At 43.6% G+C, this 71,190-nt stretch overlaps 3 protein-coding genes and 1 pseudogene across 8 annotated transcripts; 3 read left to right on the top strand and 1 right to left on the bottom strand.

The window, feature by feature from the left end:
* Window positions 1–24,653: 24,653 nt before the first annotated feature.
* Window positions 24,654–25,486, top strand: LOC103626095 (serine/arginine-rich SC35-like splicing factor SCL33; annotated as a pseudogene).
* A 3,938-nt stretch (window positions 25,487–29,424) lies between these two features.
* Window positions 29,425–32,624, top strand: LOC103626094 (GTPase-activating protein gyp7). Of its 2 annotated transcripts, none has more exons than XM_008646471.3 (5): window positions 29,425–29,837; window positions 29,926–30,061; window positions 30,141–30,190; window positions 30,641–30,694; window positions 30,928–32,624. In XM_008646471.3, exons 1-5 carry the CDS (start codon window positions 29,689–29,691, stop codon window positions 32,216–32,218), a joined length of 1,680 nt encoding a protein of 559 aa, XP_008644693.1. In that variant the 5' UTR covers window positions 29,425–29,688; the 3' UTR covers window positions 32,219–32,624. The 2 variants fall into 2 exon arrangements, with proteins under 2 accessions (XP_008644693.1, XP_008644694.1); XM_008646472.4 differs by having other exon boundaries at window positions 29,469–29,837; window positions 30,656–30,694.
* Window positions 32,625–33,093: 469 nt separating this feature from the next.
* Window positions 33,094–35,986, bottom strand: LOC100383035 (uncharacterized). Of its 4 annotated transcripts, none has more exons than XM_008645812.4 (4): window positions 35,722–35,986; window positions 35,470–35,573; window positions 33,642–33,708; window positions 33,094–33,566 (listed from the first exon to the last, which is right to left on the bottom strand). In XM_008645812.4, exons 2-4 carry the CDS (start codon window positions 35,554–35,556, stop codon window positions 33,316–33,318), a joined length of 405 nt encoding a protein of 134 aa, XP_008644034.1. In that variant the 5' UTR covers window positions 35,557–35,573; window positions 35,722–35,986; the 3' UTR covers window positions 33,094–33,315. The 4 variants fall into 4 exon arrangements, with proteins under 4 accessions (XP_008644034.1, XP_008644032.1, XP_008644033.1 ...); XM_008645810.4 differs by having other exon boundaries at window positions 35,470–35,613; window positions 35,722–35,958; XM_008645811.4 differs by having other exon boundaries at window positions 35,470–35,606; window positions 35,722–35,893.
* Window positions 35,987–37,231: 1,245 nt separating this feature from the next.
* Window positions 37,232–44,364, top strand: LOC100274434 (uncharacterized). 2 transcript variants are annotated; one of them, XM_035967843.1, is made up of 14 exons: window positions 37,232–37,733; window positions 38,355–38,474; window positions 38,585–38,654; window positions 38,839–38,949; window positions 39,181–39,264; window positions 39,968–40,018; window positions 42,069–42,098; window positions 42,183–42,263; window positions 42,366–42,431; window positions 42,600–42,716; window positions 42,830–42,865; window positions 43,109–43,228; window positions 43,358–43,528; window positions 43,809–44,364. In XM_035967843.1, exons 1-14 carry the CDS (start codon window positions 37,426–37,428, stop codon window positions 43,917–43,919), a joined length of 1,476 nt encoding a protein of 491 aa, XP_035823736.1. In that variant the 5' UTR covers window positions 37,232–37,425; the 3' UTR covers window positions 43,920–44,364. The 2 variants fall into 2 exon arrangements, with proteins under 2 accessions (XP_035823736.1, NP_001142265.1); NM_001148793.1 differs by having other exon boundaries at window positions 37,334–37,733; window positions 42,201–42,263; window positions 43,809–44,282.
* Window positions 44,365–71,190: the final 26,826 nt, after the last annotated feature.

Raw genomic sequence — 71,190 nt, 5'->3', positions numbered from 1 at the left:
GAATTATTATCAAGTGTAAAGGACATGAATGTAATTTTGTATGGGTTGTGTCCCGTGTCTATAAATAGGTGAACAGTACCCCCGTACTGTTCACGCTGACTTGGCATTCGCTTTTTGCGTCACGCCTGTACTATCATCTCCTTCCAGTTAAAGGTACACTTGTAATTCAACGATATTTCTGTATATGCATGATAATAATACATAATTGTTTATGTTGGCTTTTATACTCCTTATATTTCCTCCTTCGTCGTTGTATAATAAAGTTATGAAGGTATGCCTTTCATAACCTTCGTCCAAGAACTATTAGATCCTAAGGGAAATAATGCTTCGAAGGACGAAGGACTTTAACGATTAACATTTTCTATGTTGCCTTGTTCTTAACTCATAGCATTTGAGAACAAGTCCCCAACATTGGCGCCCACCTCCGGTGAACTCACTTCCACTCTGAGTTTTTTGAACACCTTCGGCGATCATAAACCTTCGTTATGGCGCCGAAGAAAGCTTCAGCAACTGGGGCTGCAGCTCTGCAACCGCTGGACCACAATCAGGAGACAGTCTCTCTTCGGGAGGCCCAAAGCCAGAAAAGGAAGGCTGTCAGCCCGACACCACCAGAGGACGAGATGGATCAAGAAATCAGAGATATGGAGATGCTTCATCAACAAGTGCAGAGGAAGAAAGAAAAGATGGCCAGGCTAGCTGAACTGCAGAGGCAGATAGACGAAGCCTCTGAAGAAGTTCGTCATCTTGCCCAGGATGAGCAACACCGAAGGCCTCAGCACCAAGACCTTCATCAGGAGGGCTTTCCCAACGAAGATGACTGGTATGACAATTTCCATCATGGGAATTTTGTTTTTGACGATGCTTCTCCTCTGTCTGCTGAGCTGCAGGCTACACCTTGGCCTCCATCCTACAAGCCGCCTCAGCTTCCTGTATTCGATGGCCACTCAGACCCGAAGCAATTTTTGATGAGCTACGAAGCAACAGTATCTTCGTATGGTGGCAATGCTGCAGTCATGGCCAAATCTTTTGTTATGGCTGTCAGGAGTGTCGCTCAAACCTGGTATTCCTCCCTTCGACCAGGAACGATCACTTCATGGCAGAAGCTGAAGGACTTGTTGTTAACTAGCTTCCAAGGGTTTCAGACGAAGCCGGTTACTGCTCAAGCTCTGTTCCAGTGCACCCAGGATCACGAAGAATACCTTCAGGCGTATGTCCGAAGGTTCTTGCGCTTGAGGGCACAGGCACCAACGGTGCCCAATGAAATTGTCATTGAGGCCATGATCAAGGGGCTTCGGCCAGGACCGTCAGCTCAGTACTTCGCTAGGAAGCCTCCTCAAACTTTGGAGAAGCTGCTCCAGAAGATGGACGAGTACATTCGGGCCGACAATGATTTTCGCCAAAGAAGGGAGGAGGCTTTCAGGTTTTCTGAAATGACCAGGGGCTTCGGAGGAAGGTTCTACCCGAGGCACGTGAGATCAATTCATAACTCTACACAAAATGATGATAGAGGAAGCCAACAGCAAAGGCCACAATGTTCCTCACAGGCTTCGGGGCAACAGCAAAGCTCCTTCCGACCACCAGCTCCAAGAGGCAGAGGCGCCAGGGGCTTCGGAGGAAGATTTGGCGATCAACCGAGAAGAATCTTTTGCTTATTCTGCGGTGAAAACAAAGGCCATACCACCAGGATGTGCCATGTTACTATTCAGAAGCAAAAGGAAATAGCCGAAGCCGCAGCACAACAAACTCAGCCGAAGCAGGTCATGCATACAGCTTCGTATCATTCGCCCTATATCCCAGAATATGTGGGCAACCACCCTGCAGTTTCTGTTGCTTCGGCAAGTCAGCCTCAAGCTTCCTGGCAACAGCCTCCGCCTCCACCTCCGTTGCAACAAGGCCAGCAGCCAGAAGGGAGCCAGTATGCTCCACACCAGAGGGACTTCAGAGAGCAATCTGAAGCTCGTACAGTCAACAGCACTGTACCAGAGTCAAAGCACATCTACTGACAAATATCCTACCTTAATAGCAATCTTTTTCATTCAGTTTTATTTTTTGCAATAAAGGACATTGTTTAGGTTTCATATAAATAGTTTCGTTGATTCCCACAAGGAAAATATATTTTTCACAGGCTTAAATTGTTGAAGTTTAAAGACTTGTGATAACAAAGAGGACCTTCGAACTATCGAAAACTCTTCGAAGCAACAAAAAGTCGTTCTAAGGAACGCAGAGTAAGTTTGCCGAAGTCACAAAAAAGTCGTTCCAAAGGGAGCGCAGTGTAAGTTTTCTGCTCCAAAGTCGTTCCAAAGGGAATGCAGAGCATACAGCGAAAAGTCAACGCTGATACCGCCTAAGTAAAAGGCGAAGCGCGAAAAGTCAACGCGAATACCGCTGAAAGTAAAAGGCGAAGAAGCTCCTAAGGGAGGCTTACAGCGAAAAATAAACGCTGATTCCGCTGAAGTAAAAGGCGAAGAAGCTCCTAAGGGAGGCTTATAAAGGATTATGTGTTTTATTGCAGGGATGCGTATGTATCTTCGGAATAAACATCATCTCACATAACATAACATCATCACATCATTTCGCATAGCATAAGCATCATACATCATTTTTGCATATGACACAAGAGGTGGACACGTTATCAATCTACAGAAGAACGCTTTGAAAAAAGGGAGAAATCATAATGTCACAAAAAGATACATTATTGATCTTCGGAGGTGTTGCTTCGGAAAATATCCTCACGAAGCCTGGATATTATTCATCAAAACACTGGTTATTGTTGGGACAAAGAAAAATTCTTCTTCACGAAGCATGAAAAGAAGGGAAGGTGTTTTTTTTTCGTCAAAGACTCAAAAGTGGTACGTATAAAGTTTCATGCATCGTAAAGAATTGAGTAACAAAAATAAGTATATTACATTTGGGGTTACAGAATGTCACAGTATATTACATTCCAGAAGTTTTTACAAAAATACTTAGTCTTCTCTCAAAACGACTTCTGCAGCCTCGTTCAGGAGCCGATTGACGACTTCATCCATAATATCTTCAGCCATCTTTTTAATTTCGTCGTCTCCTTTTGGCTGAGGGCCCGAAGACGCTTTAGCAGGATCTGAAGTAGGACAGGATACGACTACATTGCTATTATAAATCGCAAACAAATCTTAAAGCTTAAGATTACAACACAATAAAAACTGTTAGTTAATACCTAATTGACCTTCGGGCTCTGCGCTCTTTTCAGCAGCCTCAGCTACTTCTCTAGCATCATGAATGCCCTTTTCACTTTTTCGAATAATTTCTCCGGCCATTTCTCGGCCACCATTATCCCAGATATCGGTAAAAAATTTTCCACCAATTATACTAGCTTCGGCCGAAGGATCTCTTGCATCTTCAAAGGACAAAGAAGCTTCGGATTGTGCTAAAATTTTTACATGTTCGCAGCCCTTCTTCTCTAGAATGGTGGCAATTCCTCTGGCACCAGAGAAAGCACATATATCTCCACGGCTATTTAAAATTTCTTCGAAGGCCTCAGCTTCGTGGTCGATCCATTCGATGGGACCTTCGGGATTGCCTCTCGTAAAGTTTTCTTCGCTTGAGAAGGCGCCGACCCTGGCGAAGCTAGCTTTTAACTTCTTAACACACTCTATAGATTTGTTATAGCATCTCTTTTTGGACGAACGAAGCTCTTCAACAGTTACTTCTAGGTGATCTGCCCATTGGTCGGTGAGTTCTCGTTTTGTTTCTTCAAGTATGCGTTCTTCCTTGGCTCTGGCCAGCTGTTTCCGAAGATCTTCAATTTCGCGCTTCTGAGCTTCAGCTTGACCTTTAAAAGCAGTTTCGTCTTCCTTTATTTTATTTATCAATGAGTGTAATATTTTATCTTTTTCGAGACCTTCGTTCCTCAGTTCAATAATTTCGGAACGAAGGTTGCTCAGGGCTATAGAACACCCTTCGTCTTCAGCATCTTTCTGTGCCCTGAGGGCATTGCTAAGTATCAGGCCCTATAAAGAGAAATATGTGTGCGTCAATAGGTTTAAACAAACGAAAATTTTTTTGGATTCAACAAAAAATACAAGGATCTCATTTGTCGCACCTTTAAGCTATAGTAAGCCAGGCTGTCGGCTAGATCGTTCTTTGACAGCACCGAGAGCCCGTCTTCTAAAGTTGGGAATCCGAAGCTCTTGCTCATCTCCCGACAGACAGAAATCTCCTTGCTGTCAGGGAGACAATACAAAAAGTCTTCTTCTCCACTGCCATTAAATATTAACGCCCCCTTTGGATACTTTAGTTTTTGGGCGTAACGCTGGGCCTCTTGCTCTTCTTTTTCTGAAAGTTCTTTCCCCGAAGCATGACGAAAAATATAATCACGAACTTTGGGGGATGCTTCGGGGGCAATGACACCGATTTCTTCAACAAAAGTTGGCTTTGTTATTTTTTCTGCCTCACTTTCCAAGGATTTTATCTTTGCGGGCTCTGAGGACCCAGCTTCGGCTTCAGTTTCTTGCTCCGGAGCTTTAATTTCAGTTGTTGTTTCAGGAATGACAGCAGCCTTCTTCGGAGGTGTGCTTGAAGATTTGATTGTTTCCAGTACATCTAGCACATTAGCCATTCTCTTTCTTTTCGGAGTCACTGCTGGCACTTTTTGATTTTTTACTATCTCAATATTTGCTGCAGGACTCAAAACTTCTGATGTTTTTGATCCCTCAGTTGCTTCTTTTACTTCTTCCATTTTTAATGTGGACGGCGCTTCGGCCTTCTCTTTCGTTTCTGATAACAAAATCTTTGATTGTTCCAATTCTATCTTTGTTGGCACTTCTGGCAGCAAGGTTGGCTCGGTTGGTTTCTCAGCTTCGGTGGCCGAAGAGGTTTCTCCGGTAAACTCAGGCACCGAAGCTGGTTCAATATAGCGCGGCCGATGTGTGAGGACCTTTATTTTCTTTCTTTTCGGTTCTGGCTCACTAGAAGCAGTTGCAGCTTCTTCTTTTGCAGAGGTTGTGTTTTTTTTCTTCTGCCTTCGAATGGGATAGCAATAGTCAGGGTAGACAAACCCGATTGCATCAAATACCCGATTCAGCCTCTTCTTTTTTCGGCCTTCGAACGCTGCTGACATTGCAGTGTCTTCGGCCTTTGAATAAGCCCCAAGCAGTTCATCACTTAAATTTTCAATGCTTTTTAACCAGTCATCATCCGGCTCAACGAATTTATCTCCAAATTTAAAAGTGTACTTCAACCGGATAAGTCCACCTTCGTCGGCCTCTTTTATGGTTTCTTGTGGCATTTCCCATTTCTCCGCAAGCGGCCATACCCTGAAGGCAATATGCTCTTGTACTAAGTCTCTCGTTCCAATAAAAGAACAGATAATGCCGAAGGCCCTCTGGCATTCTTCGGCAGCTTCATTCATTTCAACCTTCGGCCTCCGAAGGCCGAAGCTTTGCTAAATAGGGCGCATAATTATACCTTTGATATCTTCTCGTACTGTCAGATCATTCTTCACATAAAACCATTCTGTCATCCAGTCGCCGGGCCATCTCTTCCGAAAGGTTGGCACAGGGCAGCTTGACCCGGACCGAGAAACGAAACTGTAGCAGCCAAAATTATTGTGATACTGTTCCTTACCCCAAGGTTTTGTCTCGTATGACAATCCGTGTATATTGCAGAAGCTTTTTGCATCAGGCTTCAGACCTTGGCTTCTTACGGCCCACACGAAGATATTCAGCCTTATAATTGCCTCGGGGGTAAGTTGATGGAGATAGACTTCGAATATTTTCAGCACCTCTACAACGAAGTTGCTCAAGGGAAATCGCAGTCCAGCTTTCAAAAAGCTTCGGTATACTACGACTTCATTCTCTTCAGGGTGCGGACAAGTTTTTTCCCCTTCGTCGGCCCTCACAATGGACAAATCCCGGAAATACCTTCCTCTCATATTGACAAGATGATTCTCTTTGATAGTTGATTTACCATAAACTGAATGGCTTGGTCGCCAGGGACGATCTTCGGAGTCTTCACCACCACTGTCCACATCATAGCTGTCACTGTCACCAGTATCTTCAGACAAACCTTCCAGAATCTCCTTGGTGATTTTTTCTGTATTGGTCTTTGACATCGCTATAAGAAACCCCAAATTTTTCTCTTCGTCGAGGCTCAGCTTCATCTCAGCGGCATTCTTCTTATCTTCGGACATCTTCGGAGATACTAAAAAACTATTTTCAAAGCCGAAGCTTCAAAACTAAAAGCTTAGCAAATCGTAGTGCACAAGAGCTAAAAATTGAGTGAGCGGGAGCAGTTGCCAGAAAGCGTGTCAAATGAGTTTGTGGTATGACCGTATTTATACGCCAAGAGCGTTGAAAATTGAAAGACCCCGCTTGTCAGTGAATGTTGCTATTCTAGCAAAGGGAAGGTGTTTTTTCGGACCTTCGGCGAAAAGCCTTCGTCCATGTCGCAATCTAAATTTATTATTCTAAACAAATTGATATTGCGAGGGGCTACTGTTGGGGACCTTTGGCTTCCGAAGGTCCTCAAAAACAGGATTTAACAGTATTTCTGGAGTATAATGTGTGAACAGGTATCTTCAGACTCAAGTCGGCATCACAGCAGACCAGAATAATACGAAGGTTGGTACAGCGCCGAAGGCATGAGCAGGAAAGCTTCGGCGTAGCAGCAAAAAGTGAAACCGACTTAAAGATGAAAAGGCTATTTAGACCTCGACAGATTACTATAGAATTATTATCAAGTGTAAAGGACATGAATGTAATTTTGTATGGGTTGTGTCCCGTGTCTATAAATAGGTGAACAGTACCCCCGTACTGTTCACGCTGACTTGGCATTCGCTTTTTGCGTCACGCTTGTACTATCATCTCCTTCCAGTTAAAGGTACACTTGTAATTCAACGATATTTCTGTATATGCATGATAATAATACATAATTGTTTATGTTGGCTTTTATACTCCTTATATTTCCTCCTTCGTCGTTGTATAATAAAGTTATGAAGGTACGCCTTTCATAACCTTCGTCCAAGAACTATTAGATCCTAAGGGAAATAATGCTTCGAAGGACGAAGGACTTTAACGATTAACATTTTCTATGTTGCCTTGTTCTTAACTCATAGCATTTGAGAACAAGTCCCCAACAGATCTATTCGGCCCGATAGCTTACATAAGCATCGGTGGGAGTAAGTACTGTCTAGTTATTGTAGATGATTATTCTCGCTTCACTTGGGTATTCTTTTTACAGGAAAAATCTCAAACCCAAGAGACTTTAAAGGAATTCGTGAGATGGGCTCAAAATGAGTTCGGATTGAGAATAAAAAAGATAAGAAGCGACAACTGGACAGAGTTCAAGAACTCACAAATAGAAGGCTTTCTTGAGGATGAGGGCATCAAGCATGAGTTCTCTTCTCCCTACACACCACAACAAAATGGTGTAGTGGAGAGGAAGAATAGAACTCTACTTGACATGGCGAGGACCATACTTGATGAGTACAAGACTTCGGACCGGTTTTGGGCGGAAGCAATCAACACCTCTTGCTACGCCATCAACCGACTTTACCTTCACCGAATCCTCAAGAAGACATCTGAAAGGGAATTAGGCTTACACCTAGTTCCTAAATAATTTTGGTGGTTGAATTGACCAACACAAATAATTGGACTAACTAGTTTGCCCAAGTGTATAGACTATACAGGTGTAAAAGGTTCACACTCAGCCAATAAAAAGATCAAGTTATGGATTCAACAAAGGAGCAAAGAGGCAACCGAAGGCACCTCTGGTCTGGAGGCACCGGACTGTCCGGTGTACACCGGACAGTGTCCGGTGCACCAGAGGAATCCAACTCCAACTCGCCACCTTCGGGAATTTCTCAGGCCGGCGCGCTATAATTCACCGGACTGTCCGGTGTACACCGGACAGTGTCCGGTGCTCCAAGGAAGCGAGGCCTCCGGAACTCGCCAGCCTCGGGAACGCGCAGCAGCCGCTCCGCTATAATTCACCGGACTGTCCGGTGTACACCGGACTGTCCGGTGCAACTCCGGAGCAACGGCTATTCGGCGCCAACGGCTACCTGCGAAGCATTAAATGCGCGCTCTGCGCGCGCAGAAGTCAGGCGCGCCCATACTGGCACACCGGACAAGGAACAGTAGATGTCCGGTGTGCACCGGACATCCAGGCGGGCCCACAAGTCAGAAGCTCCAACGGTCAGAATCCAACGGCAGTGATGACGTGGCGGGGGCACCGGACATGTCCGGTGTGCACCGGACTGTCCGGTGCGCCATCGAACAGACAGCCTCCCAACGGCCACTTTTGGTGGTTGGGGCTATAAATACCCCAACCACCCCACCATTCATTGTATCCAAGTTTTCCACTTCCCAACTACTACAAGAGCTCTAGCATTCAATTCTAGACACACCAAAGAGATCAAATCCTCTCCAAATTCCACACAACGCCATAGTGACTAGAGAGAGTGATTTGCTTGTGTTCTTTCGAGCTCTTGCGCTTGGATTGCTTTCTTCTCTCTTGATTCTTTCATTGCGATCAACTCACTTGTAATTGAGGCAAGAGACACCAAACTTGTGGTGGTCCTTGTGGGAACTTTGTGTTCCAAGTGATTGAGAAGAGAAAGCTCACTCGATCCGTGGGATCGTTTGAGAGAGGGAAGGGTTGAAAGAGACCCGGCCTTTGTGGCCTCCTCAACGGGGAGTAGGTTTGCGAAAACCGAACCTCGGTAAAACAAATCCGCGTGTCACACCTCTTATTTGCTTACGATTTGTTTTCCACCCTCTCTCGCGGACTCGTTTATATTTCTAACGCTAACCCGGCTTGTAGTTGTGTTTATATTTGTAAATTTCAGTTTCGCCCTATTCACCCCCCCCTCTAGGCGACTTTCAATTGGTATCAGAGCCCGGTGCTTCATTAGAGCCTAACCGCTCGAAGTGATGTCGGGAGATCACACCAAGAGGGAGATGGAGACCGGCAACAAGCCCACTACAAGCCACGGGAGCACTTCATCGGAAGAGTCCCGCACCAAGAGGAAGGAGAAGAAGAAGGACTCCTCCAAACGGAAGGAAAAAGGATCTTCTTCCTCACACCACAAGGAGAAGAAGGAAAAATCTTCTTCCCACAAGTCGCATCGGAAAGGCGACAAGCACAAGAGGATGAGGAAGGTTGTCTACTACGAGACCGACACTTCATCAACATCCACCTCCGACTCCGATGCACCGTCCGTAACTTCTAAGCGCCAAGAGCGCAAGAAGTTTAGTAAGATCCCCTTACACTATCCCCGTACATCTAAACATACTCCATTACTTTCCGTTCCATTAGGCAAACCGCCAACTTTTGATGGCGAAGATTATGCTAGGTGGAGTGATTTAATGAAATTTCATCTAACCTCACTCCACAAAAGTATATGGAATGTTGTTGAGTTTGGAGCACAGGTACCTTCTGTAGGGGATGAGGATTATGATACGGACGAAGTGGCCCAAATCGAGCACTTCAACTCCCAAGCCACAACCATACTCCTCGCCTCTTTAAGCAAGGAGGAATATAACAAAGTGCAAGGGTTGAAGAATGCAAAGGAGATTTGGGACCTACTCAAGACCGCGCACGAGGGTGATGAACTCACCAAGATCACCAAGCGGGAAACGATCGAGGGGGAGCTCGGTCGCTTCCGTCTTCGCTAAGTGGAGGAGCCACAAGATATGTACAACCGGCTCAAAACCTTGGTAAACCAAGTGCGCAACCTCGGGAGCAAAAAGTGGGACGACCACGAGGTGGTTAAGGTTATTCTAAGAGCTCTCATTTTCCTTAACCCCACTCAAGTTCAATTAATTCGTGGTAATCCTAGATACCCACTAATGACCCCCGAGGAAGTTATCGGGAATTTTGTGAGCTTTGAATGCATGATCAAAGGATCAAAGAAGATCAACGAGCTTGACGAACCCTCCACGTCCGAGGCGCAACCGGTGGCCTTCAAGGCGACGGAGGAGAAGAAGGAGGAGTCTACACCGAGTAGACAACCAATTGACGCCTCCAAGCTCGACAATGAGGAGATGGCTTTAATCATCAAAAGCTTTCGCCAAATCCTCAAGCAACGGAGGGGGAAGGACTACAAACCCCGCTCCAAGAAAGTGTGCTACAAATGTGGTAAGCCCGGTCATTTTATTGCAAAATGTCCTATGTCTAGTGACAGGGGCGATGACAAGAAAGGAAAGAGGAGAGAAAAGAAGAAGTACTACAAGAAGAAGGGCGGCGATGCCCATGTTTGCCGGGAGTGGAACTCCGACGAGAGCTCCACCGACTCCTCCGACGACGACGAGGACGCCGCCAACATCGCCGTCACCAAGGGACTCCTCTTCCCCAACGTCGACCACAAGTGCCTCATGGCAAAGGACGGGAAAAGGAAGAAGGTTAAATCTAAATCCTCCACTAAATATGAAACATCTAGTGATGATAATGCTAGTGATGAGGAAGATAATTTGCGTATCCTTTTTGCCAACCTTAACATGGAACAAAAAGAAAAATTAAATGAATTGATTAGTGCTATTCATGAAAAGGATGACCTTTTGGATTCTCAAGAGGATCTCCTAATTAAGGAAAACAAGAAACATGTTAAGGTTAAAAATGCTTATGCTCTAGAAATTGAGAAATGTGAAAAATTATCTAGTGAGCTAAGCACTTGTCGTGAGATGATTGATAACCTTAGGAATGAAAATGCTAGTTTAAATGCTAAGGTTGATTCACATGTTTGTAATGTTTCAATTCCCAATCCTAGAGATAATGATGATGATTTGCTTGCTAGGATTGAAGAATTAAACATTTCTCTTGCTAGCCTTAGGAGTGAAAATGAGAAATTAATTACTAAGGCAAAAGATTTTGATGTTTGCAAAGTTACAATTTCCGATCTTAGAGATAAGAATGATATACTACATGCTAAGATTGTTGAACTTAATTCTTGCAAACCCTCTACATCTACCATTGAGCATGTCACTATTTGTACTAGATGTAGAGATATTGATGTTGATGCTATTCATGATCACATGATTTTAATTAAGCAACAAAATGATCATATAGCTAAACTAGATGCTAAAATTGCCGAGCACAACTTAGAAAATGAGAAATTTAAATTTGCTCGTAGCATGCTTTATAATGGGAGACGCCCTGGCATTAAGGATGGCATTGGCTTCCAAAGGGGAGACAATGTCAAACTTAGTGCCCCTCCTAAAAGATTGTCCAACTTTGTTAAGGGCAAGGCTCCCATGCCTCAGGATAACGAGGGTTACATTTTATACCCTGCCGGTTATCCCGAGAGCAAAATCAGAAAAATTCATTCTAGGAAGTCTCACTCTGGCCCTAATCATGCTTTTATGTATAAGGGTGAGACATCTAGCTCTAGGCAACCAACCCGTGCTAAGTTGCCTGAGAAGAAAATTCCTATTGCATCAAATGATCATAATATTTCTTTTAAGACTTTTGATGCATCTTATGTTTTGACTAACAAATCCGACAAGGTAGTTGCCAAATATGTTGGGGGCAAGCACAAGGGGTCAAAGACTTGTGTTTGGGTACCCAAAGTTCTTGTGTCTAATGCCAAAGGACCCAAAACCATTTGGGTACCTAAAGTCAAGAACTAAACTTGTTTTGTAGGTTTATGCATCCGGGGGCTCAAGTTGGATACTCGACAGCGGGTGCACAAACCACATGACAGGGGAGAAGAAGATGTTCTCCTCCTACGAGAAAAACCAAGATTCCCAACGAGCTATCACATTTGGGGATGGAAATCAAGGTTTGGTCAAAGGTCTTGGTAAAATAGCTATATCTCCTGACCATTCTATTTCCAATGTTTTTCTTATAGATTCTCTAGATTACAATTTGCTTTCTGTTTCACAATTATGTCAAATGGGCTACAACTGTCTATTCACTGATGTAGGTGTCACTGTCTTTAGAAGAAGTGATGATTCAATAGCATTTAAGGGAGTGTTAGAGGGTCAGCTATACTTGGTAGATTTTGATAAAGCTGAACTCGACACTTGCTTAATTGCTAAGACTAACATGGGTTGGCTCTGGCACCGCCGACTAGCCCATGTTGGGATGAAGAATCTTCATAAGCTTCTAAAGGGAGAACACATTTTAGGATTAACAAATGTTCATTTTGAGAAAGACAGGATTTGTAGCGCATGTCAGGCAGGAAAGCAAGTTGGCGCCCATCATCCACACAAGAACATCATGACGACCGACAGACCACTAGAGCTCCTACACATGGACCTATTCGGCCCGATTGCTTACATAAGCATCGGCGGGAGTAAGTACTGTCTGGTTATTGTGGATGATTATTCTCGCTTCACTTGGGTATTCTTTTTACAGGAAAAATCTCAAACCCAAGAGACCTTAAAGGGATTCTTGAGACGGGCTCAAAATGAGTTCGGCTGATCAAGAAAATTAGAAGCGACAACGGGACGGAGTTCAAGAACTCTCAAATCGAAGGCTTCCTTGAGGAGGAGGGCATCAAGCATGAGTTCTCTTCTCCCTACACGCCACAACAAAATGGTGTAGTGGAGAGGAAGAATCGAACTCTATTGGACATGGCAAGAACCATGCTTGATGAATACAAGACTTCGGATAGGTTTTGGGCCGAGGCGGTCAACACCGCTTGCTACGCCATCAACCGGTTATACCTTCACCGAATCCTCAAGAAGACATCATACGAACTCCTAATCGGTAAAAAGCCCAACATTTCATATTTTAGAGTTTTTGGTAGCAAATGTTTTATTCTTGTTAAAAGAGGTAGAAAATCTAAATTTGCTCCTAAAACTGTAGAAGGCTTTTTACTTGGTTATGACTCAAACACAAGGGCATATAGAGTCTTTAACAAGTCCACTGGACCAGTTGAAGTCTCATGTGACGTTGTGTTTGATGAGACTAACGGCTCTCAAGTAGAGCAAGTTGATCTTGATGAGATAGGTATTGAAGAGGCTCCGTGCATCGCGCTAAGGAACATGTCCATTGGGGATGTGTGTCCTAAGGAATCCAAAGAGCCTCCAAATGCACAAGATCAACCATCCTCCTCCATGCAAGCATCTCCACCAACTCAAAATGAGGATGAGGCTCAAGTTGATGAAGAAGAAGATCAATCAAATGAGCCACCTCAAGATGACGGCATAGATCAAGGGGGAGATGCAAATGATCAAGATAAGGAGGATGAAGAGCAAAGGCCGCCACACCCAAGAGTCCACCAAGCAATCCAACGAGATCACCCCGTCGACACCATCCTCGGCGACATTCATAAGGGGGTAACTACTAGATCTTGTGTTGCACATTTTTGTGAGCATTACTCTTTTGTTTCCTCTATTGAGCCACACAGGGTAGAGGAAGCACTACAAGATTCGGATTGGGTGGTGGCTATGCAAGAGGAGCTCAACAACTTCACTAGGAATGAGGTATGGCATTTAGTTCCACGTCCTAACCAAAATGTTGTAGGAACCAAATGGGTATTCCGCAACAAGCAAGATGAGCATGGTGTGGTGACAAGGAACAAAGCTCGACTTGTGGCCAAGGGATACTCCCAAGTCGAAGGTTTGGATTTCGGTGAAACCTATGCACCCGTAGCTAGGCTTGAGTCAATTCGCATATTATTGGCCTATGCTACTTACCATGGCTTTAAGCTTTATCAAATGGACGTGAAAAGTGCCTTCCTCAATGGACCAATCAAGGAAGAGGTCTATGTTGAGCAACCTCCCGGCTTTGAAGACAGTGAGTACCCTAACCATGTCTATAAGCTCTCTAAGGCGCTTTATGGGCTCAAACAAGCCCCAAGAGCATGGTATGAATGCCTTAGAGATTTCCTTATTTCTAATGGCTTCAAAGTCGGAAAGGCCGATCCTACACTCTTTACTAAAACTCTTGAAAATGACTTATTTGTATGCCAAATTTATGTTGATGATATTATATTTGGGTCTACTAACGAGTCTACATGTGAAGAGTTCAGTAGGATCATGACACAAAAGTTCGAGATGTCTATGATGGGGGAGTTGAAGTACTTCTTAGGATTTCAAGTGAAGCAACTCCAAGAGGGCACCTTCATTAGCCAATCAAAGTATACACAAGACATTCTCAACAAGTTTGGGATGAAGGATGCCAAGCCCATCAAGACACCCATGGGAACTAATGGGCATCTCGACCTCGACACGGGAGGTAAGTCCGTGGATCAAAAGGTATACCGGTCGATGATAGGTTCCTTGCTATACTTATGTGCATCTCGACCGGACATTATGCTTTCCGTATGCATGTGTGCAAGATTCCAAGCCGACCCTAAGGAAGCTCACCTTACGGCCGTGAAACGAATCTTGAGATATTTGGCTAATACTCCTAAGTTTGGGCTTTGGTATCCTAGGGGATCCACATTTGATTTGATTGGTTATTCGGATGCCGATTGGGCGGGGTGCAAAATCAATAGGAAGAGCACATCGGGGACTTGCCAGTTCTTGGGAAGATCCTTGGTGTCTTGGGCTTCAAAGAAGCAAAATTCGGTCGCTCTTTCCACCGCCGAAGCCGAGTACATTGCCGCAGGCCATTGTTGCGCGCAATTGCTTTGGATGAGGCAAACCCTGCGGGACTACGGTTACAAATTAACCAAAGTCCCTTTGCTATGTGATAATGAGAGTGCAATCAAGATGGCGGATAATCCCGTCGAGCATAGTCACACTAAACACATAGCCATTCAGTATCATTTTCTTAGGGATCACCAACAAAAGGGAGATATCGAGATTTCATACATTAATACTAAAGATCAATTAGCCGATATCTTTACCAAGCCTCTTGATGAACAAACTTTTAACAAACTTAGGCATGAGCTCAATATTCTTGATTCGCGCAATTTCTTTTGCTAGATTGCACACATAGCTCATTTATATACCTTTGATCATATCTCCTTTATATGCTATGACTAATGTGTTTTCAAGTCTATTTCAAACCAAGTCATAGGTGTATTGAAAAGGAATTGGAGTCTTCGGCAAAGAAAAAGGCTTCCACTACGTAACTCATCCTTCGCCGTCACTCCAAGCAACTCTCCATTCTTGGGGGAGAAAAGGGATGAGCATCAAAGAAAAGGACTTCGACTTTGGGGGAGAAAGTAAGAGCCCAAGGCAAAAGGACCGGACTTCGTCTTTGGTATAATCTTAACTCATTCATTTATGACCAAAGGGGAAGAAAGCACTTCTAGGGCTCTAATGATTCCGTTTTTGGCGATTCATGCCAAAGGGGGAGAAAGTAAGAGCCCAAAGCAAAAGGACCGCACCACCACCAATTTCAAAAACTTCGTGTTTCCAAGAATATTATCAATTGGTTTTCCTATTGTGTTCAAAAGGGAGAGAAAATAGTATTTCAAAAATGATATATCAAAACCCTCTTGAACACTAAGAGGAGGATCTCAAAAAGGGGGAGTTTTGTTTAGTCAAAGGAGAAGCATTTGAAACAGGGGGAGAAAATTTCAAATCTTGAAAATGCTACTCAAAATCTTATTCATTTACCTTTGACTAATTGCAAAAGAATTTTGAAAAAAGACTTATCAAAGAATTTGCAAAAACAAAACATGTGGTGCAAACGTGGTCCAAAATATTATATAAGAAAGAAACAATCCATGCATATCTTGTAAGTATTTATATTGGCTCAATTCTAAGCAACCTTTACACTTACATTATGCAAACTAGTTCGATTATGCACTTCTATATTTGCTTTGGTTTGTGTTGGAATCAATCACCAAAAAGGGGGAGATTGAAAGGGAATTAGGCTTACACCTAGTTCCTAAATAATTTTGGTGGTTGAATTGCCCAACACAAATAATTGGACTAACTAGTTTGCCCAAGTGTATAGACTATACATGTGTAAAAGGTTCACACTCAGCCAATAAAAAGATCAAGTTATGGATTCAACAAAGGAGCAAAGAGGCAACCGAAGGCACCTCTGGTCTGGAGGCACCGGACTGTCCGGTGTACACCGGACAGTGTCCGGTGCACCAGAGGAATCCAACTCCAACTCGCCACCTTCGGGAATTTCTCAGGCCGGCGCGCTATAATTCACCGGACTGTCCGGTGTACACCGGACAGTGTCCGGTGCTCCAAGGAAGCGAGGCCTCCGGAACTCGCCAGCCTCGGGAACGCGCAGCAGCCGCTCCGCTATAATTCACCGGACTGTCCGGTGTACACCGGACTGTCCGGTGCAACTCCGGAGCAACGGCTATTCGGCGCCAACGGCTACCTGCGAAGCATTAAATGCGCGCTCTGCGCGCGCAGAAGTCAGGCGCGCCCATACTGGCACACCGGACAAGGAACAGTAGATGTCCGGACAAGTCAGAAGCTCCAACGGTCAGAATCCAACGGCAGTGATGACGTGGCGGGGGCACCAGACATGTCCGGTGCGCCATCGAACAGACAGCCTCCCAACGGCCACTTTTGGTGGTTGGGGCTATAAATACCCCAACCACCCCACCATTCATTGTATCCAAGTTTTCCACTTCCCAACTACTACAAGAGCTCTAGCATTCAATTCTAGACACACCAAAGAGATCAAATCCTCTCCAAATTCCACACAACGCCATAGTGACTAGAGAGAGTGATTTGCTTGTGTTCTTTCGAGCTCTTGCGCTTGGATTGCTTTCTTCTCTCTTGATTCTTTCATTGCGATCAACTCACTTGTAATTGAGGCAAGAGACACCAAACTTGTGGTGGTCCTTGTGGGAACTTTGTGTTCCAAGTGATTGAGAAGAGAAAGCTCACTCGATCCGTGGGATCGTTTGAGAGAGGGAAGGGTTGAAAGAGACCCGGCCTTTGTGGCCTCCTCAACGGGGAGTAGGTTTGCGAAAACCGAACCTCGGTAAAACAAATCCGCGTGTCACACCTCTTATTTGCTTACGATTTGTTTTCCACCCTCTCTCGCGGACTCGTTTATATTTCTAACGCTAACCCGGCTTGTAGTTGTGTTTATATTTGTAAATTTCAGTTTCGCCCTATTCACCCCCCCTCTCTAGGCGACTTTCAACATCCTATGAACTCCTCATCGATAAAAAGCCCAATGTTTCATATTTTAGAGTCTTTGGTAGCAAATGTTTTATTCTTGTTAAAAGAGGTAGAAAATCTAAATTTGCTCCTAAGGCTGTAGAAGGCTTTTTACTTAGTTATGACTCAAACACAAGGGCATATAGAGTCTTCAACAAATCCACAGGACTAGTTGAAGTTTCTTGTGACATTGTGTTTGATGAAACTAATGGCTCTCAAGTAGAGCAAGTTGATCTTGATGAGCTAGATGATGAAGAGGCTCCATGTGTCGCGCTAAGGAACATGTCCATTGGGGATGTGTGTCCTAAGGAATCCCAAGAGCCTCCACAAGCACAAGATCAACCATCATCTTCCAATCAAGCATCTCCACCTACCCAAGATGAGGATCAAGCTCAAAATGATGTAAATGAAGATCAAGAGGATGAGTCACCTCAAGAGGAGGACAACGATCAAGGGGGAGATGAAGTTGATCAAGACAAGAAAGATGTTCAGGATCAAAGACCGCCGCACCCAAGAGTCCACCAAGCGATTCAAAGAGATCACCCCATCAACTCCATCCTCGGCGATATTCATAAGGGGGTAACAACTCGATTTCGAGTCACTCATTTTTGTGAACATTACTCGTTTGTGTCTTCTATTGAGCCATACAGGGTAGAGGATGCACTAAGAGATTCGGATTGGGTGTTGGCAATGGAAGAGGAACTCAACAACTTCACGAGGAATGAGGTATGGCATTTAGTTCCACGTCCTAATCAAAATATTGTAGGAACCAAGTGGGTATTCCGCAACAAGCAAGATGAGCATGGTGTGGTGATAAGGAACAAAGCCCAACTTGTGGCCAAGGGATATTCACAAGTCGAAGGTTTGGATTTCGGTGAAACCTATGCACCCGTAGCTATGCTTGAGTCAATTCGTATATTACCTACCTATGCTACTTACCATGGCTTTAAGCTTTACCAAATGGACGTGAAAAGTGCCTTCCTCAATGGACCAATCAAGGAAGAGGTCTACGTTGAGCAACCTCCTGGCTTTGAAGATAGTGAGTACCCTAATCATGTTTATAAACTCTCTAAGGTGCTTTATGGGCTCAAGCAAGCCCCAAGAGCATGGTATGAATGCCTAAGAGATTTCCTTATCACTAATGGCTTCAAATTAGGCAAGGCCGATCCTACTCTCTTTACTAAAACTATTACAAATGATTTGTTTGTATGCCAAATTTATGTTGATGATATCATATTTGGGTCTACTAACAAATCTACTTGTGAAGAGTTTAGTAGGATCATGGTTCAAAAATTCAAGATGTCTATGATGGGGGAGTTGAAGTACTTCCTAGGATTTCAAGTGAAGCTACTCCAAGAGGGCACGTTCATCAGCCAAACCATGTACATTCAAGATATACTTACCAAGTTTGGAATGAAGGATGCCAAGCCCATCAAGACACCCATGGGAACCAATGGGCATCTCGACCTCGACACGGGAGGTAAATCCGTAGTTCAAAAGGTATACCGGTCGATGATAGGATCTTTACTCTATTTATGTGCATCTCGACCGTATATTATGCTTTCTGTATGCATGTGTGCAAGATTCCAAGCTAATCCTAAGGAAGTTCACCTTAGGGCCGTGCAAAGAATCTTGAGATATTTGGTTCATACACCTAAGTTTGGTCTTTGGTACCCCAAGGGATCCACCTTTGATTTAATAGGTTATTCAGATGCTGATTGGGTAGGGTGTAAAATTGATAGAAAGAGCACATCAGGGACTTGTCAGTTCTTGGGAAGATCTCTGGTGTCTTGGGCTTCAAAGAAACAAAATTTAGTAGCTCTTTCTACTGTCGAAGCCGAGTACATTACCGCAGGCCATTGTTGCGTGCAATTACTTTGGATGAGGCAAACCCTTAGGGACTATGGCTACAAATTAACCAAAGTTGCTCTCCTATGTGATAATGAGAGTGCAATCCGCATGGCAGATAATCCCGTTGAACACAGCCGCACTAAGCACATAGCCATTCGATATCACTTTTTGAGGGATCACCAACAAAGGGGGGATATTGAGATTGCTTATGTTAGCACCAAAGAACAATTAGCTGATATCTTTACCAAACCATTAGATGAGAAAACCTTTACCAAACTTAGGAATGAGCTAAACATTCTTGATTATCGGAATTTTGATTGATATTTTGCACACATAGCTCATTTATATACCTTTGATCATATTTCCTTCATGTCCTATGACTAATGTGTTTTCAAGTAAATTCTTATGCCAAGTCATAGATTGAAAGGGAAATGGAGTTTTCGGCGAAGACATGCTTCCACTCCACTCCATCATATTATTTACCCTTCGCCGTCTCTCCGATCCGCTCCCCACTTTGGTATAATCTTCACTCATATTCATTACTCATACCATTTGGGAGAAAGTAAAAGGGCTCTAAAAGACTCCATTTTTGGCAATTAATGCCAAAGGGGGAGAGAGTATTATCCCAAAGCAAAGGACTGCACCACCACGCCAATTTCAAACTTTTTCGAAACAAAGTTTAATGTTTTCAATTGGTATCTTTCAAATTAGTATTCCTCTAAGAAATTCTATCTCAATTGGTATCTATATTTTAAGGAGGAGTTTTTCAAAAATTGGTATCTAAAATATAGTCAAAGGAAAAGCATTTGAAATAGGGGGAGAAAACTTCAAATCTTGAAAATGCTTCTCAAAATCTTATTCATATACCTTTGACTATTTGCAAAAAGACTTTGAAAAGAATTTCCAAAAAGATTTGCAAAAACAAAACAAGTGGTGCAAATGTGGTCCAAAATGTTAAAAGAAAGAAAATAATCCATGCATATCTAATAAAAGTATAAATTGGTTTAATTCCAAGCAATCTTTGCACTTACCTTATGCAAACTAGTTCAATTCCGCATTTATATAGTTGCTTTGGTTTGTGTTGGCATCAATCACCAAAAAGGGGGAGATTAAAAGGGAAATAGGGTCAAACCTTTTCCTAATATGATTTTGGTGGTTGAAATACCCAACACAAATAATTGGACTAACTAGTTTGCTCTAGATTATATATTCTACAGGTGCTAAAGGTTCAACACAAACCAATAAAAATATTAAAGTTAGGGTTCAAAAGAAAGGAGCAAAAGAAACCAAAGAGAGCCCTGGTCTGGCGCACCGAACTGTCCGGTGTGCCACCGGACAGTGTCCGGTGCACCAGGGTGGATTGACTTCAAACTCTTCACCTTCGGGTTTCTCCAGGCGCACTCCGCTATAATTCATCGGACTATCCGGTGTGCCACCGGACTGTCCGGTGTACGAAGCGGAGCAACGACTATCAGCGCAACGGTCGACTGCACAGTGCCCTGACAGAGCTACAGTTCACGACAGAAGTCAGAGTAGCACCAGAAGGTGCACCGGACAGTGAACAGTGCTTGTCTGGTGTGACACTGAACTGTCCGGTGCACCAAGATGTCAGAGCTCCAACGGTTGAAACCGTCAGAACCCTAACGGTTGGGTGACGTGGCTGGCGCACCGGACTGTTCGGTGCGCCCATCGACAGCAGCCCTCCCCAACGGCTGTTTTGGTGGTTGGGGCTATAAATACCCCCAACAACCACCATTCAAGACATCCAAGTATTCACTACTCCTCATTCAATACAAGAGCAATACACAACACTCCAAGACACAAATCAAAGCCTCTGATCAAATCAAAGTCCACAATTCAACTCTAGTTTTTAGGACTTGTGAGAAGATCGACTTGTGTTCTTTTGTTTCTCTTGTTGCTTGGTTGGCTTTCTTCTTTCTCTCATTCTTACTCTCAAAGCCTTGTAAGCAAAGCAAGAGACATCAATTGTGTGGTGGTCCTTGCGGGGTCTAAGTGACCCAGGAAATCAAGGAAGGAACCTCACTCGGTCTAGGTGACCGTTTGAGAGAGAGAGAAAGGGTTGAAAGAGACCTGGTCTTTGTGACCACCTCAACGGGGAGTAGGTTTGCAAGAACCGAACCTCGGTAAAACAAATCGCCGTTTCATCCGCTTCATTTGCTTGTGATTTGTTTTCGCCCTCTCTTTCGGACTCGATTTTATTTCTAACGCTAACCCCGGCTTGTAGTTGTGCTTAAAGTTTATAAATTTCAGATTTGCCTATTCACCCCCCCTCTAGGCGACTTTCAACAATGTTGCATAGATCATTTCATTAGATTTATTTTAATAAGTACAATCATGCTCATGATCATTTCATTAAATTTATGCTATTCACAAACAATAGCAAATAATTTTTGGATCGCTAATATATGTATGCACTGCATCTGAATCCCAGGTTTTTCTGACTTGGTACTGCTGTTTTCGAATTGCTTGTGTTTTTATTCGAATAAGTACACTGCTGTGTAGATCATTTCATTAGATTTATTCTAATAAGTACAGTCCTGGTCATGATCATGACATTAGATTAATGTTATTCACAAACAATAGCAAATAATTTATCTACATGGGTCGCTTAGTACACCATGCGTGGCTGAACATGTGTGCATGAACTGCCAATTTTTGTTGAGCTTCTCAATACTAGATTTTTTGTTTCTAATTTATCTAACTGAAACCTATGCTAATATATGTATGTACTGCATCTGAATCCTAGGTTTTTTGTTTCCAGTTTATCTTAATTAATTGGGTTTTAGGGTTTACGTGCATGTAGTGTTTGTTGCATCTATGTAGTGTTTGGTGCAGATTTTAATGTTTGTAATAGATGAAATAGTTTGCTAGAAATCTAGTTTTCATACATGTAAACTTTACTGATTGCTTCGTGTTTCTTGATTTTGTAGCTAGTTGTTTACGCACATCTTTTCCTTCCACGTCGTGATCCGAGTCGCAGAGATTTTGAAGATCTTAGACATCACCGGCGAGCGAAGCCTCATCGACAACTTTGTCTGAAGCTAACACGAGTGCATTCAAGGTACACATATCATATGTTGTCAATTAATTTCAGGTGTCTACTTAAGGATGATGGCAAAGGTGTCAGAGAGCCACTTGATGAAGTGGTCTGCGTAAGATTGCCATGGGCTCACGGTACCCATTCAGTCTATCTCTATTATACCCATTCAGTCTATCTCTATTATAATCTAGCAATATCCTATATGGTCAGCAAGTCTGCTCACCCTTTTTCCTTGCTTTTACTCATGAGGTATATTCGCTTACCGCCTGAACCTTTTTGCTGTTTGTTTTCATGTCGTCGAAGCTTAACGATTTGTTCTTGGTACAGAATCAGATGAGCTCGAAATGCTACAAAGTCTTCCTGATAATGTTGGAATTGTTAGGTTGTAGGTATCATTGTACATGTTGTTCCCCTTCAGTTACCATTAACCCATGAATCTAATTACTTGTATATTTTCTGTTACCATTACCTGTTCTCAACATTTGAGATTCTAGATGATGGTACCACACTACTCTGCTTGGCCCATCTTTTTCAGGTATGTTTGTAGTTCTTTGTTAAAACATTATTATTTTTCCCTCTCCTTGATAATGAATCATCGATACTAGCTTCATGTAAGCCAGCACATTGTGGCAGCGCCAGTGGCCGAGATTAGGACGTGCTCTTAGTTAATTTTAGGTGTGCTTTGTCACAAATCAAGGCTTGGAAGGGAACTTTCTATGATTTTTTGTCCGTTTGTTCCTCATCCTTTCATCGTTTAGTCACATGTTCTTTCCTTTCATTTTGATTATGAAGCTGCAAAATATTTAGTAATGTCACATCGCTCTATGATGATCTATAGACTCGTAATGTTCTTGGAAATCTGAAGGTGCTCTTTCTTTGTTAATCCCTACTACTCTATATGTTCCTATTGTGGGCGTCCACAGCCTTCACCATGCCTCAGCCAACCCCACGCGCGGTGCCTCCATCCCGCCATCACCGGCCAACTATGTGCGCCGCCTACATCCCACCATCACTGGCCTTCCCCAAGCGCCGACCTTCCACCAAGATGTCTACCCTTCCCCACCAGCTCGGCTAAACATTTGCCCCAAATCAATCAGCCAACATTCTCGCGCAGCCACAAATCCTGCATCCCACAATAGGCCCGCAATCCCACGCGTCATGGAACTCCCATTAGCATCTACCAAAATCTCGCAATCCAAGCCACCCGAGCCATCCGTGAGAATCAATCATCCAACATCCTCGCCCCAAATCGACGCCAACCTCCCATCTACGCAGATGATGGTGTTCCTTAAAGACCATGCCACCCCAATCCCCATCGCCCCCAAGACAGATATTCGCTGCCACCCCAATCCCAATCCTCGGCGGTGGCGCTCTCCAATTCAACAAGTGGCTCTCCAATCCCCATCCTGGTATATCTCCAATCCCCATCCGGCCTGTTAATTTATATGCCCTAGCAGAATCCCCATCCGCCATTGGTACTACTGTCAGTTTTTTTGGTTCTTTTGTTTGATTTCATCACTGTCATTTTTGTTTGATTTCATCACTATCACTTTTTTCCTGTCATTTAGTTGGATGGTATGGTTAGACTATGGTAGAGAAGGAAAATATAGAGAGAGTTCTAACTTAAAAACCGGTACAGTTTAAACATAGCAAGGATTTTCCTAATGTCTGACTGTATGAAAGCAGAATCCCCATCCGCCATTGGTACTGTTGTTAGTTTTTTGTTGTTGTTTTCTTTGATTTCTTCACTGTTAGTTTTGGTGAGGAATCTTCGTCGGGATTGTAGGTAAGATTTCCCCTACTCCTGGATCAGTAGTAGAATGGATTTTCTTTGGTGCTGCTGTCAATATTTATTGAATTGGTAAAATAGGCAATTCATTCTAATATTGGAACTTGTGAGAGGGAATATAATTAGCAGGCTTGTAATTGGTAAATTCTTAGTTTTTCTTAAGACTTCTAGCATTTTTTTCTTGCAATGAAAAAAAACATGTTGATCTTTGTTTTTTCAAACTGGTCCCATGTAATGATGCTCCTGTTCAGAACATATAGAAATTGTAAATATGCAGTTATATCTAGCTATTCAGAGGGATTTGTAATGCATTCTGCTTCGTAAGTTATGCCTTAACGAAGCGTACCCCTCCCTTCCTTGATTTTACTGGGTTCTTTTGTTGCAAATCCCTTTTAGTTTTCCATGTTTATGAGGTGCTTACTATTGCATATAGCAATGATAATGGATTATTCTTTGATACTTCACTACTGTAACTTGGCTGTTATCACAACTATAGGCCTGATAACCTTCGTAGACCATTTGGAAAATTTGGCCTCGTTAAAGACATATATCTGCCAAAGGATTACTAAAATCGATAAGGTACCTTGACTTAATTATTGTGAGTGGGTGTTTGCCCATGGACACCTATGTGCAACTTGGTGATCTCTCCCTGAACTTTATAGTACACTAAAGTATATTTGCTCCAGAACAGGATTATGATTGTTGTTGTTTGTTTTTAACATATTATAAGCATGTTCTTTACAGATTTTTAATTATTATTCTCTGTATTGTATGGTTTACACTGGGTTGCTTTACGCACCCCCTGAGATTAACAATGAAAGTAATTTTTTTTGAAGATGCAAGTCTTAAGAGTACTATTGAAGAAAAAGGAAGAAATAGATGTTTAAAGAGATATGCAAGTTATGAAGAGTTTCAAGTGTATCTCTAAACACTGATGACTGCAAGGTCAGCAGCTTAGTGCTTGCTTTACCTTTGAGATTGATTTGTGTATCGACTAAAATTGATTTGTTTGTATCACCATTCTTGGAAGGAAGAGTTCGCAACATCTTGATTTGATTGTCTCTGCAGGGGTCTTATCCTTAATGGTTCTGAAGCATTGTTGCTTTTAGTGAAATACTAATTTGCTTTCTGTTTCAGGGAACCTAGAGGATTTGGGTTCATCTAATACTTTGATCCTGAGGATGCTTCTGATGCAAAGTACCATATGGATGGGAAGATGCTGCTTGGAAGGGAAATTAATGTTGTTTTTGCAGAGGAAAACAGGAAGAAGCCTTCTGACATGAGGGCCAGGGAAAAAATAAGGTAACAGTTGTTTTCCCTTTGTGATACCCATTCTATAACGTGTACACTATCATTTTGCCATAGCATTTTAAGAGGCAAAAGCTAATTTATTCGTGCAATTTTTTACTTACGTAGTGGCAGAGGCTGTTCTTATGATCGGAGGTTGCGCTCAAGGTCACCTGGGTTGAACGATTCTCCTAGGGGTAGATCACGGTCCCAAAGCCGAAGCTACTCGCCAGCACTTAAGCAAAAGCACTGTTCAAGGTACGAGTTGCTGCCATCCTCTTATATGCTGATGAAAACTCCATGCGCTCGCAGTGTCCCAATCCAATTGATTGGCTCACATACCATCTTGACATGTCCCCGGCTTCTCGACCTCGGGAGAGATCTTTGTCGCGTTCCCCAGCTGTCAACAGATCAAGGAGTGCAAGCCCCATTGTTAGCAGGCCTCCTCGTAGGCAGGGGTCTCTCTCTGTTAGCGAGTGAGGTATCTTTCATATTATTTTTGTTAGCACCCTCGTGTGTACTCTAGGATATCTGAACGTGTACTATGTATTGGGTATTCCAAAATCTCTAATGAGTGAAGTGGGTTGTGAACCAATGAACCTTGATGTTGGACGTGCTGACCAGGCTGATAGGAGTTATAGCTCAGTTGGTTGTAGAAGTCTGGTAGCCTTGCTATTATCAAGATGATATTATATAATTGTCCATGTTGTACACAATGTTTAGAAGAACCCATAATAATGAGCAGATGACAGTTTCCCTATCCTTGATGTTTTGACTATAGGATCATATAGAGCATATGACAGTTTCGTGAGAACGTGTGTCATACTAAGCCAGCTGCGAGCTCGAGTGAGAATGCATGCATTTCTTAGGACCACTACGCTAAATTTCTATAGTCAAAACATATACAAGCATTCTATATTAAAAAATATAGAATAATAATTAGTGTTTTTGCATATTAATGCATTTTTATCATATTGATTCCGTAGCAACGCACGGGCATATACCTAGTAATAAGATTAAAATAAAAAGAAAAAAAAGACAAGCAATACAAACTCGCAAAGAAAGACAATACATGCATCTTCACGCGTGGAACACAAAGCTCGGTACTACTATCGGGTACAGGTACCCAAAGGTCTAAAAGGCCTCCTAAAGACAGTCCACTAACCGACTGGCCCACCTGTCAAACGACTCATGTGTAATGGTCCAAAAGGCCTCTCGAAGATGGTCCGCCAAGTCGATCAAACCCGACCGTCGAGCAACTCGACAGGGCGAGACTGCCGACCAACCCGCGCGTCGAGCAAATACTGTCAGGAAACCTAGCGAGGCGGGGTTGCCAATCAACCCGCCTGCCGAACAACCCAGCGAGGTGGGGTTGTCGATCAACCTACCTGCCGAGTAACCCAACAAGACGACAACCAACTCTCAGGCGAACACCTCTACTGGAGTGAAGTGCCGACCTAGTACTATCACGCCACGACAGCACGATGGGACAGACTATCACCAAGCCGTGTCCAGACGGTGGAAGCAGTACCGAAGGGTCTCTATCAAACATGATATAGATACGTATCCCCGCTGACCAGTGGGATCGGACAACCGCAACCGTAGTGGCCTCAGCATCACGATCTCTACTGTGACCCATACACCAGAAGAGATGGGGCAATACGCCGTACCAGGTATACACCTACGCATGATGAAAGGTGGCAATAAGGGGTGGCGAAAGATGAAGTTGTACCGAAGACATCCTTAAACCTCACCTCGAGCTGACTCGAAAGGACCCACCAAGCACGCTACGTCTATATCAGAATAGCTACATGAACCCATTGGCGAGCGGATGAGACGCGACACCATACAAGGCCACAAGGGTACAACGACGCATGACCCAGCAGACGACACCATAGAGGCTACGAGGCCTAGAAGCAGGAGGCTGAACTCCACCCTAATAGAATACAAGATATCATTGTAAAGTCTACCCTTGAGCTATAAAAGGGCAAGACAATCTTTATCATCTAACCCATCTGTCGGGGACCATAAATAGTGGTACCCCCAAGACTCCTAATCTCAGCTGGTAACCCCCATCAGCACAAAGCTGCAAAGGCCTGATGGGTACGATTAAGTCAAGGCTCGGTCCACTCAAGGGACATGATCTCACCTCACCCGAGCCCAACCTCGGGCAAGGGCAGCCGACCCCGGAGGATTCACGTCTCGCCCGAGGGCCCCCTCAAGCAACGGACACACCTTCGGCTCGCCCAAGGCCCAGTCTTCGCCGAGAAGCAACCTTGGCCAGATCGCCACATTGACCGACCGTATCACAGGAGCATTTAATGCAAGGATGGACTGACACCTTATCTTGACGCGCGCCCTTCAGTCGATAGAGCCGAAGTGACCGCAGTCACTTCGCCGCTCCACTGACCGGCCTGACAAGAAGACAGCGTCGTCTGCGTCACTCCGACTGCTGTGCCACTCGACAGAGTGAGGCTGACAGCAGCCAAGTCCGGCCTCGGGTGCCATAGGAAGCTCCGCCTCGCCCGACCCCAGGGCTCGGACTCGGCCTCGGCTCCGGAAGACGACGAACTCCGCCTCGCCCGACCCCAGGGATCGGACTCGGCCTTAGCTCCGGAAGACGACGAACTCCGCCTCGCCCGACCCCGGGGCTCGGACTCAGCCTTGGCCTCAGACGATGGTCTCCGCCTCGCCCGACCCGGGGCTCGGACTCGACCTCGACCTCGGAAGACAGACTCGACCTCAACCTTGGAGGAGCCTCCGCCTCGCCCGACCCAGGGCTCGGACCGACCACGTCACAGGGGGGCCATCATTACCCTACCCCTAGCTAGCTCAGGCTACGGGGAACAAGACCGACGTCCCATCTGGCTCGCCCCGGTAAACAAATAATGATGGCGCCCCGCCTGCTCCATGACGACGGCGGCTCTCAGCCCCTTACGGAAGCAAGGAGACGTCAGCAAGGACTCGACAGCCCCGACAGCTGTCCTTCCGCAAGGCTCCAACGCTCCTCCGACGGCCACGACATCACATGAACAGGGTGCCAAAACCTCTCCGGCTGCCACGACGGCATGTACTTAGGGCGCTAGCTCCTCTCTGCTAGACACGTTAGCACACTGCTACATCTCCTATTGTACACCTGGGCCCTCTCCTTACGCCTATAAAAGGAAGGTCCAAGGCTCTCGTACGAGGAGGTTGGCCGCGCGGGAGGACGGGCCGGCGCGTATAAGTCCCTCGCTCTCTCTCTCTCCCACGCGGACGCTTGTAACCCCCTACTGCAAGCGCACCCGACCTGGGCGCAGGACAACACGAAGACCGCGGGTTTCCCCTTTTCTGCCTGTCTCCTTTTTTGCCCCCCCCTTCGTTCTCCGTCTCGCGCCGACCCATCTGGGCTGGGACACGCGGCGACAATTTACTCGTCAGTCCAGGGACCCCCGGGGTCGAAACGCCGACACCATCCACACCTCCACACAAGCACCCAATTGTAACATACTCCAAGCAATATTGCTATCAACACTACATCGTATAACCCACTATCTTAGATCCATCTTCGATCCCCAGTAGCTCAACATTTATAGTGAGTCTGCGCTAGCACCCTAGCCGAACATAATACTTATATTCCCCGGTTCCAGAAACTAAGACACTACACTTGTAGTATAAATCACTAGCATAAATCCTGTTATATTACATGTGTAAATTACAGCTGTGTAACCAACACAACAACTCACCTTGTTAATCAATAGTATAAATCATCATCTTCTATTGTTCGTTATGACCCATGGGAGATGACGATGGTTGCGGTCTCTCCTATTCAAGACAATCTTGCCTCGGTTCTAGAGTGTGAATTTGTTTTAATTGTCTCCAAATATTCGGTTCTAGAGTATTGGATATTTGGATCCCATCTAGAGTGGACATGTTGACCTTGCACCAACACATACACACCGGCATAGATGACTTGAATTGGATTGTTGTGGAACACATGGCGCGTGGCTTTGCCCCATCCTTGAGTGCGCGGGTGGTCGAGTTGGAGGACGATGAGCCACAACTATAACCGATTTCATCAAATGACTTTTTAGTTTTTACCACTCAGATTACACAGCTTTTTTCACAGCTCATAAATCACAACAACTTTTTGATAGCCACAACTTAATCAAACATGTCATTAGAAAAGAACTTATAGTCGAAACTAGACAAAGTTGTGACATATCATATAGAACCATGTTTTAGAATAGAGTCTTAATAAAACTCCAAAAAATAACGTTTTATTACTTCAAAACTATAAAATCTGTTACATCTAAATACTCTATGGCGCTCAAGGCTAAAGATTTTACAGCCATAGTGAACCGGTTGGCCAATCACGTCATGGAGACCGCAAGCGAGTATTCTGGTGACTAGTGAGTGTTGGGCTGGTGGCGCCCGACCGAGCTACGAGACCCCGACGCGTCGCAACTGACCGGCCCGTCGACGTTAGCCCGTGAAGGCCACGAACGCGGCCCGTGTGTGACGCACGGCAGTACGGCACGTAGCCACGCACCACTTCCTCGAAATCTCTGTGATGCGTCACCTGACAGCAAAAAGGAAGAGTAACAGGGAGGCCGGAATCTTTCGATCGAGGGCACCACCGGCGGCGGGGGTAGTAGCACAGGAGGGGAGCCGTGGAGCGATCCGTCGGGCATCTGCGCCCGATGTGGGCGTGGGGCTGCGTCGAGCGCGTGGCCGCGGGCTTCCTCGGCGGCCCCCTCGCCGCCGGCGGCCGCTGGAACACCGCCGTCGCCGTCGGGGTCACGGCCGCCGCGGGCCTCGTGCTCGTCGCCATCGTCGTCTCTTCCCGCAGGTCGGTCGGTTCCCGCCCCGCGTCCCCACACCCTTTGGAATCGCTTATGCTCCTACCCCGGCCTGCCTCAACGCGTGCTTCGATGCAGAGGCGGGCTCAAATCTCCGTGGTGGCGGCGGCGGAGGAAGGCGCCACTTACGGCGCAAGAGTGGTGCGACCTGTTCACACCGCAGGGGAAGCTTCAGGACGGCGGAGTGAAGCTTCTGAAGAAAGTTCGGAGCGGAGTAAGTTGCGGCAACTCATGAATGATGCTGTAATGCAGGTTCTGAAGCTGTGAGGCTGATTCGTGTGCTTCTGTGACAGGGGATTGAACCGAGTATCAGAGCGCAAGTCTGGCCGTTCCTTCTGGGAGTGTAAGTAATCTGGAGTGTTGATCACGAAACCGTTGTTTTCATGCTTGGAGATGTACAATTAGATCCACACGATACTTTGGAACAAGATATGTGCATGCTAATTCCTTAATTACTTCATAGGAAGAGATTATATTGCAATTATAATAACATTAACCATGGTCCATGGAGATGGATGAACCTGCATTTTAGGGAGACATGTACTTTATATCATCAAGCTGAACTTAAGAAGTTGTGGACTACTAAATGGGCACAACAAAATTCATAAATTTTCTTGCTAGATGTACAAATGAACACGCAATATTTGTTTTTTTCTTTATTTTTTCCACAGTTCAACCAGATTTGCAGTTATAGTAGGAAACAACGTGCTGTCAGATTTTATAAGCACTGCAGAACGCATGTGTGTGTATTCAGTATGATAGACTTGACTAATCTGCATTTGAACTCATACAGTTATAGCCTTGACAGTTCTGAAGCACAAAGAGATGTGGTCAAGGCCCAGAACAGGTACAGTCTTCATGTATATTTTATCTCTTTATCATACATATGTTCTTCCTGTCTGAAATAACTGGGTGAAGTTGATTAAAACATGTTTCCCATGTTTTTTCCACCAATTGTATATGGTGGTGTGTGTTTTTCTTATTTAGTGCAGGAATGTTGGTTGTTAAACGACACTAAATTAGATGTTATTTTTCCTGACTGACTTAAGGTGATGACACCCAGTGGCGTATTTCTTGTAGGAAGGGATATTTGTTATTGAGGAAACATTGCCTGCGTAAATTAGCATACATCATGGAAGAGAGCAAGCAGTCAACTAAAACAGTTAAAGTCAACCATGAAGGGAGCAATAGTTCTGAAAAAGGTGATGAATCTGGTTGTGTTAGTCCTTTTGAATCTGAAGATGTTCTTGAAAATTCTGGCATGGGAGAGGCTACAACTGAGGAAGGAATTCCATGCCTCAGTACAGAGCAAGAAGTGCAGGATGACACTTCTGAAACAAAGCCAGAGCAGATGAATGGAAACCAGTCTTCATCTAGCTCCTCTGATGAGGAAGGGAGTGAAAGAAGTGTTGTGACTCAAGTAGAAGCATCTCATAAGAACTTGGCCTCAGTTTGTGAGTCCTCATTTGAGGATGGACAAGAAAGCATCCCAAGATATTCGAACACAGGAGGAAATATGGATGATGTTGTGTTATCTAAGGCTGCCCGCCCTGTGAAGTCTGCACGGGCAACTGAGGATTTTGAGACATGGCAACGGATTATCCGTTTGGACGCAGTCCGTGCTAACGACGAATGGATTTCCTACTCTCCATCCCAAGCTGCAGTTTCCAAGGAGAGGGCAATTGAATCTGCTAAAGCTGTTTTTCTCAAAGACTATGACCACTTAGAACCATATCGGATCCATCATGCGTCACGCCTTGTTGCTATTCTTGAGGCCTACGCAATATATGACCAAGAAATTGGATATTGTCAAGGAATGAGTGACCTGCTTGCGCCTCTCCTTGCTGTTCTAGAGGACGATGACGAGGCCTTCTGGTGCTTTGCTGGTTTTATGAGGAAAGCCCGCCACAACTTTAGGCTTGATGAAGTGGGTATACGCCGGCAACTCAATATGGTTGCCAGGATAATCAAATACAAGGACTTCCATCTCTACAGACATTTGGAGATGCTCCAAGCTGAAGACTGCTTTTTCGTTTACAGAATGGTGGTTGTGATGTTCCGGAGGGAACTCACCTTCGAGCAGACCCTATGTCTCTGGGAGGTGATGTGGGCTGATCAGGCAGCAAACCGCGCCGAGATCGCAAACTCATCCTGGCGTAAATTGCAGTTGGGAGCGCCTCCAACAGATGATCTGTTACTGTATGCGATTGCTGCTAGTGTGTTGCAGAAGCGGAAACTGATAATAGAAAGCTACAACAGCATGGATGAGATCATAAGGGAGTGTAACAGCATGGCTGGGCAGCTGGACATTTGGAAGCTCCTGGACGATGCGCACGATCTTGTGGTGACCCTTCACGATAGGATCGAGTAGCTGTGGTGTTCATTGCTTGCGCTATTTGTCACGTTACCATACTTCCATTATACCCAAACACTTTGTATGAAGTACGTACCAACAGTGAATAGAAGCACGTTGTGGAGTTAGCTAGGCAGCAATGGCAGCATTTGTTTTTAACTGAGCATGCATACTGGAGAGGTGGGCAAAGACCAAAGGAGCATGCATACTGGAGAGGTGGGCAAAAGATCAAAGAGCCATTTGAATCTATCGTTGTGACATTGTCTACCATTCTGATGCATTGCAACCTTCTCTTTCTGTTGTATCCTAGTTACATACTGCACTATTATGTGGATGTTGTGTTGGGGGCTCGGTGCAAATTGGTGGATTTCAGGATCTGTTCTTGTTAGACTGCACTGTTTTATAAAGTAGCGTTTGAAATAAATGATGAGATGAGTAACACTATTGTAGATAGCCTTAGAGAACGTTTTCGCTATCTGGATTACGTACACACACGCACAAAAAAAAAAACAACCTTATTGGCTGTTGATCCCAGGTCCAAAACCAGTCAACAAGACTGCTACTTCCTCTGTCTCAGTATATAAGTGTCATAAGTGTCCCAGTATATAAGGCCCCAGTATATAAGTGTTCCAGTATATAAAGTGTAATCATATCTAGATCAAAGACTAAAAAATATATTTAATTCTCTTTATATCATTGCATCGATGTACGTGTATATGGAGAAAACACATCTTATATTGTGAGAATAGAGAAAACACACTTTATATTGTTGGAAAAAACAGGGAGTATTATCCATGGGTGTATTAATCATCGATGAACGTAGTTTATGGTTTGGTTCTGTTTATTGCGACATCCAAGTGCGCATACACAAAACAAACATTACTGCAATAATCTGGTATCAACTACTCGGTTCATGGAAGAGTCAGAATTCATCTTGTATGCCTCGGTTCATGGGGAAAAGAGCACATTTCGGCAACACATGGATGTCCATAATACATAGTATATGACCAATGAGATAACATCCACCTGACAAATACACTAAGCAATTACTGAACTGTTCTCATCCAAACCATTACCATAAAACAGACTCCAAAGGCAAGTCTTCAAGAACAGTACTACTCTGATTTGGTGTACTGACGTATACCAAATGCAAGGCCCAGGATCATAATGGGCACAAGGAACTGCAGGATCTTGATGAGGAGATCATTATTCTTGTCTGAGTGGCTGGGCGCTTGCTGGGGGTGCACATAAGTTCGCTTTGCTGGGATTGTTGAAGCATCTATCTGCCCGATGTGGTACTTCTCCATCATGTCCCTTGCGGAATCACTGTGGCCAATATCTTCAAAATCAGCTGTAGCATCTTTCCCTGGTTACATTCAAGAGTAGAGATCAGCTCAATATCAAGGCTGCAAACGTGAAGTACAATCGATGTATGGCTTACCAGTTACAGCTAGCAAAACCTCATCTCCACCAGGATGCTCATCCATAAAAGGAGTGACATCATACACCTGAAATGTTAATAGAAAGAGATAACACATATTGGAAAACAAATGACAGAAAATTTCAATGATTTATTCCATTTTTATGAGTATATTAATAAAATAAACAAGGAACACTGCAGACAGCAGAAGCATAGGTTTTCGATGCTTCAATATCTTACGTCACCACATCCACTTAGGGGGTGTTTGGTTTAAAGAATCAATCCATTCTAGATGATGAGACCACATCCACTTAGGGGGTGTTTGGTTTAAAAAATCAATCCATTCTAGATGATGAGGTGATGCATAATGAGTATATTCCACAACTTTAGTAGAATGAGCTCATTCCTCGTATTATTACTAATTAGTACCTATGAGGAATAAAATATTGATAGATCAACTCATTCCATTACACAAACCAAACAAGAAAGTGATGAGTGAGAAGATGATCAACTACCTCAATCCTCAAACCAAACACACTACTATAGTTTACAGAGCCAACACAGTTATTTAGCTTATGTTAGGAAGCTCTGGTGATGTTTAAGTCTTGTGGTAACACTACGAGGTCGAGAATTGAGGTTGACTTCAAAGTAAACTTAGGGCCAAATATCCTACTTCCAAAAATAGCAAGGCCATTAAGCATTAGCTACACCGAGAAGAACAGAACATTTGTCACAAACAAATGGAAGGAAAGTTACTACTTTCTTTTTTAATAAAAAGATCAACTTCAGTGGAATTAGCACATGGTACACATTTTTTCATAAGAATGCTTGATGATAATAATAGCTTAAAGGATCTGTATATAGGAGAAATCAGGAAAATGGTTAGAAAATTTCTGAATGAAAAACATTGGATCTAAGAAAAATATACCAATTCTAGAGTAACAACTTTTTTTTTGTGGGCAGCGGAAACCTATATAATATATGGGCATGCTAGTTCATCCAAGGGCACATAATTAAAAACAGAAAAAAATACTGACCCACATGTCATAAGCATGCTATTTATTTGGTCGGATATGAAAATATCAACCATGAATCATCATTTATGTAATTTGTATATCAGATTTTTGTGAGGAATTGTATATTTACCATATCATTTTATTCTGCCATGGACCAAAAAAAGCAGGAAAAAACAAACCACATTTTTGTCTGTTTTGTCATACATTGTCATTTCAATTTTCAAAATACAAAAAAGTGCCCAGTTTAAAGCACTATCCTTGTGCTAAATTATGAACATGCGATAAGAGGTGATTGTAGTAAGCTTTTGTACTATAACCTACTGAGTAACATGGAGTTGATCTAAAGGCAGTTGCTGGTCCTCGATCAGATCAACCCAACTGAGCATTGGACATGGAGTAGATCTAAAAGGTGGTTTCTGGACCTGAATTGAGTCGCCCACTCATGAATAACTACAACTGATATTTGACAATCCAAAACATCTTTGGTAGTATGCCAGGTTAGTTTCTGCAAATGAACAAATCTGATTTGAGCTAAGTGCCAGCACAACTGATTCAGTCCAACTGCTGCAAGAAACCAAGCCTACCATCAATTATTCTCCACAAAACCTTATCATCGAAGAGAGGTAGCGTCGTAAGCTTTCCTTAGGCCCTAAAACCTTTGCAATCGAAGAGGAAACGGAAGGAATTACCATTCCACCAACAAGAACACCAAACAATTTCACAAAACCATATCCTACAAAGCCACCAAAGGCATGCCGCCAGCCATCCAAAATCCTGTGCCACCACAAAGGGGAGGGGGAGCCGAGGATGGGAGAGGAGCAGAAAAACAGCACCTTGCCGGCGATGATGATCCAGCAGTCCTTGGTGACGTTGTGCTTGGCGACTTCCTCGAACCTAAATACCTTATTCTCGCTGGCCATGGCAGACTCCTAAGCACCTGAGATATAATTTCCCTTCGAAAGAGTTGGTCCTTCGCACTTCGCAGCAAAAAATACGAAACCGCATTGAATTGAGCCATGGAGCGATGAAGCGAAAGCAGTTGAATTGCTAGTGGTTGCCCGATGGGCTTTGGCAGTTTGGCTCACCTACGCTTCGCCTCAAGACGGAGGTGGAGGCCGTCGAGTAGGTCAGCGCGTGTCGCGCTCGCGGATGGGATGCAAAATCACACGATCTGGACAGCTTTCGCCCTCGGTGGCGCCGGCATGGCGTCATTTGAGCTCGGTCCATAGTCCATCCCATTCCCCTAGACCCCACCCGTCTGCACACTGCACTGGCAGCACTGCACCCTGCAGTCTGCACCGCACGCTGCCCTAGTGGCCTAGTGGGTGGCGTTCCTAAAATGTCCCTCGACAGTCGAGAGCCAGCTCCTGGACTGGACAGGGCCTTTTTCTCATCCTGTGCTGGACTTCCAGGCCCGGCTTGGCCCATAGTGCCATGAGAGTTTGTTAACTGCGTTGACCCCACCTCCTCTCCGCTAGAGAATTTTGCAAACATGACACCGCCGTGGGAGGGCTTCAAATATTTAGCACCGCCGTCGTGGCAATTGTAAGCGTGACATTCAAATCTCCCGAGTTTTACAAATTTAGCATTACGGTGGGATAATGGTCATTAGAAAGTCTCTCGTTCCCGTACTGCCCTCGCTCCGTTCCGCGCTCCGTTAGGCACTTGCCGGCCCGTGAGTGTCCCGTATTCCATTCTCCTCTCCTCTCCTCCTCTTGCTCGCGACAGCCTGACCATCGTCTTCCTCGAGCTGGTCTGTTCGTCCCGTTGAATGGACCCGGACAGCGTGCGGTTCATGGCGCGGGAGATCCACATCCTCCGGCGGCTGGACCACCCCAACGTGATCAGGCTGGAGGGCATCGTCACCTCGCACCTCTCGCACAGCCTCTACCTCGTCTTCGAGTACATGGAGCACGACCTCGCCGGCCTCGCTGCGCTGTCCGGCCAGCGCTTCACGGAGCCGCATGTCAAGTGTCTCATGCGCCAGATCCTCGAGGGCCTGAGCCACTGCCACGCGCGGGGCGTCCTGCACCGGGACATCAAGGGCTCCAACCTCCTCATCGACGACAACGGCCTGCTCCAGATCGCCGACTTCGGGCTCGCCACCTTCTTCGACCCTGGCAAGCGGTAGCCCATGACCAGCCGCGTCGTCACGCTCTGGTACCGCCCGCCGGAGCTCCTGCTCGGCGCAACCGAGTACGGCGTCGCCGTAGACCTGTGGAGCACCGGCTGCATCCTTGCCGAGCTGCTCGCGGGCAAGCCCATCATGCCCGGCCAGACCGAGGTTCGTCTAATCGTCGTGGGCGTGCGCTTCGCCTTCTTCTGATTTCCTTCTCAACCTGCCTGAGCCTGACATGACATGCCCACATGCATAACGACCGCACCATTAACCACGACGGAGCGGAACGGAGCGAGGGCAAGTGCCTAACGGAGCGGAACGGAGCGAGGGTAGCACGGGAACGAGAGACTTCCTAATGACCATTAACCGACCGCAATGCCAAATTTGCAAAATTCGGGAGATTTGAATGTCACGTTTACAATTGTCACGACGGCGGTGCCAAATATTTGAAGCCCTCCCACGGCGGTGTCATGTTTGCAAAATTCTCTCTCCGCTGACGCGAACGCGACGTCCGTCCACCTCGGCCCCCGCTGGTTTGCGTTCGCGCAGTGACTGACCACGCGGCCGTGCGGGCGCGAGACGGGACCAGTGAGTCAGTGACCACCACGCGCTCGTGGCTACCGGCTTCGCTCCCAGATCCCGCCGCGCGCGCGAGCCCCGAGGACTGACCATGGAGGAGCCCACGGAGTCCAGGCCAGCTGGCGCGGAGGATCTCGCGAACGGCGCGAAAGACCCGGAGGGGCCTCCGCCGGAGGTTGAGGAGGAGGAAGTGGAGGAGCCGCCACGATCGGCGACGGCGAAGCAGGAGGAGGCGAAGGAGGTACTAGGGTCGGAGGGGTCTCGCCCGTTCACCATGCGGGAGCTGCTCGGCGAACTCAGGGAGGACGGCGAGACGGCGGTCGGCGGCAGCACCGCGAGATCTGCGTTCGGCGACGGGAACGGGGTCGGATCCGCTGATGCCGAGGGCTCGTCCTACAGGTTTGTGTGCTTATTTGCGTCATTTAGATCTCACTCCATGTACTGGATCACTGTGGCTTGGTTAGGTTTTTGCCATTGCATTTAGCCGTACACTTTGGACGTCGCGTCGGATCTGCGTTGGCTACGTGAATTAAGCCTCTCCTGCTTAATTTTGGTGCTTTAGCTGCTGCCATAGTGGGGTTGTATTGTCATATTTTAGCTGTGAATGCTGGTTGCATTACAATGCTTATGTGCAAACACAGTTTATACCCATGCATTGTGGTATTTTGGTGGTCTTTCTTTAGCAAAGCAAAATTGGTGTTAATGCGAACCTACTATAGCTCATCTTCTGGTAGGGTAGGATTGTTATATTATTAGGTATGGATATGGGAACACCTTTCTTCTTGTGAACAGTTGTGAACAATTTCTCCTGTCATTATACTTAATGATGGGTATCAGATGGTTTTCACCTGTTAGTAAATGCATTGATCATTATATCTGCTTAATTTCTGTAATTTTCTATATGAATAGTTCAAAGCTGCTGCAACGTAACTAGTTTACATTTATTTTATTGGCATATGCACAAATTACTATGAAACGGTCCAAATGGTAAGTTTTATTGATTTCTTCAATTTATTTCAGCCAAGATAGCGCACAGTTTTCATCACACCATGATGTAGCGATGGACTTGATAAATAGTGTAACTGGAGTTGACGAGGAAGGACGTTCTCGCCAAAGGATTCTTTCTTTTGCTGCTAAAAGGTTTGCTTAGCTTGCTTGGCTGAACTTTTTATTGCTACAACTAGATTGCATATTTTGTAGTTCTCTCTGTGGTTATTTGTTACTGCCAAGTTTAAAGTTCTGTTACGCAGATACGTAAATGCAATTGAAAGTAATCCTGACGACCCTGATGCATATTATAATTGGGCTCTAGTCCTCCAGGTACACATCCGCATTCCTTATATACATCCCTTTTTTATGTGAGGGTCTTTTATACGTGTTAATATATAGTGAACGCATAGCTGTGATCTATGCATAATTGAATGCTGTTGTTTATAGCATTCATGTGTTACAACATGCTACAAAATTGTTATTTAGGTCTTATTCTTTTGAAATATTATTTCAGGAGAGCGCAGACAATGTGGATCCCAATTCGAGTTCCTCTAAAGATGCATTGCTGGAGGAGGCTTGCAAAAAGTATGCTGAAGCTACTCGACTTAGTCCAACTCTTTATGATGTAAGTTCCTAACTTATGTTTGATCAGAACAGTTCAAATTTACAGAAGTTTTTTTCAGTGCTTTTGGCCCTTTCAAGAAAAAGAAATTTAACACGTCACAACATTTCTCAAATAGTCTATGAAAAGCATTGAGCTTATCTTACAGAATGTGACTTCATGGTTCTAGTGTATAGTGCTCAATGTTGATCATTCTAGATATCTTGATGCTCCTTTGACACACTTTTATTTTAGGCATATTATAACTGGGCTATTGCTATTGCTGATCGGGCTAAAATGCGAGGTCGGACAAAAGAAGCCGAAGAACTCTGGAAGCAGGTTTAGTGAGATATCTCACATTCTCACATATATCTGTAAAGTTATTTATGTTGAACACCAAGTTATTATTGTGCGAGTAATGCAAGTAAATCAGGTTTGGTCAAACATTGAGTCTTGTTTTAGTTTTCTTGCCGCTTATTCTCTGCAGTCCATCAATCATGTTGTTTATTTTAATAAAATCTATGCAACTTTTCACCCAAATTGTGGATTTGTGATTTTTTGAATAAACATGAACTTGCGATATATGTTGCACATATGAAGTTGTTCTTGTTCTATCTATTACAATATCTAATACTTCACTGTCTCTCATGAATTTGGATGGATAAATAAGAGCACACCAGTTATCCACTAGCAAATCAGGTAGCAAGCAACATGTTTCGCCACCATTTTTTCTTTTCCTTCAAAAAAGTTCCCTGGTAGCTGGCGAACTTTTTGTGTTATGTGATGACACTTTCTTATATTTTCTTGAAACCCTTGGTACATCCAATTCTGCTCAAGGTTTAGTTTCATCAAGAATTTCAAATTTTGACCTTAGTATTTGCGGGGAACGATAAATCCTGAGGGGTTTGAACAATCGACACATTTCCCCCTTGCCAGTATGCTGAAAAGTTATCATGTTTTCTTGCCAAACATGATCATGTTGTTTTAAGTCTATGATTAAATTTGATTGCATCCATTATTTACACTTTTCTTTCTTTGACAGGCAATACTGAATTATGAGAAGGCTGTCCAGCTTAATTGGAATAGCCCACAGGTTAGCATTAAATCATTATTTTATCTTGAGTTCTTGAGTGCAGATTATATTATAAAACGAAAATATAAAAGGCTCCGATCTGAGTTAATGGACGATCAATGTGCACATATAACTGATATAATGACCATCATGGTTCAGTGGAGTTAAGTGTGAATCCATTGAGAATGTCGCACTCACACACATGGTTAGACAATAGAATGATGCCCTTTTGTAGTGACTAGGTCAATGTCTATGTGTTGCAGCGGGAACAAAAATTAAGACAAAAGTAATCCAGGTTTGCACATGTATTGTATCATGACAGAAAAACAATATTCACAACATGTCAGTTTGTAGCTGACTGTCTCATATATGAGTGTTAAATTGCATTTGACTGATAGTCATAATGGGTATCGGATGGTGAGGACTGAGGAGCCTGGGAGCACATCTATTTGATTATTGTTAGGCATTGAACAAAAGCAATAACATTCACTTAGTACAGTGTTTGAAATGCGCACTTGTTAGAGAAGCAAATCAATGAACAGTTGGCATGCACAAACAAAATGTTGCAGCTTCCCTATGTACCTTTATTGCCAAAGTGCAAATGGATAATGCAATGATGATCTGTGCGAGCATGTCCCCCAGCGGATTTCAACATGCCTGCACCTCTTCATCGTAGCCACTGCTGCTACCCTTTCATTTGCTCACCTCAAAGTGCAGGCATGCAAAGCCACTGCTGCTACCATTTCACATGCCTGCACCTCTTGATCTGTGCGAGAAATGAGAAATATTTCTTCAATTTTTTCTTTACAAAATGAAGAAGCGTAGAGATCATATGTTCATTCGTGCAATGCATTCCACTCCTTTCCTTCAATGCTGCCTCCTTCCTTTGTCTATTCACGGTGAATTCAAGCTCGAATTTAGATGTTGAGGCTACTTGGCAGTTTGGAAATTGACGTACCGAATGGCCATGCTCGCAGGCGAGGGTGAGAGGCCGACCTCACACATCTTACTGCATTGCACACCCCTACTTGCGCCACAACCTCATCACCGGCCTTGCAATGCTATCCACTGCCGTCTTTACACAGTTCTGCGAGTGCATCCAACTTCGAACCCGAGACAGCTCAAGCCGAGGGGGACGCGACTCAGGGCGGGGCGGGGTTGCGGGCGCTAGGGGAGACATATTGAGACGGTGGACCAAGGAAAAATTGCGGCTCTCCTCACTGTAGGATCTTGCCTAAGGGACCTGCCACATGCGATTTAGTGCTGCTCCCCGGTGGGCCTGTGTCATGCCGTTGTGAGATCTGGGAGATAGCCATGGGATGTGCAGGATTTGCCCCCATTGTTGGTGGAGGGAGGGAGGGAGGGAGACGGTTACCAGCTCTTTGCTGTGTGAGTAGGAGGCGTTGAAGAAGGGGAATGCAAATGAGATTGGGCGAGCACCACCAGATGAGCAAGAGATGTTTGCGACAGGTGTCACAGGCGAGCACCACCACGGGCTCATGTAGCGGCGTAAATCAATGCTCGTGTGATTTGCACCTATTGCAAAACTGGGGTGGAAGTGCCAGGTCCACCGGTCGGCGTCAAGGGACTTTGGCTGCAGCTCGCAGGGTCGCCGCACAAAGACCTGTTGGATGAAAGCGTTCAAGTCTTTTTATGTGTAATAGATAGCTGTTTTTTCTTCTAATTTATCAATTAAAGAAAGAAAAAACTTGTTGCTGGTCAAGAAATCAGAGCTTGCCATGGCTTATTCTTACTGTTTAAATTCCTGTGATCTTTTGTTACCAAAATTCTTTATAAATCAATATAAAGAAATATTTTTTTATGAAAGGGTCTTGTTTTTTCGGGCCCATTTCTCTCCACCAGCATTTGACCAAATCCATGAAATGAGATGTTCTGATATCGGTCTATTTTGGACCTTCTTTCTTTTTTTAATTTAAAGATGCACAGCTCTTCCGCGCTTTCGAGGAAAAAAAAGAGATGTTCTGATATCACTTCAACTTGAAACTTCTAATCTTGAATTTTTATTAGCCAGTGTTGCTGCTTTCTTAATTTCCTTCCTTTTCGATTGCAGGCTCTCAATAACTGGGGTCTTGGGCTACAGGTACATCTTATCATTTTTATTTTCTTAGCCTTCTTCCTTGAAGTTCGGTTAACTATTTGTTTGAGTTCCACCTGCCTATGATAGTATGAATCTGCAATGCAGGAGCTGAGTGCAATTGTTCCTGCCCGGGATAAACAGACCATCATAAAAACAGCTATCAGTAAGGTAGATACACTTTTTTATTGTTGTGCCTATGAATTATTTTTATGGTATTGCTTAGTAAAAATTATCTCTTTGATGAACCACTGACACTAACTTCTACTGCAGTTCCGTGCTGCAATTCAGCTGCAATTTGATTTCCATCGGGCAATATACAACCTCGGAACTGTCTTGGTGTGCCTCATAACTCACATGTCGAATGATATATACTTTTCTTAGATTAGACTAAAATAATTACTTTGTTTTAGTATATTATGTATAAACTTCTAATAGATTTCATGACTTTTACAGTTTAAGTTCCATGACAATGACACTCGTGCATTTTCTTTTATAATGCTTCAGTATGGTTTAGCTGAGGATACCATGAGATCTGGGAAGCCAGATGTCTCCCCAAATGAGCTTTACAGTCAGTCTGCTATCTATGTTGCAGCTGCTCATGCTCTGAAGCCAAATTACTCGGTATCTATATATGCGCACCAGTTACTTTCTCTACCATATGCCTTGGAGCTCTCTTTTTTTTCCCTGCAAACTTCCTTGGCTGACAGTGTGATTTTTTTTTTTGTCAAATGCAGGTCTATCGTAGTGCCTTGCGACTAGTCCGCTCAATGGTATAATTCATTTTTTAATGAACTGTGTTAGTTTATTCTGTTTGATATTGTTACCTAATAGTATTAGACCAAAGGCTTTATCGTTGAAAGCTACCTAGCAATGATTAAAAGTTCATGTAGCTGGGATATGATAGCTGCTTTTCAGTTCAGCTATCCATGTGTATGTTGAACTCTTCTGGAACCCATATTCTTGAGGAAAATAACTGACATTCCTCTGTTATTGTTGTATCTTATACCATGCAGTTGCCTCTGCCATATCTCAAAGTGGGGTATTTGACTGCTCCTCCAGCTAACAATTCCATCGCACCACACGGGGATTGGGAGGTATCACAGTTCATTTTGAATCATGAGGGCCTCCAGCAGGTATTTTGCCAATGTGAATCCTCTTCTTCTTGCATTCTTGTCCCCATTGATACTCTGTTTAGTTTGAAGTTACTGGTGTTTCCAGTATCTTGTGTCATGGCCGTATTTAACTGTTGCTGTGAATTATAGGCTGATGCTTCTGACCAGCCTCCATCGCAATCCCCTGGGCATTTGGACAGGGGCAGAAAGCCTGTCAGAATAAACGTTGCAGATATTGTTTCAGTGTCAGCATGTGCCGATTTAACTTTACCAAGTGGTGCTGGCCTCTGTATAGAAACTATTCATGGTCCTACGTTCTTGGTATGTGTCTGATAGCTCATGCTACCTTTCGTTTGTTCATCTTTTTTCTATCATATTTTGTTGTGTTCAAGTGGGTAACATCTGTTCTACAGTATCTAGACATAGGTTACACTTTAAAATCCGCTTGTTCTTCAATCAACTGACTGAACAGTCCAACCTTCTAGAGTTAATGGGCGGCAAATGTGCAATTCTCTACTATAGTCAAGTTGACGACCGCTAGTGAAGATAAATGGTGTGGAGTACCGTAATTCACCCGATTCCTTTTTCTCTCCCACAACAGGTTGCCCATAGTTGGGAGGCTCTTGACGGCTGGCTAGATGCCATACGCCTTGTCTACACTATTTTTGCGAGAGGGAAGAGCGATGTGCTTGCCGGTATTATTACTGGTTAAATGGCTTGCTGCAGGAGGGAAGAGCGATGAACTAGCCGGGTGTTGTTACTGCCACTGGAGAGGCGCGAAGTTTTGGTGATTCAGCGTCAGCCTTATCAGTTAAATGCCCCCTTCGATTTGTTAGTATGCCTCCCATCTGTGATGTCAGTCTTCCTAGATATAGGGTATATCAATCATATATTCGGTTGTAACTCGTACTTTCCAGTGATTGGCGATAGGTCCGTTTTTTCTTTGTAAAAGTGGCCGTGTTACTGTATTATGCATTCACAGCATATGTATCGGACATTCTTTAAGTTTGATTATATTTCTCTGTAACAATGAATCGAGGCAAGATGGGCTCTGGCCCTGCTGGGCTCCACCTCCAATATGTAGAGCCGAGGAACAGGAGGGAAAGAACAATGATATACTCCCTCATTCCAAATTATAATGTGTTTTTGTTTGCTTTTCTAGACATGACTTTTGATATATATCACACACGCACACACATTATTATTATATCTAGAGACGTAGTATAAGTAATGTATCAAGAAAAGCTTAACGTCTTTAATTTAAAATGCAGGGAGTAGAAAACTCAGCCATCGCACGAAACCTACAAGCAAAGAATGGGGTTGTTTGGTTGGGGCTATTTCAGCCCGTAATCATTCATTCACGCCGCTATTTCTTCCCGTTGCTTCACGTTTGTTTACACCAATCCGTGCGCGATGGGATAGCGGGCTGTAGGATCTCATTGCCTCTCCCATGTCAGTGGTAGCCAATTCCATGCGGAGCTTAGCAAATACAAAATGGAACCAAACAAATCACGTGATTACTTTCACTGCAACAGCTACTGGCAGCATTTCGCTCTGTTCCCGTTGACGCTGGTGGCGCTGAACCAAACACTGGCAGCATTTCGCTCCGTTCTCGTTGCCGCAGGTGGCGCTGAACCAAACACTACATGCTTCGTTCCCGTTGCCGCTGGTGGTGCTGAACCAAACACTACCGAATGTGACCACGTCTCACGTACTATTTGCCCTTAATTAAGTGTACTTCTAGTCGTTAATTAAGTAGTTCTAGGATTTTTTAAGGAGATCACTGTTACTTGAAAACTATGTAGTTACATCTATCCAGATTATTTTAGCATGTAGTATAAAAAACTATTTTGTTCTAAATTATAAGGTGTTTTGTCTTTTAAATTATTTTAGCGTGCGGTAGAAAGAAAAACAAGCTAGTTTATTTTAAATTATAAGATGTTTTGAATTTTCTTAATACATATTTGTTATGTTATATATGTCTAGATATATAGTAAAATAATATATCTAAAAAATAAAATGGTTTATAGTTTAAAATAGACTAAAAACTAAAACTAGGTAGATCATACCAAGAATATACTTATTTTAGGATGAAATTCAAATGCAAGAAGTAAACACTTAATTAGAAATTATAATAGATGGAGTATAGGCAAAGGAGGCTATAATCATAGTTTCGATGACTTCCTAGTGAGAGAAACTTAGACTTGGCACAGGACTTCATGTATGAAGGATCTCTTCCCTTTAATAAAAATATTGAATGATGATACAACTTTGACCATTATTTTCTTTTAGATACACTTATAGCATCTAATACTATATGGGAATACACAAGTTGTTTTAAAGACATATATATATATACGTAATTTTTTTACATTTTAAACAACATATGGAACATGAAGACAAGAAAGGCCTTGTCATATACTACCGAGGCCTTGTTTTACCAACTCTAACCTGGAGTAGCCACAATGAGCCAGATGTACCCATGACATTCTCCACGAGAACATTAGGATGACGACAATATTGGAGACTCAATATCGTCATGCATAACTAAGGGAGACTTACTCGTGACTAGACACTATGTAGGTTCCTCTCTTTCTCCATTTGTAACACTACCCATCAACTATATAAGAGGGGGGAAGCACCTCATTCCTTCATCTCGGACACCTAACACCTCAGGTTTCCTTTGACTCATAGTCTTAGACACCTCTTTAATCCTCTCAACACTTTCACCTATTTGCAACCTCCACTGTAGATCTGAGCGTCTAGGTTCACTAACATGATGAAAAGATCTAGATGGCTAGAGGATGGGTGAATAGCCTACAAAAAAATCTATAAACTTCACACCACTAGACAAAGGTTGATAGTTAAAAACGAGGTCCTACTAGTGACTAATTTGGACTAGCTCTAATTCATCCAATGCAAGCCTCCAAAACAATTTTGTTACCTTTGTTTTCTAGTCTAACTGTACAACACCAAATAAACTACTACTAACAAGAGCTACACTAAAGAGCTACTAAACAAGGTAACTAAGTCTAGTTACAACTACAACTACCACTACCACTACCATTAAGCTACTCTAACTAGCAAGGCAAACAACTACAATTCAAAAAACAAGATATGAATGCAAATACAAGTGAGAGTAGTGATCAAACCATCGAGGACAAGTGATTGACCTAAGATATATCCTAAAGGTTTGGTTGCTTGCACAAAACTTATGTATTTATTATAACGAGTCTACAAGTGATGATTTGAGCACTAACTAGCGTAGTAATTTGGATTAAGCAAGAGGCAAAGAGATGAGTGGGAGGTATTTTTGTTGGCTCATAAGAGTGTATGATTCCTTAGAATGACAAGGGAGGGTTGTCACACCTGGTTTTGAAGATAAACCGAATGCGAACCATGTACGTGCCAGGATCAGTAATTCACGTACACAGCGATTACATAAATGACTCATCATAGCACAATGCTTCGAATTACAATAAAGAGTAAGTAATAATATTACAGACTAGAGCTATTTACATAATATAAATCAAAGTACACAGAATCAAAACGTAGCCAACGTAAACAACCCACCACAGGCAGCTGACTGGGGGAGGTCGCTAGCCTAATCCTCGAACTCGTCGAAGTCCTGGAACTCCCGGAGATCCGCCTCGACACCGTTCTCCTTCTTCTTTACTTGAGCATAGATTGCACCAAAGGCAACCTGGTGTTTTGTGAAAGCAAGGGTGAGTACACATCAACGTACCCAGCAAATGTCCCGTTTGGCTATAGTGGACTAGCTTTATGTGGAGTTAAGTCAAGCGGTTGCTTTTAGTTGGTCAGGTTATTATTACTAGTAGAAAGCCAGGTTTTAGCGTTAACCCAAGTTATTAACCCAAAGTACCCTTTCCAAATGGAAAGAATACCACTTACCATTACCATAGTCATAATCATAACCATCCTCCTCATCACCACCTGTAATCCGAACATCTCTGATCAAGTATCACTAATCAATGGAGCTCCCTTGGCCGCTCATAACCGCGAGCATGACTGATATATCAGTTTCATAACACTCTGCAGAGGTTGCGCACTTTACCCACAAGTCGTGATTCCCTCTTGCCTCGGGCCGATCAAACCCTTAAACACTACCAAGGTGAATAGGCAGGGTCTCACTACGTAGCCTTTACAAAGATTCTCCAGGGCTGTAGCCGCCCGTTAGGTTTCCTAAATGCACCGCACTCCCCCCCAAGGGGCGAACCAACCTTGGCAGAGCGAGCCGCATACACCGAGCCCCATTAACGGCACGACGGTTAAGCGAACTACACCCCGGTTCCTCTAATTATTCAGCTAAGGGCATCCCATTCCACCCTCATGGTTGCACTGTTTTCCCGGGCGATCATCCAACGAACAGGTCCTTACGGAGAGGCACTCGAGAAACCGCTTGCCCCCCTTGAATACCAAAAGTATAACATCATAAGAAAGGAGGGAAACAGCGTATCATTGATAATCCTCATCATGTTCATTGATTAGAGTTGAGCAATAGCATAAAACTAAACAATAATAATCCAACCCAAATAGGTATACAAGGACATGGATAACAAAAGCTAGTCAATCCTTAGGTTGATCATGGTATGCGGTTTGATGATATATAAAGTAAATGGGACATAATAGGTTAGAGGACACTTGCCTTCACCAAAAAGATGCTCAGAATCTTCAGCCTTGTAGAACTCGAAGAGCTGGGCCATTTGGTCGCCGAAGCTTGACCGTCGATTCCTCGAAGCTCAGAAACGAACCGCGATCTAATCGCAATGTGACGCGAAGACGAACAGGCACAAGCAAACAAACAAACATATACATATGCATAAGAACATTACACCATATAAGATAAAAGCGAGCAATATAAAATAGAGAGCGCCTCTACGGTTACGCGAGGAAAAGAACCACGATAGTCGAAGCTACGGTCGAGGGGTTAGCGCGTTTACGTTAAACAAGTACTAATTAGAACATACAATTCAACATAATTATATTAATTGATATTAATCAAATGTAAATTAATACTACTACTTAGTTTTGACTAACTTACTATTTTAATAGTTGACAGTTAAGCAAGTAACTTAATGAATATGAGCGATTCTAAGCGAGACAAATTAACGACGCACGACATGCAAACACGATGTGTGCAACGCGCGGACACAAACGACTTAGCGCGCGGACAACGCGCGATACGCGCGAACGGCACGCGGCAAGGCGCGCGACACACGCGAACGGCACACGACAACGCGTGCGAACAACACGTGCGACACTCGTCAACGACACGCGACGACGTGCGCGAAACAGCACCGCGGCACGCGCGGACCGACATGCGAAACTAATAAATAAACAACGTGATTAAACTAAATAATTATTAATAAATAACATTTCAGTTAAGGTTAATTATATTGGTGACTAATTATAAATGCGCAAATCGAATTCCTAAATTAGGTTTTTAAATTGAAACGTCGTTCTAGTAGCCACTAGTTAAACAAACGTTTAACTAAATTAAATAAAATGTGTCAAAATTAGAATAAATATTTCTAAATTAAGATAATTTTAATACGAATCTAACGCTACTTGAATGGATCGAATCGGGTTTAAAACGCAAAAGTTATGAATGTTTTAAACCATACTGTAATTCACGCGGACTAAATTTACAGAATTGTCATCGTCTTCTTCCTCTCATCTTCTTCCTCCCATCCATGGAAGAGAGAGGAGGGAAAGGGGAGGGGGTTGCGCAGGGGAGGGAGGAGCTCGACCTCCGCCAAGGGGCCGGCCACGTCGCACTGGGCACGCGCGCCCGTGGGCGGGGGCCGCGCCTGGGAGGGAGGGAGCGCGGGCGCGGGGCACGGGAGCCGCCGCCGGCCACCGCCGCCGCCGGGGAGGGGGAAAGAGGCGCCATGGGAGGGGAAACAGAGAGGGGAGGGGCGCCACCGTCGGGGAAGGTGAGGAGAGAGTGAGGGAGGCTCTGCACGGACGGGAAAACGAAGAAACGAAGAAACCCTAAGCACAACAATGGAGGTTTCTCACCGGGGGAGAAGACCCTCGCCGGAGCCGAGGAGAAATCCGTCGATTGCCGGAGATTCGGGGATCCAATCGACGAATCGAACGCGCTGCGACGAAGTCCTCGACGAGACGAACGCAGCGGTATCCTCGGATTCGTCAGACGACGCACGGATTGGAAGTAATTGCTCGCCGGAGTTGGAACTGCCCCGAACTTCGGCGAGCAATACCGGGAGTTAGGGATTGGATTTGGACAAAACGTTTCGTGTTCTGAAACAGGCTCGACGAGATGAAACCGGACATATATATATATATATAGGGTTTGGATGAGATGAAAATTCGGTTAAAATTCGGATTTTACTATTTTTAAAATTCGAAAAAAGCCTAGAAATCCATATTTTGTCATTTTGTGCTTAAAATATTATATATGCTTTCAAAAATTTCAAAAAAAATCCTATAAATGTTTTGACACCTAATGAACTCAAAAAACATAATTAGAATTTCTAAAAACATTTTTAAGTTCCACAAATAAATAGATTTTGGTTTCCGGAAAATAGAAAAATATTCCGAAAAATATGAAAATTTACCGAGCGCTTCTATAAGATATGTTAACATGTTTCAAACACATTTTTCACTTAGAAACACCATGCAATGGCATGAATGCAACAACCAAAGTGCCTCTAGGGCTCATTCCACTAGGTTTACGCTAATATAAAACAATATAATTCTCCATTTTTAGGGAAAAGAGAAAGGAAAGCGAAGAACTGAAAGAGTAACACCTAAATTTGGTGGATATTAGAAACGAAATTTTATACCCCAAATTCAGGGTGTTACAAATCTAACCCCCTTAACAGAATATCGTCCTCGAGATTCAAGAAGAGGCTAGCAAGAAAATGAGATTGGTTCATTAGTCTTTCATAGCTTTTTCTAACTCAACTTTGACTCTGCCGGCTTGACTTGTGAATTGGTTGCTTTGACCATCAGATGCTTGAGACCGATTGATGCAATTCTTGAGGATCTCCTGGACCTGTGGGTTAGGACCCACACACGCTTTCACTGCGCCACTTTGATCTTGTTGGTTGATGTTGATTGCATTGTCTTCATTGGGGTTAGCGGCTAACCCCCTTAACAAGAGCATTGATACACACTTGATGAAGATGCTGCCGACTCTGATCTTGACTGATTTGGAGGAGTTGGAGGTTGCCAAAAGGACAGGTGCAAGAGGAAAGAACAACGAGAAAAGGTAAGTATAGACGGATTAGAGAGAGCAGGGGGAGAACCCAACTACTTAACTCTATGGCACTCACCTAGTAAACAGATTCCATTGCGGTCCAAGGGCCACAACACATCAACACTCATTCCAAAGAAGCAAATCAGTCATAGTAGAAGGACAAACATCATGAGCACACATCAACAAACATCTCGTTGCTATACATTCCTTTTAATTAAATGGTGGTCTTTCCTCTAAGGCCAACAAAAGGCAAGGGGAATAATAAGACATGGAGGGTAGGGGCATGAGCATAATAAAGGATGGAGCTAAAGCAATGATTGTAACCAACAAGGGAGAGAGTGCAACCAAGGTCAGGATAGGTAAAACACCATTCTCAAATCGAGATGGAAAAGATGATATTTCAAAAGGTAGGCATAAGATAACATCATGGAAAGATCTAGATATTACAAAGGTAAGGGAGGTGAAAGGCAAAAACACACCAAAAGATAGAGTTAGGACAAGACTTGCAACGCAACAGAGGAAAAAGGGATTGAATAAGAGCGGGATAGGCAAGACATCACTCTTGAAATGAAATGGGAGAGGAGGCTTTAAAATGCAGGTGCAAGATAAGCATCATGGTTAAGATCAAGGGATGACAAGGGTTAAGGTGATAACAGACAAACACAACCAAGGATGTATTTTAGACAAAACTTGTGAGGCATCAAAGAAGGGGAAGCAATCAATGGTGAAGTAGGCGAGGCATTATCCTCAAACAGCGATGAAAAAGAGCAGGCTTTAAAGGGTAGGTTCAAGATAAGCATGTGGGCAAGGGCATAGGTATCACGAGGGTTTAAAGGTAATAATGGACAAGGATGTAGAAGAGGAGGTAAATGGGTATAAGAACCAAGGATATAAATACCATAGAGGGTGGAGTTAAGACAGGACGTGCAAGTGAAAACAGAGGGTACGTCCAAGGGCCAGATAGGTAAACTGCCACTCTCAATTTGAGGTGGAAGAGTGGAGATTTTTTTTGAGTATGAATAAAGATGAGTATCAAGGCAAGATCGATGGATGACAAGGTGATGGTGATAGAAAATCAAAACACAACAAAGGATGGAATTAAGACAACACTTGTAAGGCGAAAAGAAGTGAAGAGAAATCAAGGGAGAGGTAGGTAACTCGTAACTCTCAAACTGGGTTGAAAGAAAGGGGAGGATTTAAAGGGTAAATTTAAGGTAAGCATTTAGGTAGAAGACATAAATATCGCAAGGGCCAAAGGCGATAACGGACAAGGGTGTAAGAGAAAAGATAAAGGCATAGAAGAGCAAGTGGTACAAATACAATAACGAATGGAGTTAAGTCTAGGCCTACACGCGGTAAAGAAGAGGATATAGTCAAGGGTGAGATAAGTAAAACATATCTCTCAAATTGAGATAGAAAAGAGGAGATTTCAACAAGCAGACCTAAGATAAGTATCAAGGCAAGATCTACAGATTACAAAGGTAAGGATGATATCAAACAAAAGCTCAACAAAGGATGAAGTTAAGGTAAGACAAACTTGCAAAGCGACAAAGGGAAAGGAAACGAACAAGAGCAGGATAGGGAAAATAACACTCTCGGATTGAAATGGAATAAGTGAGGCTAAGAAATAGGTAAACAACATGGTAAATATGGAGAGAGGTCAAGGGTCAAAGGTGATAATAGGCAAGGATATAAAGGAAGAGGTAGATGTGCATAAAAAAACCAGGAATCTAGGTACAATCAAGAATAGAAATAAGATAAGTCTTGCAAGAGGTAAAGTATAGGATATAACCACGGGTGAGATAAGTAAGAGACCACGCTTGAACTAAGGTGGGAGATTGGAGGTTTTAGATAACGAACATAGCGTAATCACCAAGGTAAGATTGAGAGATGAGAAGGGTAAAGGCAATAAGAAGCAAAAGCACAACAAAGGATGATGTTACAAACTCGCGAGCCAAAGAAGAGGATACGACCAAGAGAAAGAAGGTATGAGACAGAAGAGGGGCGATTTTAAAGGGCAGGTATGAGACAAACATCAATGTAGGATATAGAGGTGTCAAGGGTGCATATGATAATAATTAAAAAGCATAACAAAGGATATATTTAAGACAAGACTCGTGAAACGACAAGGTGGAGAAAACAATCAAGGGTAAGATCGGTAAGGTTCCAACAGAAGGGTTGAAGTAAAGATTCATTACCGAGTGGAGTTACAAGGAAACAACGAGATTACTACAGGTGTGCAAAATAAAATGATCACTCATGGATCATTAGGAAACAAGGGTGGTCAAGGGCATGTTAACTGAAATATTTCAAACAGATATTGGGACATAAAGGTAAGCATATATGAAAATAAGAGTATGCAAGATTCCAATGTTACGAGCATACCAAGACCAAGAAAGTACAAATTGCCAAAAAGATAGCGACTTATCAATAGAATAGGAAAGGGTCTCAAAAGACAGTAAGATCATGGACATATAAACTTAAATGTTTAAATAGGTAGTAGAGGTACAAGGGTAAGTGCTTTAGATTAAGGGATAAGGGTATTAAAAATGCAAGGATACGAGCATGTCAATAAAAAAATGGAATAGAGATGGTCAAATAGTAGCAATTTAATAATGGATGAGGAAAGAGTCCCAAAAGACTAAAGGCTATGGTCAGGGGGCATCTACAAAGATGTCGCAAGCACAAGATGAGATCAGATCTAATAGATTGAGAGAAGTATAGACCATACTAGAATAAAATACTTTTTGGCAAGGAGGCATATAGGAGCACAACATAGAATTAGTCAAGGTGACTAATATTTTGAAGCAGAATCAAGAATGAGGTGGAGTAATAATCAATAAGTCCTTAAAAAGTCCAATGCTACTCTAGGTCAGCGGTCCAACAGTCAGCACGGCTTTGATACCACTTATGTCACACCCGGTTTTGAAGATAAACCGAATGCGAACCATGTACGTGCCAGGATCAGTAATTCACGTACACAGCGATTACATAAATGACTCATCATAACACAATGCTTCGAATTACAATAAAGAGTAAGTAATAATATTACAGACTAGAGCCATTTACATAATATAAATCAAAGTACACAGGATCAAAACGTAGCCAACACAAACAACCCACCACAGGCAGCTGACTCGAGGAGGTCGCTAGCCTAATCCTCGAACTCGTCGAAGTCCTGGAACTCCCGGAGATCCGCCTCGACACCGTTCTCCTTCTTCTTTACCTGAGCATAGATTGCACCAAAGACAACCTGGTGTTTTGTGAAAGCAAGGGTGAGTACACATCAACTTACCCAGCAAATGTTCCGTTTGGCTGTAGTGGACTAGCTTTATGTGGAGTTAAGTCAAGCAGTTGCTTTTAGTTGGTCAGGTTATTATTACTAGTAGAAAGCCAGGTTTTAGCGTTAACCCAAGTTATTAACCCAAAGTACCCTTTCCAAACGGAAAGAATACTACTTACCATTATCATAGTCATAATCATAACCATCCTCCTCATCACCACCTGTAATCCGAACATCTCTGATCAAGTATCACTAATCAATGGAGCTCCCTTGGCCGCTCATAACAGCGAGCACGGCTGATATATCAGTTTCATAACACTCTGCAGAGGTTGCGCACTTTACCCACAAGTCGTGATTCCCTCTAGCCTCGGGCTGATCAAACCCTTAAACACTACCAGGGTGAATAGGCAGGGTCTCACTATGTAGCCTTTACAAAGATTCCTGAAAGGGAATTAGGCTTACACCTATTTCCTAATTGATTTTGGTGGTTGAATTGCCCAACACAAATAATTGGACTAACTAGTTTGCTCAAGTGTATAAGTTATACAGGTGCCAAAGGTTCACACTTAGCGAATAAAAAGACCAAGAATTGGGTTCAACAAAGAGAGCAAAGGGATAACCGAAGGCAGACCTGGTCTGGCGCACCGGACAGTGTCCGGTGCACCAGGGGACTTCACGCTGAACTCTCCACCTTCGGGAAAATCCAGAGGCACTCCGCTATAATTCATCGGACTGTCCGGTGTACACCGGACAGTGTCCAGTACTCCAGGAATGAAGCGTCTCTGGAACTCGCCAGTTTCGGGAATTCACTCCGCTATAATTCACCGGACATGTCCGGTGTACACCGGACTGTCCGGTGAGCCAGCGGAGCAACGGCTACTTCGCGCCAACGGTCACCTACAGAGTCATTTAATGCGCGCCAGAGCGCGCAGAAGTCAGGCACGCGCGAAGTGGCGCACCGGACACTCTACAGTACATGTCCGGTGTGCCACCGGACATCCAGGCGGGCCCAGCAGTCAGAGCTCCAACGGTCGGAACCAAACGACCTGGTGACGTGGTTGGCGCACCGGACACTGTCCGGTGTGCACCGGACTGTCCGGTGCACTGAAAGGGAAATAGGGTCAAACCTTTTCCTAATTGATTTTGGTGGTTGAATTGCCCAACACAAATAATTGGACTAACTAGTTTGTTCAAGACTATATATTCTATAGGTGCCAAAGGTTCAACACAAACCAATCAAAAGAACAAGTTAGGTCTCAAAAGGAAGGAGCAAAAAGGGAACCGAAGGCTGCCCTGGTCTGGCGCATCGGACTGTCCGGTGTGCCATCGGACAGTGTCCGGTGCACCAGGGTGCTTCAGCTCGAACTCTTCACCTTTGGGTTTCCTAGGCGCAGCTCCGCTATAATTCACCGGACTGTCCGGTGTGACACCGGACTGTCCGGTGCACCAGTGGAGCAACGACTATCTGCGCGCAACGGTCGACTCTGCAAAGTGAACAGTGCTGCGGTAGAAGTCAGAGCAGCGGTCAGAGGGGCACCGGACTGTCCGGTGCGACACCGGACTGTTCGGTGCCACATGAGGATAGAACCTCCAACGGTCGACCAGGTCCAGGACCTAACGGCAGGATGACGTGGCGGCGCACCGGACACTGTCCGGTGCGCCCTTCGCCAGCAGAATACACCAACGGCTAGTTTTTGGTTGGTGGCTATAAATACCACCCCAACCGGCCACTTCAAGGTGAGGGAGCCCAAGCAACATTCCGAGTCATCTAGTTGACATACTCAAGCCCTCCCAACCACATACATTAATTGATCCATCCTATACACAAGATTTAGTCCACTACAACAAACACAAGTGCCACAAAAGAGAGAGCTAGCAATAGAGAGCTACTCATTTGAGTTTAGCACTAGTGCCTTGTGAGATTCATTGAGAGATAGTGTGTGCTACATCTTTGTGTTCATTTGCGCGTGGAGTTTTGACTCCCATCGAACTTCCTCCAAAGTTTTGGAGGCTTGTAAAAGCTAGCAAGAGACACCAAAGAGTGTGGTGGTCCTTGCGGGATCAAGAGTGATCCTTGAGAAAAAGAAGAGCTCGCCGATCCTTGGGTGATCGGTGGAGAGAGGGAAAGGGTTGAAAAAGACCCGTCCTTAGTGGACTCCTCAACGGGGACTAGGCCTTCGAGGGCCGAACCTCGGTAAAACAAATTACCGTGTCTCGTGTACTTATTGCTTGTTATTTGTTTGTCCCTTCCCTTTCTAAGTTTTTCTTGCACTACTCTTTACTAATTCTATTTGGTGTTGCTTTAAGTTAAATTCTCATTTAGTGAAGCAACACATTGCAAGAGAGAACTTGTGTTATTGCTCTTCTTGCCTAAGCCTTCTTGCTTTATTCTCATAGACTTATTAGTAGTATTGATTTATCAATTCCGCATTATTTGAAAGCAATACTCTTTACAAGCAAGGACTTAGTTTTTATACTCCAATAATTATATATCTTGTTCTAACCACTAATCAAGGGATCTAGTTGGGGGATAAAATTTTAATTTTCAGGTTTCGCCTATCCACCCCCCTCTAGGCGACTTTCAATTGGTATCAGAGCTAGGCACTTCATATTGAGTCTAACAACTCAAAGTGATGGCTCAAAGAAGATCCCAAAAGAACAAGAACACAACCCAGAAGGAGGTAACTCTTGAGATATTATTTTCCGATTGTTCTAACTATGATTCATGGTCATCTAGTGTACTAAATGCTTTTAGAACTCTAGATCCTCGATTAGAACAAATCATAGACAAGAGTATTATTCCTCATAGTTATGATAGGAAAAATGTTTCCGAGGAAGATCAAAGATGTATACGCTTAAACTATCTAGCTTTTGACATCTTAGTTAATTCTCTTAGCAAGGAAGATTATCATGCCCTCATAATGAATTGTTATGAACATATTCCCGATGCGCATGATATTTGGACTAGAAAAATCAAGTTTGATGAGTCCAAACATAATAGTTCATTTTGTGCTTCTACTTCCTCTGGTATTTGTGACACTAACCCCTGCAAGGAAGAAGAAGAAAATGACCGATGGAGACCAAACGATGAATCCACCTCTCCAAAAGGTTTGTCTTCTGTAACACCCCTGGTGTTATGAGAACTAAAAATTTGTCATGTCATCATATGCACTTGCATTAACTTGTTTGATACACCTAGAATGCATTCATTAGGGTAACAAATTTGCAAAAGGGTGGATTGTGTCATTTCGAAGAGAGCAAGAGAAATTCAGAGACCTCGTTTGAAATCTAGTACAAGCAAACAACTTTTAAACCAATGGAAATTTGGACATGAGCTATATACACCAAAGTTGGGTTTGAGCATAAGGCTAACCTTGCTTTCAGTAGGATGCAATAAATTGATGAAACACTTGAAGCAGATCAAGTCCAATTTTAACTCTAAACTAGCCCAAAAGTGGATTTTAAGATCTAGCTAAGTTTTGCTAAAAGTTCATATATCAAAGTTGTGGAGCTTGGAAAAGTGAACAATTTTCATATCTGGAGCTCTCCAAGTGATGTGGGAGAATTTGAAGTAATTTGCAAAAATTCAGATTTGGGTCAGTTGGGATCAGCCCAAAGCAGTTTTGTTTATCTGTTTTTGAATCCCTGTAACTTTTAATCCATGAGTATTTTGGAAACAGTTGTTATAACAAACCTGTAGAGTAACTATATGAGAACAATGTTTATGAAATGTGATAGCCCTAAAACCATATTATACTAGGAGAAAAACTGGTCCAAGCACGAGCTGATAGAAATTGTGGTTTTCAGACTTAGTGCAATAACCTGAATCTGAATTTTAGTGTTGGGAGTGCAGTTTTGGAGCTTCTTTGTGCCTAATCCATAAGGTTTTTGACTGTGGGTTCTGTAAAATAATTGAAGACAATATATTGATGAACAAATCTCTTTGAGAAGATTTGGCTTGGAGATGCATGGAAAATAGAGTGAAAGCTGTCCAAAAATGGGCTCTCAGTTTGCACTGACTGAATTTTTGTTCAGATTAGCTGAAAATTGAATTGCAGCAGGTTGCTCAGTTTGGAGCTCTTCTGTGACCAATTCATGAGATTTTGGGCTAAACATTGTATAGAAAAGTCAAAGACCAGATGATGGTGAACAAGGTTTATGAGAGGAGTAGAGCTTGCTGTTGTGTAAAATGTGGAGAAAATGTGGCTCAAAATTGGACTGTCGATTTATTTGGGCTGAATTTTGTTCTCTCTAAAATCTGAATTTCAGTGTGGAATTCCTACTTTAGAGCAGTTTTGTGATCAATGTGAGTGGTTTTAGACCGTAGTTTCTGTACCAAACTTGGAGACCAAAGTAAGGTGAGCAAGTTTTCTAAGGAGAGATAGGCTTAATGCTGTACAAAACTGAGAGTAAACTGCACCTAAACATCCTCCGTCAGTTGGGTATGGTCTGAACTCTGGTTCAGTTAGCTGCAAACTGAGTTTTTGTGAATTTGTGCTCAATTTTGGAGGTCTATAGTACCAAATCCGTGGGGTTTTGGACTAGGAATTCTGAAGCAAAGATGTAGAAGGATGTTGAGAGAGCAATTTATGTTACGGTCAGTTCACTGTTATCATTTGGAATCGTGAGATTTAAGGGGATTAAGATGGGGGTTCTGTCGAAGAAGTGTGGGATTCAGGTGCTGATAGCTGAAACTTGGATCAGTTTGGGGCATACAATTTGGTGCAGACGTCCACTCTCTGAAACGTCTCTCTGAAATTCTTTATTCTCTTCCTTATCTCCACATCATTTCTCTCGTCTAGATAATTCAAGCGCTCCTTCCTATCCATTCCAGCTGCATCTCTCAACGTTCTCTCTTTTATCTGGAGCACACGTGACACGTACACTCTCTAGAAATCTCCCACGTCTCTCTCTCTCTCGGCGTGCTCCAATTGAGCTCTCACGCATAGCGCATAGCACTCGCCTTCGCCTTGTACCTTGTGCTCAACTCCCAGATACTGAGCCCGGACGCGAGCTCCCTTCTCACGCTGGCTTGGGCGCTGCTGCTGCTCTTCCGTGCCTTGAGCTGCTTCCTCACGCGCTCGACCGACCATCTGTCGCTGCTCCATCGCACACGTTCCAGCTCGCCGGCCTGGTACCGTCTTCCAACTCCACGCTTTGTCGTCCGCCGACCTCGCTGGTGAGGTGAGGGTCGAGGTCGTCCTGCAGCTTCCACGCCGTGCCGACGCTCGTCGTGCAGCCTTGTTTGTTGTGCTTGCCGCAGTTCCCCATCCATGTTGTGAGCTGCAACGTACTCATGGTTGTTGTCTCCTCGTCAGCCACGCTCAACCTTGCAGCTCCTTCGCGTCGTCGATTTCCTTGACCCACAACCTCTCTTCCGACCTCGTCGTGCTCGCGATGTCATCGTAAAGCTGCTAGCTGCCTGTCTCGCTGGTGCGTCGTCGATTTTTATATGTTTGGAATTGTCGGCCGTGTACTTAGTATTTATTAGTGTCGTCTTCTCATGCAGTTCCTGATACCCAGCAAGCCGTTGTGCTCGGCATACTTTCTCCATGTGGTTCTCTCGCTTCGTCGGCTTTCCGCGTGTTAGAGCAGGTATGGTTCGGATATATACGTAAATGCGGGAGAAATTTCTAGAAAAATGGGCATCTAATGTGTTCGTGTAAAATAAAGTTGCTTAGCATGTTTTGGATGGTTAGATGAGTTCTAAGGATAAGTAGCTCCCTGGTAGTTATGGCTTGTGGTGATAGCTGGTAATTGTAATTTTGTAATGCTTCATAATACCTTCCTTGCTAGTAGCATATACACCGACATTCATAATCATGGCATTTCATGTAGAGTACCCAGAAGAAGTGATTTGTGAAGGAGCATGTTCCAGTTCTACTGATCCAGTGGTGGATTCCATCTAACTAATTATCGTAATAGAAGATCTCAGATCTCCTCCTGTGATAAGGCAAGCCCCGGTGCATTTGCCCCTTCCTTGCGTTTTACATGCTTTATCACCTGATATGATGCATTAGGTGATAGGAGTTGTGTGATAAACAATTGATGCATTACCATTCCTTGAAAATTCCTAAATCCCTGTTTTATAAAAACAATTATTACTGCTTAGTCCTGCTTAGAAACTCAAAAATCATTTGTTTTTCCAAAAGAATGATGTGTAACATTGGTTAGGGGCTTTTGATTCAAAAGTGAAAGCAAACTTATGATGATGAGTCCATCAGGGCTCCAGATGGGTTCATCATCCAAAAAGAGTACCCCTGCCGGGTACCAAAAATGGGGAAATGGTTAATAAATCTAGACCAGGCGCTGAGCAGACAGAGTCGCCCGTCTGTGTTGATTAAGGACCGTACCGTTGACTGGCCTGTTGTGGTTGAGACTTTGCAACTAGCCACATACCCTGGTATGGGACAGGGTAAGCTTGAACCTGGCTATTCCATACGTGAAGAGACAATCGCGCACTGGGAGTGGAGAGATGGCGGGAGTAGCATGTACCCTCCTGGCATAGTAGCACGCCTGGTAGGGTAATGTGCTCTCGGGTGGCGCGGACCTGTTCATGTAGTGGAGGACTCCATGGGAACGGTTGACATATGCAAGGGTTAAGTGCTACATATGTCGTGTGGTTAGAGATCCCCAGCTGGGTATAATCGGTTCGAATCGTCGTTGCTCCTCGGTTATGGAGACTCATCCCGGTGACCATCATCGTAGTTAGCAAGTGAAATATGAGTATGAATAAAATGCAACTAGTATAGGCCAAGTGCTTGAACTAGATTAGGAAAAATCTAGATTCAGGTAAATACCTAACTTGTGAAATAAAACTTGGCTTAGGGATCAATTGGTAGTAAGCTTTTCTGCCAAAAAGGGTCTTCGATAATTGATAAGCTTTACCTTGAGTCCCAAAATCCAGCATACCCTTGAGAGTCTTTTCTTTAGTCGGGTAAGTCTTGCTGAGTAATTCCATACTCAGGGTTTTATCCCCTGTTGTTTTTGCAGGAGAAGTTTTATTCCCTTATCTTTTGGTTAGTTACATCAGGTGGAGGCCTTGAAGCTTAGAATGTTTATGTGTATCTCTTATGGAAAGGCTTCACCCTTCCAATTATTTTAATCAGTTATGCACTTTGGGTACTATCAGGACTTGTAATAACTACAATTCTTCTTATGTTGTAAAACTTGAGCTTTGGAAATGTAAAATATATTTTGTAAAGTCTTCCGCTCTATCTCTGAAGTGTGTGTGTATCAAATGTGATTACTGTAATGTACATGTTATGTGGGAGATCCTTGGGATGATGAGTTCGGGTTGGTGAACTCGATAGCCTTGTTAAGTTACCCGGTACACGTGCACAGCCATCTGAGGCCGTTAATGGCAAGGATTGGTGCATGTGGGCCTGATAACTTGGGAGGGCTGTCACAGCGTGGTATCGGAGCCATCCCCCATTAGCATGGATATTAAAGTAATGATTTGATAAACTTCAAAATGATTTTGAGTCTAAATGATTTTTATAAACTTAAGAATCTATAATCAAGGCCTGATAGTAGAAGTGCAAATAGTATGTGGTTAAAACTAAGGACTATTAGGTGGCCTAGTTTAATATGCTAACCACTAACCCACAACCTGGGAAGGGTAATGCATACATGTGTAATGTTATTTTTAGTGCCATTCAATTTTGAATGGATCGACGCTCAGGTAAGGTGAGATGTGAGAGCATGACCGAACAAACATCGGTCTAGGGGAGTGCTTAAATGTGGCACTGGACTATATACATGTTACACATATGTATATATGAAGGTTGCGATGTGGAGTAATTACTTTACTGGGATTCAGTACCCCATGAATGTGTATGGGTATACAAACATGGGAATGCTGAGAAGTGTAATGAATAGTTACCACAATAGGTTGCCCTGTGGTTAAAGTGTGGCAGCGGCGCCTATGCGTGGCTCGGCGCTTAATGAGGAGCTGGCCTCCATATAGAAATATATGGAGTATAAACTGTGACAAAATCTGTGAATTGCATCATGGGGTTCGGGCTGTAATGAAATTTTCTGCAGGTACACTAACTAAACACTAGGAAAGTGCGACTAGTGTACAATGACGGAGTGAGTAGGTATGCCACCGCCATAGAACGTGATAGCCACTATGTGTCGGCAAGAATCGTGAGGACGAATAGGACGAGCATGCATCATGACATACACTTTTAAGTTAAACCCCCTCTGTAGCAATTTCCATGCGCGTTTTACCCACCCTGTTCATGCTACCTATCTTTGCTTTTCTATGCTATCCTTTCCTATTCATGAAGATTGGAAGCTAAGTCTCCTTTTGTCGGCAGAATGAGGACCCGCTCTGGAAAGGATCATGGTGTTGGTGTTTCCCAAAAGAATGTTGATGGATCCAATCCATCTCCGGCATCAACTTTAGATGATGTTGTGGCTCAGCTTGCAAGTGTGAATGCTATTCTTCAGCAAATAGCCCAGCCTGCAACATCAGTTCAGCATGGTCGTTATGATTCTGATGTTGCTGTCCTCTACAAGGAGTTCCTCAGTACGCAACCACCAGTGTTCTCCAAGGTAGAAGATCCATTGGAAGCAGAAGATTGGCTTCGAACGATTGAACAGAAATTGGGACTCATCCGTTGTGATGATATCCAAAAAGTTCAGTGTGCTACCCAACAACTTCAGGGTCCCGCTGGAGCTTGGTGGACCGAATACCTTGCACTGCAGCCAGAAGGTCATCAAGTTTCTTGGGCGGAGTTCTGTGAGGTATTTCGGGCACATCATATTCCGAAAGCCCTTATGGAAATAAAGTTCAACGAATTCCTAGATCTAAAGCAAGGCGAAGAAGAGGGTGTGATGGGATATTTTGAGAGGTTTACTCGTCTATCCTAGTATGTCTTGGATTTTGTGAATACTAATCAGAAGAAAAAGTTTTATTTCTTGCGTGGCCTTAACGAGAAGCTCCAACGTTTGATGGCAACTAGTTTGGCTGAAGATTTTAATGAGGTGGTCAGTCAGGCTGTTTTGGGTGATAACAAGATTCGTCGTCATCAGGAATCTAAAAGAAAGCAACTTGTGGAGGAATCCTCTGGTAGTGTCAAGCAGTGCCGGAGGATTGTTTATCAACCTGTTTATCATCCTCGTTCTTTTCTACCCCAGTTACCTAGCTCACAACAGTCATGTGAAAGACATGCTATTATTCCTTTTGTTCCACATGAGCCGGATGTCCCAGACATTCATTTTGAAAATATTCCAGATAATATCAATTCGTGTGCGAATTGTGCAAAGTCAGGACACTCTATTCTGGATTGTCGCTTCCCTAGCCGAGTGAGTGAGCGACAATCGCTTGTGACTCTTTCTCGCGGTAGCCAGCCAAAAGCAAAGAAGAAAGAGGGTGTTCTTAAAATGGGACAAGTTCATTATACTAAGATCAAAGCTATTCCTGAGGGTGAACCAGTTATGCTGGGTGCTTTTCCAGTTGCCAATCACTTGGCTAGTATTTTGTTTGATTCTGGTGCTTCCCATACTTTTATAAATCGGACATTTGTGTTAAAGCACCAGTTGTCTTTGGAGGTGGTAGAGAAGGGATATAGCATACAATCTCCTGGAGGGCGTTTGCATACTAAGGAGATGGTATATCAGATACCCATAAAGCTAGTTGGTCACATGTTTCCTACCAATATGCTAGTTCTTCCAGATCAGGACATAGATGTGATTCTGGGTATGAATTGGCTTCGACGGCATGGGGCGGTGATCGACGCTCTATAAAGGACGATACAGTTGGACTCACCTAACAGTAATTATAAGTTGCTGATCCGATTACCAACTCTTAAGAGAGCAGTGGAAAGAGTGTGTGCTGCTACAGTTAAAGAGGTCAAGGATATACCTGTTGTCAGGGAATTTCCAGATGTGTTCCCTGAAGATTTACCAGGTTTGCCTCCAGAGCGAGACATGGAATTTGTAATCGAATTGCAGCCAGGTACTGCACCCATATCCAGAAGATCATATAGGATGGCACCTAAGGAGCTAGCAGAACTGAAGACTCAGTTGCAAGACTTGCTCAATAAAGGTTTCATTCGCCCGAGTTCATCGCCTTGGGGTTGTCCTGCTATCTTTGTGAAAAAGAAGGATCAAACGCTCCGGTTATGTGTGGACTATCGACCACTCAATGAGGTGACCATCAAAAATAAATATCCTCTTCCGCGCATTGATTTGTTGTTCGATCAGCTTTCTGGAGCTAAAGTGTTTTCCAAGATTGACCTTAGATCAGGTTATCACCAGATAAGGATTCGTCCGGAAGATGTTCCCAAGACTGCCTTTACTACCCGATATGGTCTTTATGAGTATTTGGTTATGTCTTTTGGCTTAACAAATGCTCCAGCTCATTTCATGTACTTAATGAATTCGGTATTCATGCCAGAGCTGGATAAATTTGTGGTTGTGTTTATTGATGACATTTTGATATATTCCAAGACCAAAGATGAACATGCAGAGCACTTGCGGGTGGTGCTGACAAGGTTAAGAGAACACCAATTATATGCTAAGTTCAGTAAATGTGAATTTTGGTTGGACACAATTCCGTTCTTGGGTCATATTTTGTCTGCCGAAGGTGTTGCAGTCGACCCAAGTAAAGTCAAGGACATTTTGGAATGGAAACCACCTACTATAGTGCATCAGGTCCGGAGTTTCCTTGGAATGGCGGGATATTATCGTCATTTTATTCCAGACTTCTCGAAGGTATCTAAGCCTATTACAGAGTTGCTAAAGAATAATGTGAAGTTCAATTGGTCTCCAGAATGCAACGAGGCCTTTGAGAAGTTAAAGAAGCTGTTGACAACTGCACCCATGTTGGCTCAACCTGACATTGAGAAGTCATTCGATGTTTATTGTGATGCTTCAGGCACGGGCATTGGATGCGTGTTAATGCAAGAAGGCCGAGTGATTGCATATGCTTCACGACAACTTCGACGCCATGAGGAGCATTACCCAACTCATGATCTAGAGTTAGCTGCAGTTGTCCATGCGCTCAAGATTTGGCGCCATTATTTGTTGGGTAATACATGCCATATTTATACCGACCACAAAAGTTTGAAGTATATTTTCACTCAATCTGAACTAAACATGAGGCAACAAAGGTGGTTAGAATTGATCAAGGACTATGATCTTGAGGTTCATTATCATCCTGGCAAGGCTAATGTCGTGGCAGATGCTTTGAGCCGTAAGTCCCAATGTAACTATCTTTCAGCCAAGCCTTTAACTGTGACCTTGTTCCAGGAAATGGAGAAGTTAAACATGGAAATAGTACCACAAGCATCAATAGCCAATCTCCAGTTAGGATCAGTTTTGATTGATCAAATTATCGAAGTCCAAAAGATTAATGTCGGGATAGCTCATATGAAGGAAAGGATGATGATTGATCCAACCACACAATTCCGGGTAGATGATAAAGGAGTTCTTTGGTTCAAAGATCGTTTAGTAGTTCCAAAGGTTCCTGAGTTACGGCAGCAAATACTTGATGAAGCTCACCTATCCCGGTACTCTATCCATCCTGGGAGTAATAAAATGTATCAAGACTTAAAGCAACGGTTTTGGTGGACTAAAATGAAGATAGAGATTGCTCGATATGTTGCTAGATGTGATATTTGTCAACGAGTAAAGGCCGTACATTTGAAGTCTGCCGGACCATTGCAACCCTTGTCTATCCCAGGTTGGAAGTGGGAAAGTATCAGTATGGATTTCATTGTCGGGTTACCCAAAACCTCCAAAGGATATGATTCTATATGGGTAATTGTTGATCGACTCACCAAGTTGGCACACTTCTTGCCCGTGAAAACTACTTACTCAGTCAAGACTTATGCAGAATTATATATTGCTCGTATCTTAAGTTTTCATGGAGTCCCTAAGATCATTGTATCTGATAGAGGCTCACAATTTGTATCTAGATTTTGGAAAGAGTTACACAACTCGTTAGGAACCAAACTAATTCATAGTTCTGCTTATCATCCTCAAACGAGTGGACAGACTGAGAGAGTAAATCAGATTCTAGAAGATATGTTGAGAGCATGTGTTCTTGCTTTCTCAGCAAAGTGGGATGAATGTTTACCATTGGCAGAGTTTTCGTATAACAATGGTTATCAGGAAAGCATAAGAATGGCACCTTTTGAAGCCCTTTATGGTCGAAGGTGTAGGACACCATTAAATTGGTCAGAGCCGGGGGAGAGATGTTTCTTTGGACCTGATCTTGTAAAAGAAGCGGAGGAAAAGGTTCAAGTGATCCAACGAAATCTGCAGGTGGCACAATCTCGTCAAAAGAGTTACGCCGATAAAAGACGCCGATCTCTGGTTTTTCAAGTTGGAGATCATGTGTATTTAAAAGTGTCACCAATGAAGGGTGTTAGTCGTTTTGGTGTCAAAGGGAAACTAGCACCTCGGTATGTTGGTCCGTTTCCAGTGATCGAACGGTGTGGACCTGTGGCCTATAAAGTGCAACTGCCAGAGAATCTTTCAGCAGTGCATAACATATTCCACGTGTCACAGTTAAAGAAATGTCTTCGAGTCCCCGAGCATGTTGTTGAAGTTTCAGATGTCAACCTTGAACCAGACTTGACCTACTCAGAATATCCCATAAAAGTTTTGGATCAAAAGGATCGAGTTACTCGAAGAAAGGTGATTAAGTTTTATAAGGTACAGTGGAACCAACATTCAGAAGATGAAGCCACGTGGGAGTCGGAAGACTATCTAATGGAGAAATTTCCTGAGTTTCTAGTCACTTGTAAACCGTAAGTTTTGAGTAAATTATATTTGATGTAAACCAACAGGGACACACCCCTGCCATGTAAGAGAAAATGTAAGATAAGTTGGTGACGCATTTCCTTTTCCATTACTTGGCCTCGAAATTTAATCTCGGGACGAGATTCCTTTTAGGGGGGAAGGATGTAACACCCCTGGTGTTATGAGAACTAAAAATTTGTCATGTCATCATATGCACTTGCATTAACTTGTTTGATACACCTATAATGCATTCATTAGGGTAACAAATTTGCAAAAGGGTGGATTGTGTCATTTCGAAGAGAGCAAGAGAAATTCAGAGACCTCGTTTGAAATCTAGTACAAGCAAACAACTTTTAAACCAATGGAAATTTGGACATGAGCTATATACACCAAAGTTGGGTTTGAGCATAAGGCTAACCTTGCTTTCAGTAGGATGCAATAAATTGATGAAACACTTGAAGCAGATCAAGTCCAATTTTAACTCTAAACTAGCCCAAAAGTGGATTTTAAGATCTAGCTAAGTTTTGCTAAAAGTTCATATATCAAAGTTGTGGAGCTTGGAAAAGTGAACAATTTTCATATCTGGAGCTCTCCAAGTGATGTGGGAGAATTTGAAGTAATTTGCAAAAATTCAGATTTGGGTCAGTTGGGATCAGCCCAAAGCAGTTTTGTTTATCTGTTTTTGAATCCCTGTAACTTTTAATCCATGAGTATTTTGGAAACAGTTGTTATAACAAACCTGTAGAGTAACTATAGGAGAACAATGTTTATAAAATGTGATAGCCCTAAAACCATATTATACTAGGAGAAAAACTGGTCCAAGCACGAGCTGATAGAAATTGTGGTTTTCAGACTTAGTGCAATAACCTGAATCTGAATTTTAGTGTTGGGAGTGCAGTTTTGGAGCTTCTTTGTGCCTAATCCATAAGGTTTTTGACTGTGGGTTCTGTAAAATAATTGAAGACAATATATTGATGAACAAATCTCTTTGAGAAGATTTGGCTTGGAGATGCATGGAAAATAGAGTGAAAGCTGTCCAAAAATGGGCTCTCAGTTTGCACTGACTGAATTTTTGTTCAGATTAGCTGAAAATTGAATTGCAGCAGGTTGCTCAGTTTGGAGCTCTTCTGTGACCAATTCATGAGATTTTGGGCTAAACATTGTATAGAAAAGTCAAAGACCAGATGATGGTGAACAAGGTTTATGAGAGGAGTAGAGCTTGCTGTTGTGTAAAATGTGGAGAAAATGTGGCTCAAAATTGGACTGTCGATTTATTTGGGCTGAATTTTGTTCTCTCTGAAATCTGAATTTCAGTGTGGAATTCCTAGTTTAGAGCAGTTTTGTGATCAATGTGAGTGGTTTTAGACCGTAGTTTCTGTACCAAACTTGGAGACCAAAGTAAGGTGAGCAAGTTTTCTAAGGAGAGATAGGCTTAATGCTGTACAAAACTGAGAGTAAACTGCACCTAAACATCCTCCGTCAGTTGGGTATGGTCTGAACTCTGGTTCAGTTAGCTGCAAACTGAGTTTTTGTGAATTTGTGCTCAATTTTGGAGGTCTATAGTACCAAATCCGTGGGGTTTTGGACTAGGAATTCTGAAGCAAAGATGTAGAAGGATGTTGAGAGAGCAATTTATGTTACGGTCAGTTCACTGTTATCATTTGGAATCGTGAGATTTAAGGGGATTAAGATGGGGGTTCTGTCGAAGAAGTGTGGGATTCAGGTGCTGATAGCTGAAACTTGGATCAGTTTGGGGCATACAATTTGGTGCAGACGTCCACTCTCTGAAACGTCTCTCTGAAATTCTTTATTCTCTTCCTTATCTCCACATCATTTCTCTCGTCTAGATAATTCAAGCGCTCCTTCCTATCCATTCCAGCTGCATCTCTCAACGTTCTCTCTTTTATCTGGAGCACACGTGACACGTACACTCTCTAGAAATCTCCCACGTCTCTCTCTCTCTCGGCGTGCTCCAATTGAGCTCTCACGCATAGCGCATAGCACTCGCCTTCGCCTTGTACCTTGTGCTCAACTCCCAGATACTGAGCCCGGACGCGAGCTCCCTTCTCACGCTGGCTTGGGCGCTGCTGCTGCTCTTCCGTGCCTTGAGCTGCTTCCTCACGCGCTCGACCGACCATCTGTCGCTGCTCCATCGCACACGTTCCAGCTCGCCGGCCTGGTACCGTCTTCCAACTCCACGCTTTGTCGTCCGCCGACCTCGCTGGTGAGGTGAGGGTCGAGGTCGTCCTGCAGCTTCCACGCCGTGCCGACGCTCGTCGTGCAGCCTTGTTTGTTGTGCTTGCCGCAGTTCCCCATCCATGTTGTGAGCTGCAACGTACTCATGGTTGTTGTCTCCTCGTCAGCCACGCTCAACCTTGCAGCTCCTTCGCGTCGTCGATTTCCTTGACCCACAACCTCTCTTCCGACCTCGTCGTGCTCGCGATGTCATCGTAAAGCTGCTAGCTGCCTGTCTCGCTGGTGCGTCGTCGATTTTTATATGTTTGGAATTGTCGGCCGTGTACTTAGTATTTATTAGTGTCGTCTTCTCATGCAGTTCCTGATACCCAGCAAGCCGTTGTGCTCGGCATACTTTCTCCATGTGGTTCTCTCGCTTCGTCGGCTTTCCGCGTGTTAGAGCAGGTATGGTTCGGATATATACGTAAATGCGGGAGAAATTTCTAGAAAAATGGGCATCTAATGTGTTCGTGTAAAATAAAGTTGCTTAGCATGTTTTGGATGGTTAGATGAGTTCTAAGGATAAGTAGCTCCCTGGTAGTTATGGCTTGTGGTGATAGCTGGTAATTGTAATTTTGTAATGCTTCATAATACCTTCCTTGCTAGTAGCATATACACCGACATTCATAATCATGGCATTTCATGTAGAGTACCCAGAAGAAGTGATTTGTGAAGGAGCATGTTCCAGTTCTACTGATCCAGTGGTGGATTCCATCTAACTAATTATCGTAATAGAAGATCTCAGATCTCCTCCTGTGATAAGGCAAGCCCCGGTGCATTTGCCCCTTCCTTGCGTTTTACATGCTTTATCACCTGATATGATGCATTAGGTGATAGGAGTTGTGTGATAAACAATTGATGCATTACCATTCCTTGAAAATTCCTAAATCCCTGTTTTATAAAAACAATTATTACTGCTTAGTCCTGCTTAGAAACTCAAAAATCATTTGTTTTTCCAAAAGAATGATGTGTAACATTGGTTAGGGGCTTTTGATTCAAAAGTGAAAGCAAACTTATGATGATGAGTCCATCAGGGCTCCAGATGGGTTCATCATCCAAAAAGAGTACCCCTGCCGGGTACCAAAAATGGGGAAATGGTTAATAAATCTAGACCAGGCGCTGAGCAGACAGAGTCGCCCGTCTGTGTTGATTAAGGACCGTACCGTTGACTGGCCTGTTGTGGTTGAGACTTTGCAACTAGCCACATACCCTGGTATGGGACAGGGTAAGCTTGAACCTGGCTATTCCATACGTGAAGAGACAATCGCGCACTGGGAGTGGAGAGATGGCGGGAGTAGCATGTACCCTCCTGGCATAGTAGCACGCCTGGTAGGGTAATGTGCTCTCGGGTGGCGCGGACCTGTTCATGTAGTGGAGGACTCCATGGGAACGGTTGACATATGCAAGGGTTAAGTGCTACATATGTCGTGTGGTTAGAGATCCCCAGCTGGGTATAATCGGTTCGAATCGTCGTTGCTCCTCGGTTATGGAGACTCATCCCGGTGACCATCATCGTAGTTAGCAAGTGAAATATGAGTATGAATAAAATGCAACTAGTATAGGCCAAGTGCTTGAACTAGATTAGGAAAAATCTAGATTCAGGTAAATACCTAACTTGTGAAATAAAACTTGGCTTAGGGATCAATTGGTAGTAAGCTTTTCTGCCAAAAAGGGTCTTCGATAATTGATAAGCTTTACCTTGAGTCCCAAAATCCAGCATACCCTTGAGAGTCTTTTCTTTAGTCGGGTAAGTCTTGCTGAGTAATTCCATACTCAGGGTTTTATCCCCTGTTGTTTTTGCAGGAGAAGTTTTATTCCCTTATCTTTTGGTTAGTTACATCAGGTGGAGGCCTTGAAGCTTAGAATGTTTATGTGTATCTCTTATGGAAAGGCTTCACCCTTCCAATTATTTTAATCAGTTATGCACTTTGGGTACTATCAGGACTTGTAATAATTACAATTCTTCTTATGTTGTAAAACTTGAGCTTTGGAAATGTAAAATATATTTTGTAAAGTCTTCCGCTCTATCTCTGAAGTGTGTGTGTATCAAATGTGATTACTGTAATGTACATGTTATGTGGGAGATCCTTGGGATGATGAGTTCGGGTTGGTGAACTCGATAGCCTTGTTAAGTTACCCGGTACACGTGCACAGCCATCTGAGGCCGTTAATGGCAAGGATTGGTGCATGTGGGCCTGATAACTTGGGAGGGCTGTCACATCTTCCCATTTCGATTCCCACATGTGTTGTGTGGCTAATGAAATTGATAGCGGAAGCACAAACGAGGATGAGGAGGAAGAAGGAAGCTCCGTGCAACTCTACGCTCACCTAAGCCAAGAAGATAAGGCGGTCATGCTCAAACTTCTAGAAAGAGCAAAAGAGGAAAGCAAAGCTCGTCAAATGCTAGAAGATATTCTCTCCATCAAAATGCAATGCTTTGACGAGTTGACTAAAGAACAT

This window comes from Zea mays, chromosome 5 (assembly GCF_902167145.1).
Source record: "Zea mays cultivar B73 chromosome 5, Zm-B73-REFERENCE-NAM-5.0, whole genome shotgun sequence".
NCBI lineage: Eukaryota > Viridiplantae > Streptophyta > Magnoliopsida > Poales > Poaceae > Zea > Zea mays.
This window is presented reverse-complemented; position numbering and strand designations above follow the sequence as displayed.

Excerpts from the sequence above, each read along its gene's own strand:
- LOC103626094 (XM_008646471.3), top strand. The coding sequence starts at position 29,689 with ATGTGGGCGTGGGGCTGCGTCGAGCGCGTGGCCGCGGGCTTCCTCGGC. Across the intron at positions 29,838-29,925 it reads ATCGTCGTCTCTTCCCGCAG|AGGCGGGCTCAAATCTCCGT; the intron begins GTCGGTCGGTTC and ends GCTTCGATGCAG. Across the intron at positions 30,191-30,640 it reads TGGCCGTTCCTTCTGGGAGT|TTATAGCCTTGACAGTTCTG; the intron begins GTAAGTAATCTG and ends GAACTCATACAG.
- LOC100383035 (XM_008645812.4), bottom strand. The coding sequence starts at position 35,556 with ATGGCCAGCGAGAATAAGGTATTTAGGTTCGAGGAAGTCGCCAAGCAC. Across the intron at positions 33,709-35,469 it reads GGATCATCATCGCCGGCAAG|GTGTATGATGTCACTCCTTT; the intron begins GTGCTGTTTTTC and ends TTAACATTTCAG. Across the intron at positions 33,567-33,641 it reads GGTTTTGCTAGCTGTAACTG|GGAAAGATGCTACAGCTGAT; the intron begins GTAAGCCATACA and ends GAATGTAACCAG.
- LOC100274434 (XM_035967843.1), top strand. The coding sequence starts at position 37,426 with ATGGAGGAGCCCACGGAGTCCAGGCCAGCTGGCGCGGAGGATCTCGCG. Across the intron at positions 42,717-42,829 it reads CTCTGAAGCCAAATTACTCG|GTCTATCGTAGTGCCTTGCG; the intron begins GTATCTATATAT and ends TGTCAAATGCAG. Across the intron at positions 43,529-43,808 it reads TTCATGGTCCTACGTTCTTG|GTTGCCCATAGTTGGGAGGC; the intron begins GTATGTGTCTGA and ends CTCCCACAACAG.